The sequence below is a fragment of the Photinus pyralis genome, unplaced genomic scaffold (genome assembly GCF_008802855.1).
Source record: "Photinus pyralis isolate 1611_PpyrPB1 unplaced genomic scaffold, Ppyr1.3 Ppyr1.4_LG2, whole genome shotgun sequence".
NCBI classification, from domain to species: Eukaryota; Metazoa; Arthropoda; class Insecta; order Coleoptera; family Lampyridae; genus Photinus; species Photinus pyralis.
Genome location: NW_022170403.1, coordinates 25,605,422 through 25,676,799, shown reverse-complemented (window position 1 = coordinate 25,676,799; position 71,378 = coordinate 25,605,422). Strand labels below are relative to the sequence as shown.

Below are 71,378 nucleotides of genomic sequence, written 5' to 3'. Positions count from 1 at the left end.
GGTCGCCAGCAAAAAATGCCGTAACCGAAATTGTGGAGGTGGTGGTTCGCATCCCTTATTCTTTTAATCTCGCGACAACTTGAACAGTTACAATAAAAGTGTTAGAGTTAAGTAATCCTGTTACCTCTTCGCAGAGACCGTTATAGGATGAAAGTAAATTTATGTAGCGGTACACAGAGTCGGTTGTGTTCTTTACAACTGTAAATGCAGAATTAGTTTGCATACAATCATAACTGCTTTTAAAAGATAACTGCGTGGTCCGAAACGGTTTTTTTGCTGTTCTTCCTTGTCGAAAACTTTCGATAGCTCCACCCTGGAAACATCTAACTGGCAACTATAATCCCCCATAACAACCGATTCGAATCGATATGGAAACGTAGGGGTAGGAAAGTCACCCCGCATTATTTAAATGCGAAATACATATTTTGCCCAAAAAACCGTAGTGACGTTCGAGTTACGTCACTTGCTGAAAAGTGGGAAGCAAATGCTCAAACCTGAAACACGCGGAACGCAAAATGTGTGACAGTGACCCTCAGTAAACTTTACACTTCTGTTTCACTTTACCGTCTTACTATTGTGGACGATGGCCATCTTACATATTACCTACTGTTATTAATGCTGTATCCGATGGTTGACCTTATTGCGTGTACGTTGACTTTTTTCGGTACCCACGTTTCGATGTAGGCATGTGAAAGAGAGACGAAGGTCTGAAGTTCAAAAGTGAATGTTGAAGCGTTACAGTTCCTGATAATTATACTTTAACATGATGGGCGGTTTTTATATTGCTTTACCTTAATCAAGCCATCATTAATACACCGAAAGATGAGTCGGTTAAATAACTTCGAGTTACAAAGGAACGTGAGATCATTACCAAGACTATTATCTAATTTTTTTGTACATTTTCTATTGTGTTTATTTAAGTTTTTCAATACAGTATAATGGTCAATCTTACTGTAATACAGTGAGAAGTGGGACCTACTGCTATACCCATTGCAGTGATCGAGAGATCCAACACTTGTTCACAATTATAATTGTATTGTTAGTGCATCATATTCATAATTCATACACTGAAATCCTCATTTCTTTTTTGTAAGATACACAAAGATGTACACGATACACTGGTCAGTTTCGACAAGGTTCCAAGTCATCATCTATGGTCATATCTTCTTGTAAATAGTTTGATTTATTGCGACATTACACCAGTCAGAGCTACAATACAATATAGCTTCTAAATTATACAAAAGTACTGCAAGAGGGAAGATAATAGTTATGCTGGAAATAGTGCAGAACATGATAATTCCTACGTTTTTATCTGTTGAATTTAACTGTCAGGTAACTTCGTCGAATGACGAATACAGGGATTGAAACAAAATAGATAGTTCTTTGAATGAAAGGGATTGAGGGAGTGTAATGTGTATAGTACCTACAAATTACCCTCATGTCCGAGAGTTTTTCGAAAATTCTCAACCATAGCTCTGATGATACATTTTCACATTTTGAAAAGCAAGTATATTCATACCCTAGGTCATACCCATACAGCATACATGATAAAGTGCAAGGAAAATTGTTGAAAATCGAATCTTTATAAAAATTGTATCGAGTTTCTCAGAACGCTAACAGATCACTGATATTTGAATTTCCATTGTCAGTCAGTCACATCTAAATAATCAATTTTCAAAAGTAAGTAAGAAATAATTTAATATTTATTTACACTGTTCCTTCTGTTAGTAAAGTAATACTAAAGAAATATAATTATTATAGTACATGTTAGGCTCAAAGAACGAAAACTCTCATTGAGCGAAAAAAATTCTTGACAAAACAACTTCCTAACTCAAACCAAAAATCTTGCTTTTGGAAGAGAAAAAAGGCAAGTGTAGAGAAAAAACGTTTCTCATTAAAGTTTATTATTTTCCGATAAATAAGAATATTCAATAAAAAGTATGCTGTTCGAAAAACTTAAGTTCCCATATTTAAGCGACAGAAAATTTATATAAATTATTTTTTGATATCCTCTCTAGTTTCCGCAATAAATAATAAATTAATTACGTGACATCCAAATATGAGATTATGAAACTAGTATGGTGATTTGATAAAGTTCCCCTTAGCACCCTTTAACGAGTCATGGTCGAATTCGATTTGTCGAAACCCTACTCCTGTATCCGCATTGGCAAATTGAGATAGTTACTTTCGCCTTTTTCTGTACTTCGAATCTCCACCTGAACTTTAAAGTGCTGGACAGAAGTCGCATTATTTCAGACCCTGTAAGGTCATTGCAATGTCGTCTACCGTACGCCTGAGGAGGTGGTTTGTGCATGGTGCTACTCATGTCGATATAGTTCCCTATATGACGTTTAATGAGCGATCGCCGAGAATTCTTTCGAACTTCTCTACTCCATGAAGCATTTGAATGATATGGCATCCGTTGAACCAGATTTACTGGAATTGGGTAGCTCACATATCAGACTTTATGGGTAAAAGGCCATGGAGTCTAGCAGTTACCCGCCACTTAAAATAGTGACTACTGAGCCCCACAATTACGACAAGATGTGTCCCATGGAGAGAGAGAGACAAAAAAAGATCAAAGTTTGAAAAAATTCCGTGAAAATTGGATTTTTGCATGAAGCTTTTGTGATTCTAAACAAGATCCCAAATATCATCGCCGCTCAAAACTTTGAATAGAAAAAATAATAGTTACCAAATTTGTAGCGTAAGAAATTACCCATAAAAAATATATTGATACTTTTTTCGAAAGTTGAACGGTTTTTAAGAAAATCTTATTTAACGGGATACTACGGGAATGCAAGGAGGTGGAAAGAGCAAGGGAAACACGTAAATTGTTTTGATTTCAAGTGTAAAATTTATTTATTTATTTATTTAAGTAATCTAGTCAAATTTAAGTAATCAAATAGCTTGAAACCACTTGAACATTGAGTAGCGTACTTTAACGACATTTCTAGGTATAACTTTTGATTGATAAGTCTATCGAAAAAATACGAATTGTTTTGGATTCTACGCACCAAAATTAATAAGAAAAAGTGTTTTCCCGAGAAATTTTGGTGCAGTCGATTTTTGGTAAAAAAGGAAGGTTATACACTGCCTTTTTTTGAGCCCCGAAAAAAAAATTGTCTCAGATCGACCCGGAAAAAAATTTTCTTATAGAATGTGGCCTGTAGAATCCATAATTTCAAACAGTTCCAAGATTGGGCTACTAGTTCAAAAGTTACAGCCCTTTGAATTTTCTTTCGAAATTGGTCCTATAACTTTTGATTGAGAAGTCTGATCGAAAAAGTACGAATTGTTTTGGATTCTACGCACCAAAATTAATAAGAAAAACTGTTTTCCCGAGAAATTTTGGTGCAGTCGATTTTTGGTAAAAAAGGAAGGTTGTACACTGACTTTTTTTGAGGCCGGAAAAAAAATTGTCTCAGATCGACCCGGAAAAAAAATTTTCTTATAGAATGTGGCCTGTAGAATGCATAATTTCAAACAGTTCCAAGATTGGGCTACTAGTTCAAAAGTTACAGCCCTTTGAATTTTCTTTCGAAATTGGTTTCTAGTCTATAACTTTTGATTGAGAAGTCTGATCGAAAAAGTACGAATTGTTTTGGATTCTACGCACCAAAATTAATAAGAAAAAGTGTTTTCCCGAGAAATTATGGTGCAGTCGATTTTTGGTAAAAAAAGAAGGTTGTACACTGCCTTTTTTTGAGGCCCGAAAAATAAATTGTCTCAGATCGACCCGGAAAAAAAATTTCTTATAGAATGGGGCCTGTAGAATCCACAATTTCAAACAGTTCCAAGATTGGGCTACTATAGTTCAAAAGTTACAGCCCTTTGAATTTTCTTTCGAAATTTGTTTCTAGTCTATAACTTTTGATTGAGAAGTCTGATCGAAAAAGTACGAATTGTTTTCTATTCTACGCACCAAAATTAATAAGAAAAAGTGTTTTCCCGAGAAATTTTGGTGCAGTCGATTTTTGGTAAAAAAAGGAAGGGTGTACACTGCCTTTTTTTGAGGCCCGAAAAAAACATTGTCTCAGATCGACCCGGAAAAAAAATTTTCTTATAGAATGTGGCCTGTAGAATCCACAATGTCAAACTGTTCCAAGATTGGGCTACTAGTTCAAAAGTTACAGCCCTTTGAATTTTCTTTCGAAATTGGTTTCTAGTCTAGGTACCTATATGAGAGACAAAAAAATTGCAAAAAAGACCAGATATTTCTATGCAAAACATTGCAAGAAAAGACATACCATAAGCAAGAAAGAATGTCATATTTCACCTTTTCCCCTACTGGAGTATTTATAATTAATCTCATCAATTCCCCCTTGCGCATTGCTCGTAAAACAGAGCCATATTTCGAAAGTTGAAAGCCATCCAAATCTGAAATTAAAGCTTTAAATTCAGTGCTTTTGATCGATGCTTCCCTTGCTCTATCTACCCCGCGACTTTCACTACGAAAGAGGCTAGCAACCTTTCTTTTGAATTGTGAGATTGAATAAGGTATTTATTTCTTCATCCTCTGAGGCAAGTTACTGTCAATGATCTGCAAAAAAAGGACGAGAAAAGTAATTAAGCAACAAGTGCGTGAGTTATACAGGGTGGTGCCTAGCGCGACGCAGCATAGGGATTTCAATGGTAATTTCTTTATAGTCAATTACTGGCTCCCCAAATTATTTTAGAGCAAAAGTCTAAATAGGTTTTTTTAGAAAAAAAAATACTGCATCTGTTCATACTATTACTTATAATTTTCCATTTTTCAAAACCGTAGAAATCGACAAAATAAATTACATTTTAATAAATCAGTGATGCTTTGGAACCTTTTAACAAACTACAAGCGCATCCCGTCTAAGTTATCATTGTTTAACGTCGAACGATTTTCATATTTAATTCTGTTTCAACTAACCGACGCAATAAAAGGCATCTTAGGGTAATGTTTTTTTAGAGAATGTATGCTGCATCTGCATCAGATACTATTTGTTTATCATTTTCCGGAATCAGAGTACCTACATAATCGAAGAAAAAAAAACTGATTTGAAGAAGATTTGTTCCTAAACTTATATTCGGATTTTCCGCTACTGCAGCCAAAACGTTGAATGTATTGTCGTTTTCCTGATGGTTTTGACAGACATTTGAACGTTATTGCACTTGCAGTTCTCTAATTTATAAACAAGTATAAATTTAATAGACGTCAAAGGCAAATAATGAAACGTGATCGCTGTTTTTTTAGGTAATTCCAAGGCATATTTGATTTATTGTAAAATGAACCTTTTTATTTTGTCGATTTCTACGGTTTTGAAAAACGGAAAATTATAAGTAATAGTATGAACAGATGCAGTATTTTTTTCTCTAAAAAAAACCTATTTACGCTTTTGCTCTAAAATAATTAGGGGAGCTAGTAATGGACTATAAAGAAATTACCATTGAAATCCCTATGCTGCGTCGCGCTAGGCACCACCCGGTATACCTATATAGGATTTTAAATGTTGGTAGATCAGGAGAAGGTAAACAAGCTTAAAGTTGATATCTAAACCGTGAAGACGTAGGTTAAGAATTTTTTTTAGAGAACACTAATTTAAGAAGGACTACACCATAATTATGGTTGTTATTAACAAAAGTCCGTACGGTATGGATTGCTGCTTCGCATCCTAATTTAATTGCCACTCCAACTTGATGAGGAGATAAATATGAGTTCATAATATTCCTACTTTGAAAGCATACTAATTTTGACGTCAATCTTGGAAAACAGTGTTCAAATGCGATTAGTCCATTATTTTTATGAAGAGTCTCTGGGTTTGAAAGCATCTATAGAAGTTCACGAGATGGAGAAGGGTGTTTTTCTTAAGTTAAAAGAAGCTAAATAATCATCAGATGATAAGAATTTTAACAGCCCGTCTGATGTCGAATTCTGCTACTTTTGCTTCGACTTTCTTAGCCAAAGATAAATGTTTATGTTTATTTGAAACCGTTTAACGATGAGATAAATTAAAATTACAAAGATTTCCTTTTATATGATTATTTAAGATTTATCAAATTTCCCTGCAAGGTTAAAACCTCTCAAGGAGAACAGTATAAAAATTTCAAAAGAAGAGGAAGTTTTAGTTAGCTATTTCGAAAGTGTCTTTCTTAACACTCCCAGAGAATCTATGCTCTTTTAGATGGTCCAGCTTCTATCGAATCTTTCTCAGTGATCTTAAATGATGAAAGTTTATTACAAAATCTTTAATTGGATGGGTATTTCGATGGCAGCTATTCGTCTTCGGAGGAATCAGTAGCTGACATTGACATCAGTTAATTTCTTTTAGCAAATGTGACCTGATTCACTGCAACTATACGTTTAACAACTTAAGTTGAGTTTGTATATCAAAAATGAGATAAGAGGGCGATGGATAAGACAACCCGCGCAGAAAGTTATATTGAAGCAAACAGTTTGCATAAAATAACTTTTAATAGACCGAGCAGTTTCCTCGCCTTCACTTACTAAAGGAAACTTGAGGTCGCTTCGCCAAATTCCTTGCGATAGGGCCTTGGGCACAATAAGACATGGCAAAAACTTGTTATAATAACGAAGACTTGCAATTATTAATGAGCCGAAGAGACCAGTTAGCGGATGACTTTCAGCTAATCGAATAAGGTTGGATATCAAGACTGCTGGGTTACTTGCGAACGTTGGTCCACTTACCTGCTCTGCAGTCGACGAAGAAAAGAAGAGTACATTATAGAATCAAACCCATGCCATTGAACTCTAAGCCTACATAACTATTAATTTACAACAATATTATAGCAACAACGTTATTTCCGTATGTTTTGCGACGAGGGCTATGAGTGAACAATTTACTTGTCAGGGTGCGAACCACCTAAAGATTTAAATTGGGGTGCTGAAGTATAAAAAGTAAATTCACTATTTATTTGTTATAATGCAATATGTTAAAACTGAATGTACAATAACTAGCAGTGAACTTGGATGAAGGTAGGCCAATCAAGTTCAATGCCTTACTTTCATAACTCGACAATCTCTCTTACATCACTTCTACTACTACCGTATTGTCTTGGGGGGGAATCAAGTTTAAAATTACAAACTATAGGGATACGTATGGTACTAGAGATTGTGGGGGTTTTTGAGGACCTAGTAGGTGGTGAACATTTGGAAATGCCACAGACCGTAACCTACAGAAAAATATCAATCTAAAAATTAAAAGTAGTAGAATACATGAATTTCTGTTAATTAAAATGATAAGTAAGCCAATGGTTTCTTAGAACAACTACAAATGTAGCGAGTCTGTTTTTGATTGAACTTGTTGTAAAAAGTTATGTATGGTCAGTGTTTTGCAATTTCTATTGAAATTGCATTTCCGTTAGAATAAATGGCAATGTAACGGTTAACACCCTGTTCTATTTCCATATTCCGAGGAACTTCTACAAGCTAGGGAGGCCTTCATTTTCGTTACTTATTGTTAGTAGGGAATTCATTTTGTTAAAAAATTTTTGGCGTGAAGGCTTCGTATATTTTTGTGGAAAAGTAGCCGTAGAAACTAGTTTGAAGTTCTGGAGTGTATCCTTTGAATTTTGGAGTGTATTCCTTTGATATCTGTAGGCATAGTGGTAAAAGAAATAGAATAGTGAAACAACCTTACGAAGGAAAAGGGAAACTGATTTGGACATCGAGAATTTTTAGTTCTGGACGCGACAATCGGAAGGGAGGGCGTTGCTGTCACGGATTTTAAAAGTGACTCATGCTACAAACCTTCCACATTACATTGCCACCTTACACTACACGAGTTAAGGTGACGCTTTTTTCAACGATCTATTTATTATAATTTTTCATTTCACTTTGTTACATATGAAAGAGAAAGATGTAGTTAAAAAGATCGCGAAATAATGCTCCTTTGTTCTTTTATTTTAACTGCCTTCAGTTTAAATCACATTCTGCAAATAAAGATTAAAAGTAAGGTGAAGGTTACGTTACGCATTACTACTGTTCCTGTTTATCTGGCATTATTTGACATTTTGCTTCGAGAAAAGCGCTAAAAGTAAAAGATGTAGAGCATGTGTGTTGTTCGAGGTATTTTCACTACAATACACCTATGCAACTATCATAATTGAATATAAAAATTGGGATTTTTTTAATTCAGTGCTGCTGTATGCTATAATCCCTCGGTGCAGGAATAGGATAGTATCAAATTTTAGTTTTCATTTGGGGTTGTTGGTTGATATGATGAAACATGCGCAAAGGCACAAAGTGAAAAATTCGTTAAGCCGCTAAGCAAGAGGCGAAGAGTGCACTTTCAAATTTGTTTTTTCGATTTTAATAGCCCTTATGGACATTCATGCCAACGAGTAAACAAACATGAAATAATTTTTAATTTCTGATCGAATTGCACCAATACCAAGTATGTAAGTGTAGTTCCGGAGCCTTTGTGACTCAGACCTCAGAGTAAGAAATATAGATTCTTACTCTGAGACTCAGACAGACATAAGGAGCGCAAAAGTCCACTTTTTATTTGTTTAAGGTGAAATTACGATCATTTCAGTCGATTCAGGCGTAGTGCAAAAAATCCACTTTTACACTATTATATAGGATTCTCGTAATAGACGTAATAGCAAAAACGTACAAGTGCCGTAGCGAGGGAGACAAAGCATGCGTTTGCACGTAATTTTATTATAGTCCAAGAGCCCAGTAGGAAAGTATACCTTGAACGCCCGGACGATTCTAATAATTTTCATAGGATTCGCCATAAAAAGTTGCATTAGAATCGACAACGGTGCCGGCGAAAATCCTGCCGAAAGCAGTTAAAAAAAATTAAATTCGGCCTTTATTTTTGGAAAACGTACTTTATTCTCCCGGACGTTCAGGAAGAGTACTAAAGAGTGCATATGGATGAGTTTTATCGGAAAAAGTCACGGTGCCAGGGCGCAACTTGCCGCAACCCTTGGCACCGCGACTACAAATGGGGTGGTAATTCATACTAAACTACCTTTTTCTCCCGGACCAAAATATAAAATAAATAAAATAAAGTATATTTTCCAAAAATAAGGGGCGAATTTAATTTTTTTTTAACTGCTTTCGGCAGGATTTTCGCCGGCACCGTTGTCGATTCTAATGCAACTTTTTATGGCGAATCCTATGAAAATTATTAGAATCGTCCGGGCGTTCAAGGTATACCTTCCTACTGGGCTGTTGGACTATTAAGGGCGTAAAATTTTCAGAATACCTAACTGGAATTGTATAACCATTTACAAAAAAATTTAGAATTTACTGTTGCAAAAATCGGATTTTTTTATTGGCATTATTGTTTCGAAATAGTGCATAACTGTCGGCCGTACCAAAGAATACTTAATTAGGTACTCTTTGCCCGTAAGATAGTCGGTACGTTTTGAGAACTGGTGGGCGCTTTTACTAAAGCTAACCCGCTTAATAATAACAATATTTAGGTGCCTTCATACACTTTTTCATTATTGTATCCATTTCTCAGAAGTGAGGACTGTTTGTGGCACTATACTTTTTAAAACGCCTTTCTGCGTGTACTATTTGCGTTTCCTAACGTAAAAGGATCCGTCCAGCGAGAAGATTCTATGCAAAATATACGTCTTTCTTGCATTCAAAAAACATACTTACTGATATTTAAATATCTATTTCTTTCTGGGACTAGTCGATATTGAATTCAGTATAAAAAACTGGGAGTGCATATAACTGCATTTGATCAAAGATTGTATAAATGCGTTTAGAAAATTTACGTTACATAACGTTAAATATTTAAAGAAAATTTGGTCATTGTTCAACCATCGCTATAAGTGCTATAATTTAACAATTGACACCAATAGACAAATCAATAAAAAACTTCCGAAATTATGCGTGGGTTATGGTTATGGGTATATGAACAACGGGGTTAAAATAGTATTTACATTTGCAAAGCTGTTTCTAGTCCGCGTCCTGTGACTCACAATTACATTGTATTTTAGGTATCGGATGTTTTACGATTTTAAGCTTACACCCTCATTAGAAGATAGGGAGGGTAAAATAGACAAAAGAATCATAAATTATAAAATTCTTTCGGTACCAATATTATACACAGCCTCCGTTTCAATAGTCTCAGCACAGTTGAAAGTTGTTGATCGGATGTAGGTACTGATGGAATAGTGTAAACTCTCGTGTAAACTGTAAATAATAGAATATGATACCTACCTACATAAGGCAGTTTTACTTTTGTTTTTAAATAGTGGACATTTTAGTTTTACTTTCTCTGTGAAATGGCAGGGAATGAATGTCAATATTTATATTGTGAAAATAATCGAAGAAAAAATCCAAATATAGCAATGTTCAAATTTCCGAAGGATCGAAGTTTAGCTTTAGAATGGATATTAAACAGCGGTAAGTTTTTTGCGATAAATAAGTGTACCGAAGTAAATAAATCAATTTGTACTTACCTTACGCCGAGTAAAGTTCACACTCGACTCATATTCTTATAGTCTGCACATATTTTAGAAAATTTACAATTTTAAGCATAGAATGCCAATATCATATTTGACAAGATGCTCAGTTCTGAAATTCTAGAATTGGGAAATACTTTATTTGGCCTAAAGGGTTAATGCGACATCCTTACATTGAATCGTAGGCAGGTACGTAATAATATCTCATTTAGTCATCATAGGTCTCTCAAAAATAATTACATTGTGATTCAAAATAAGATAAATTGTTTATACCAGTATTTGCAAATTTCCAGTATTAAGATTTTCAGATGAAGTCTCGGATAAAGTAAATCGATTCAAATTTTCCAATACATAATTCAGCACTTTAGTACTGTCAATATACGTATTCCTATATGAAAAATCGATTGTGTTCATCTCTGAAAAAGGTACAGGTTCACAAAAATAAACAAAACGATGTAACCTTCATCAAGTATAATTGTTGAAAATATGAACAATTACCTCGAGCACATGTTTCGACCAAAATACAGCAGGCCATTTTCAAAGCTGTCCAATAGTTAATAGTTGCTATATTGTTGAGTCAGTGGTGTCATGGCAAATTTGGCAGTGCCAGTATTTATTATACGAATAGTGTTATTCTTAACACTATGCCTGAGCGTACGCGCTTGCTTTGACATGAGCTAACCATTTGTCTGTTTAATGTCGACGAACTGTAGCCCTTAGTTAACTGTTTCCGAAAACGGAATTCAAAATTCGCCTTTGTTTCTGAATTAAGGCGCGGTAAAAAGGATGGACACAAACGTAATTCGAGATTATGGAATTCAGAACGTAAGGTATGAGTTGTTCCGTATAGAGCTTTAAGGTTTTTTTATAAGGTTTATTATCTGACATTAAAACACAATGATTATGAAATTTTTGAGTTTTCGTACCATTTTTATACGAATAATATTTCAACACAGTTTTGAAGCAAATTTTGGAATTCTGATTCGAGTTTCGGGTCGATATGCATAAGTTTTGCTCTAAAATGTATATGTATTAAGTAAACTATAAATCATAATAAATATTGAAAGCGACTATCAACACGGAAGGAGATTAAAAGTCTTCCAACAAAAATAATCAATAGTGTGTATACAGAATTTATTGTAATCTTATACAGCAAGACATCATCGCATACCCGCGCTCATGAACAATAGCTTCATTGTGCTGTGTACCTTGCTATAAAAGAGCGGTAATTTAATTGTATCATTCATATTGCAGATTTCTGTACAGTACTAGCGTTGAGTAGCGTAATCATTTCGAGTAAAAGCATCTGTATTTTTTTACCGACAATCGACAATCTTTAGTGGATGGTAATATTGACACGCACGCGACATCTATAACTCTTAAATATGCGGTTTCCAAAACGTACATGGAGGTTGTCTCACTATTCTATTCTTTACACTAAGATATAATATATCGAATAAAATCATACTCAACTCTATACCACCAGCCACACACCATCCTGACTGTTTTACAAGCATGCGCAATAGCTGCGCACACAGTGGCGTAGATACTTTACAATAGTCTCCCCTACTTTATTGAAGAACATAATCAGTTAATTTTGCTGGTGGTCTAATGTCTCTCTTTGATCGCCGTAGTTCTGGAACCGAAACTTGTACATCTGGAACTGGTGTATCCAACACTGGAACGTCTTGCCTTGTAGCATCCAGCATCGTTTGGTAGTGTGAATGTTCATCTTGTGGGAAGTGAAGGCCCTTTGATGTATCTTCTTCGTCTTGTTTCTGACAACGGGGCTCTGGTGGATCTTGAAATTTAACAGATTTCAGTCCACTTTTTTGTAGCTGATCAATATGACGTTTAAATTTATACCCATCGTCTAATTCGACTAAATAGTGCAATTTCCCGAATTTCTTGAGCACTGTACCCGGTTTCCATATGATTTTGTTATTTGCGAAGCATTTTGCAATCACTCTCTCCTTCTCCTGAAGTGAACGCACAGGTGGAGTCGCTGAACTGGAGGAACCCTCGAAATATGGTCGAATCGCATCCAATCGAATTCGAACCCTTCTATGAAGATAGTTTTCTGCTGGTGATTTCCCATCTATAAGTGGGGTTGCCCTATAACGCAGCAAAATGGTTTGTAGTTTTACAGAAATAGATGATTTTTCATTTCTCATTGATTCAAGACGTCTTTTTAGCGTTTGCACATTTCGTTCTGCTAACCCGTTTGTTGCGGGGTGCCCTGGAGCTATAAATTTTTGTCTTATCCCGTGATCACGACAATAATGGCTGAACTGCTTGCTGGTAAAAATGGTTGCATTATCAGAGACGATTTGTTTGGGATATCCATGTGTTGAGAATATACCATTTAATAGCTCAATTGAATTTAAACTATTAGGACTGTCATTTAAAACACGTACTTCTGCCCATTTGGATTTCGCATCTACTACTACCAAGAAGTGTTGATTGCCTATGGGACCCGCATAGTCTATATGTATTCTATCCCAATTTTCGTTAGGCATCTCCCAATGGTGTAGCGGTACTTTCGATGGACTATGTTTGATTTTGATGCACTCGGGGCAGGCTTTGACGAAACTTTCAATGTCTTTATCGATTCCTTTCCAGAAACAATATCTTCTACTCAGTTGTTTCATTTTTGTAACACCTAAATGTGTCACATGTAGTTCTTGAAGTATTTCATTTTGCATTGATTTGGGAATTACAACACGTTGATCTCGAAATAGTATTCCATGGTCGATTGTGAATGAAGAGTCTTTAGAAGTCGAACTTAATTCTTCGATGATCTCTTGTAGTTCTCGATCTTTGCAGGTTTCTTCTCTAATACGGTCAGAATTTATGGTGTCAGTTGAAATATCAAAAATTGTCATTTCATATACCTCGTGCATTTCTTCGTTTTGCAATGCGTCGAATGACATTGAATTTTTTGATTTAATGGGTGCCCTTGAAAGGCAATCTGCGTTTTGGTTTTCAACGCCCCGTTTAACTTGAATATTAAAATCAAAACTGGATAAATATGAGGCATATCGAATAAGCCTTGCTGATGTTGTTTTTGAAGTTTTCGCTTTTGGATGAAAAATACGAGCTAACGGTTGGTTATCCGTAATTAGAGTGAAATTTCTTCCGATTAAATATTGTTGAAAATGGCTTACCCCGAATATTATGGCAAGCGCTTCTCGATCTAGTTGCGAATAGTTTTGTTCCGCTTGTGTCAATGAACGCGACGCAAATGCAATTGGCTTTTCCAAATCATCGTTTTCTACATGTGATAGTACTGCAGCGATACCATAGGGGCTAGCGTCTGTTGATAGAATTACTGGACATGTTGGCTCGAATGGAACGACAACGCGGTCACTGGTAATTTCACCTTTTAGTTTTATAAAGGCAGATTCACATTGTGAGGACCAATAGAAATTCGCATTCTTTGTTAGGAGCTTTCGAAGCGGTGCTGTCATAGTGGATAAATCTGGGAGTAGTCTGGAGTAGTACGTAATCATGCCTAGAAATGTTCTAACGTCGGCTACATTTTTGGGCCTTGGCATGTTCTTAATGGCATCAATTTTTTTTGGATCTTTTGAAATTTGGTTAAATCGAACTACATACCCCAAATAGTCAACTTCGTCCTTGAAAAACGAGCATTTGTTCTCATTCAGGTGTAAATCATTCTCTTGAAGTCTTTGGAGACATTGAAACAAATTTTCGGCGCATTCTTCATATGTTGATCCGTGCACTAGGATATCATCGAAATATGATATGGTTTTCGGAAGGCCTTGCAATATTTGGTCGATTATCCTGTTGAACTCTGCCGGAGCCGTTTTTATGCCAAAACTTAAACGATTCATTTTGAATGTTCCCCGGTGTGTCGAAATTGTCTGGATTGAACTACTTGCATCGTCTACCTTTAAGTGTAGGTAGGCTTTGAACAAATCTAATCTACAGAAAAATTTTGAGTTCCGTAGACTATTTAAAACAGTGTCAATGCGTTTTATTGGATAGTTCACATTGACTAAACAGTCATTCACAGCGATTTTATAGTCAACGCACAGTCTGACTTTCCCATCCGGTTTAGGAACAACAACTAGAGGTGAACCCCAGTCGCTTTTAGGACATTTTGAAATTATGCCTTGTTCTTCGAGTAAATTTAACTCGTGTTCGACTTTTTCTTGAAGAGCATACGGTAAGTTTCTTTCCGGAACGTAAACTGGTTTTGAATTTTCTCGAAGTGTTAATGAAATTGTTACATTTGGAATTAACCCGATCCTTTGTTCAAAAATTTTAGAAAACTGTGTACGAATATCATTAACATTTGTAATCTTGTTAATAGGACACGAATTATTATGGAAACTGTCGGCATCTACTTCTTCCAAGTTGATTTTTAGATGGCGAATCCAAACTCTGCCTAAAAGTGGATCTAAGTGATTTGGAACAACATACATGTCTTCAGTTGATCTGGAATTACGATATTGAACGTTTACAGTAATTTTCCCATAAGGGCGAAAAATTTGATGAGTGTAGGCACGAAATAGAACATTTGCTTGGTCAAGTTTACAGTTTATACCTAGCTTATCGAATAAATACTTTGGTATTAAGGTAAATCCCGCACACGAATCTACCTCAAAAGTTAAATTGTGTCCTTCTACCGAAACACTAATAAAATACTTTCGCGCATCACGATCAGGCTCACATTTATTATCGAAAACGTCAATAACTTGATTAGAATCATAACTACTTGTTACCTGGTTAATACTGTTTGTATTTACAGACTTAAAACTGTTTTTATTTCGAAGGAGTGTAGTCACACAAACTTTTGCGACATGTCCGGATTTATTACAATGTTTACACTTTAAATTGTCACGATTTGCATAGCATTCATTTGCACGATGATTATCACGCCCACATCGGAAACATAGATTGTCAATACCCAGCTCACGATAGTCGATATTTGTTTGTCTATTGAAATTATCACGATTTGTCCCTTGATTTTGATTAGAACTGGCACTGCGATTTCGAAAACTTGATTTACTTCTTGAACGGTTCTGCATTGAATTTGATTTTCCCCTGGAATGTCTTTGAGTTGAAACTTTGTCGATTTGTGTTGAATGAATGGAACTTGTGCTTGCATCGGCTTTGGTAATCGTTTTGCTGTCGGCACGTGCTGCCTCCAGTGCAATAGCTTTTTGAACAATTTGGTTGAAATCTATAAGGTCTGATTGAAGAATCTGCTCCGTTATCCAGCTATCTTTAAGTCCACGAATAAACTGAGCGCGTAGAAACACATCGGCAATAGAAACATCTACTTCACACGTACATTTGTATCGAAATTTACATGCGCTTAAGTTTTGTTGAAGTGTAGCTACATATTCGGTAATCGATTGCTTATTAGACTGCACTTCGGATAGAAACAAATGTTGGGCAACTAACATATTGCGTTCTGGTGACAGGTGTTTCCCCAAAATTGAGATTAATTTGTCATATTCGATGTCTGTCGGTTTTTGTGGAGCGACTAAAGCGGCTAACGTATTGTAATTTGAACTCCCAATTGATGTAACGAGCATTTGTGCTGCTTTTTTCTTGTCGGCATACAGTTCCTTCATTTTTAAGTAATTTTCGAACCTTTCTATATAAAGACGGAAATCTTCTTGTTTTGGATTGAACACTTCAAAAGGCGGAATATTGGCCACATTGATAACAGGAGTTGAAGGTATTGTCTTCGATTGTTGCATCATGTTCTGCATCATCTGCATGAACTGTTGGAATTGTGCAGCATCCATTTTTGTCCAGGATTCTAAAATTTGAGGTTTGAAATCGAATTAAATGGTATTAAAAGGTTTATCTCGTCGCCAATTTATTGTGTCGTAGTCGAGTGGTTTCTCGGTATTCATTATTGAATTAGAAATTGATACACAACACAATACTTTATTTACACAAAATGTATTAATATAATATATCGAATAAAATCATACTCAACTCTATACCACCAGCCACACACCATCCTGACTGTTTTACAAGCATGCGCAATAGCTGCGCACACAGTGGCGTAGATACTTTACAATACTTCCAAATCTGTTCCACTTTTTAATCGCAGCATTGCTTTAAAGTTTTGAATGAATGCACCAAAATATAGAAGATGTAAATACCTTTGACATTTCCTTCATATATGCTAGCATTATGGATGCATTTAAGACTGTATTCGTAAGTAACTTCCTATTCATCCATGGAAACAACTTTTCATATTCTTTATAATAGGCTTTGCTGGAGTTGGATTTTACACCTACCAACGTTTGTTTAGATTTTACAACAAGCGATTTAATGGACGGTGTATTATCTTTTTCAACGGAAATCGTTTAATTCATAAAGACGATGATTTTTATAAGCAAACGTCAAGTGACTTTTCCATGGCAATCGTGAAATTACGAACACCCAGCCCACTTAATTAGACATGTATTCGAGTATAACGTCAATATGACATCATTGTATTTCCTATTTTTAAATTATACTGCAGGTATAATAAAAAATACTATAAGATACACGTGTATAATTGATCTTTAAAGCACTTGCAACGTTAAAGGCACTCCGCTTTGCGTCGTGCCCTTAAACTCGTTGCGCGTGCTTTAAAGACTTGATTATACACTTGTATCTTAATATACTATTTTTGTTCGGTTGTTTTGTATACATTAATTATAATTTTGTATAAAAAGTGTCAAACGTCCTACATCAATAAAAGATAAGTTGGTTCTACAAGTATTTCCCAAATTTAACTTCACAATCACAATCTATCTATAAGCAGGAATAATTTTAGGTGGGCCCAAAAGAAAGACTGGATGACACTATTTTTTCTACATACATTTTTACTTGATGTAACACAGCCGCTGAAAAAGTTTAGAGGCATTATAATGATAAATCGTTCATATTTTTATAGTAAGTACCCTCGTATGTACCTATACGATAGTCCAGAGAATGAGTTTGCGAGTATGAGTATTTTTGCAATACGAATAGGTACTCCCCAAACATTTTTATGGACAAAGATTTTTTGTTCATCTTAAAATTTATGTTTCAGCCTTGTATATAAACTGTCAGTTTATTACTTTTTCGTACCAAAGAATTGGACCCAAGCCGTTCGGGTGTAACCCGGGTAACCTAACCACTAGGCCATTGTGGCACACATTATATTGGGAATGAACTGAGTTTGTAATCCGAAATAGTTGCGGGAATCGATCAAGTATGACGTTTCTTTTCTCAGTCTATGGAACCAACAGGACCATATATACAATGATATTTATTTAGTAGCAGACATAGGGATTTACGTTACTCTTGTGCCATTTTATTTATTTTTAATAAAGATGCATGTATGTTCTATGGGGCCACCTAAAACGGGTACATTTCGAAGTCCAAAGTTTGCCGGTCGTTCAAAGTCCAAAGCCTGGTTACCGGTCAAAGTCTATTCCTCACCGTGCAAAGTACAAAGGTTGCGCATCATATAAAGTCCAAAAATTGATGATGATCATGAGGTGTGAGATCAAGGTGAAGTTAAAAGTTTCTCGCGCCTCCTTTCGGAGTGAGTCATGGAATCCAATTAAACGATTGTGCTGCATACTGGACTAGAAAAAGTAATTTCCAACAAACTAGAAGATCCCTTTCAAATTAATTAGGTTTATTGCGAGTTACAAGTAGTATGATTCATTTATTGCTGGTATTTGGATCATTATAGTCTCGTGTAGTAATAGTATCTTTGATACCTTACTTTCGAAAAATTTTATTTTCTTTTTGAACTTCTTGTTGTTTCTTACACCGCGCTATTCTTTATCGGATTTACTTTAAACCGGTAACGAGTTGTATACCGGATTTCTAGAGGTTAAGTAACGCACTCTTCTAGTACGCTGATACATTCAAACCATTTTACATTAAAATTTTCCCACAAAACTGGTGTTATTCAGTAATTTCAAACTGGTATGCATTGGGTAGTTTTTCCAACCAACGTCATATGCATACATAGATACACCACGGCACAAGCGAACGATATAAAATTCATGGAACTCCAATTAAAAAATCAACTATTACTATCAGAAATAATTACATAAACATTCGATAAACTGGAATTACTTCTAATTATACGAGATACGACCCATTCAATTGATAAATATGAAAACGACAACTTGTTTGCTTTTAACGTGTTTGTTTCAAGTAAATTCAAAGATATCAAATCATTTGGTAGATTTAACGTGGCCATTTAATAATGTTACAATATCGTGGGGCGATGGACAAAAATACGAAGTTACTAAAGAAACTTTTATCGATAAACCAGATGGTAATTGGTGAGTTATCCGCCCAACCTTTCAATTTGTTGCCTATGTTCGATTATAAGGTACGGTGCCAAGGAGTTTGCATTAGCTGAACATTGCGGAACCCATCTAGATGCGCCTTACCATTTCGCCAAGGATGGGTGGAAGGTCGATGAAATACCATTATCGCGTTTAATAGTAAAATGTGCTTTTGGCGACCTAGCGCAAATCCAAACTATACATTAAAGGTTTTAGGCGTGAAAATTGACTTATCGGAAAAAACCGAGAAACTTGGATACAATTCTCGTCTCTTACCAGAGGACATTATCGAGTGGGAACGTCGCCATGGTCCTATACCATTGAATTCTGTCATTTTAGCGTACTTTAACTGGGGACAATTCTATGAAGATCGAATAAAGTACTTGGGCGCGAACAATTCCGCATCGTATAAATTTCCTGGTAGGTAAGGCAGATTTGTAATATTGGATCTTGAGGTAAATTTCGACTATTTACCGTCAGCGTTGTCGCCAGAGGCAGCTCAATGGATCGCTAATACTAAGAAAGTTGTTGGCGTGGGATTAGATACGCCAGGTTTAGATCCTGGCGGAAGCACTACGAATATGGTTCATAAAATCTTAGCTGAAAATCAAATATACGGTTTGGAAAATGTTAAAATTCCAAAAGATTATCCTGGTAAGTTACAGCTATAAGCTGATTCCAAAATTATTTTCTTTGTGTTGCAGAGAAGGGTTGTCAGCTCTATGTTATGCCAATGCTTTTAGCAGGAGGAACAGGGGCACCTGTGAGGATTATTTCCTATTTAAACGGAAATTAAAATGTGGTACCTATACTAAACGTAACAGATAGGATATATAAGTGTGATAGGTACATGGAAATAAAACCAATACGTTATTACAGATATTCCTATAATCTGCCAAAAAACCGTTCCGCACTATTTTTCCATTCATTGGACACGATACAAAAACGACGATAGTCTCATTGCGTTTTGCTTGGGAAGAATGGCCATAATACATAGGTATTGTACTACTAAAGACTATAAAGTCAGTCAATGAGTAACTAAAGGAACTAAGGAAAAGTGATCTAGTTTTTGAAAATCCAAAGTGCGCTGTAACTTCTAAGACCAGTAGTTCAATCATGCCCTATTTTTCTAGATTGACGTCCTTATTTCAAAAATTCAGTACGATAATGCGCACGTGCAGTTGTAATAATCGTAATTTTACGTGTTAACAGTTCGCAACATCATGTATGCGGAAAAAGCTGACCGGATGATCTGGAACGAGATGTGCATTAATTGAAAAATTTGTCAAAAGTTTACCCAAACAGCAGTGTTCATTGTAGCGCCGATCATTCGTCCCGCTTTGATTTTCAAAGTATCTTGGCGTCTTTGTATCATTAAGATTAAGCTCTTTTGAAATCTTAGATCGGTGCCTACGAAATCCATCTGGTACGCAACGACTCCTACCTGTTTACTGTTGTGGGCCAGTTCCTCACCGTAATAGCAGATGATTATGGTGGGAAAATAAACAATCAACGATTCTACTACAATAAAGAGCACTTCCACATTAGTTGCTGCTAACTGAAAATGATATCAATAAATCAATCACACACTGGCAATTTACGAGGGAGGCTCTGTATATGTTCACACACAAGAAACTTAAGGTATAAATAAAAAATGCCAGAAAAACCCCATGGAGTGATATTCAACTACATCATTCAAATACTCGTTTAAATATTTCCACGATAGTACACAGCTGTTAGAAGCGTACTAAAAATTAATCGAACTGTACAATGCAGCATATATACCTACAACAATTGATATACCTGCACCGTTCGGCTTTGGGTCATATTGATAATTTTCCCCAAATAATTTTGAAGCATCTTCAGTTGAACCGTCAGGAAAGTTAAGCTTCCAACAATAACCATTACCATTGGTATTATATTGATGCAATAAATTGCAATGACCGCACTTTGGTAGAACCATAGAAGTTCAAAGTTTGGACTTTCTTTCACATTAACTAGACTCATCGAACCCCAAGGTAACCACCAATCCTTAGGGTCGGATTTGACAATTCTCCATGCAAGGCTGAGGAAGATTTGGCCACCGCAAACTAATAAACCTGGTATTGTAAAAGTGTAAATCTGGAAGATTATTTAAGTACAATGGAATCGTTTCTGCTCATAGTTAAGGAAATGAGACTTGATCAAGAACTATAAACTCCCAATCAAAAATTTGTTGCTCATACTTTATTTAATAAATGTAAGTATTATAGCCAAAAGGACATTTCCAATTTTCCAATCCTTTACCAAAATCTTCTCAGCTTTCAGGACCATTAGAGGGAACATTGATACAACATTTCAGACAAATCTTGTTTACCAAGAATCATTCCGTAAGCACACACATTTTTTAAAAAGCATTTTTTTGGGACCTTGATGCGACGTACATATCCGGTGAAATCTAAATATCGAAATTTGGAGTGATTTCAATAACCTCCCAATTTTTTATTGGTGAGGTTAAAATCAAGCGTCATTTTCTTAACTGTTACTTACGAATTTTATTGAGAGAGCCAACCAATCGCGCAACATCTTCTTCTCTTCGTCATATGCACCGCGATATTCGTTGGCATCAAACGATGGCCTTTCAAACGTCCTTAAAGCTTTATCGAAACTCCTTCGAATAAAAAATACAATAATGAATATTGTACTATCTGCAATGCGGAAAGAAAATGCATTGAATTATCAAATCATTTATACAGTGCACACACTACTGCACATCAGAATGGTGAGTGTGAAATAAAATGAAAATAAATAAAGACATGGCGAGATATACTCGCAGGTATAGGTAGGTATCCCAAATTCTACTTCATAAGCTTGTGTTGAAAGATTACGTTATACCTAACCATCCCCAGGGTTCGACGTTTTTTTGTTCGAAAAGGGTTTGAAATTCGTAGCCGAAGTTACAGCTGCATATAAGGTAAGATGCGATGCTAACTTCTAAATGGATAAGAATGAAAAATTTTAACTTCGCGCCCGTTACCTCATCTACCAGTAATTTTTTTTTGTCATATACAATTTTATTTATTGCAAAAGAAGTTTAAACCGCAACTCTAATGTTTTGGAGGGAACTTGGAAAAAGGCAATGTCAACCAACAGAAACTTAGCCATTCAATGAACTAGAAACGATCACTGGCGATAAAGCAAGTGTAGTTCAAAGAGACGGAAACGGGATTGACCGGCTAGCCAGGGAAAAGTTGGTTCTCCCAGGGAAACAGTCCTGAGCCAATGCAAACCCGTATATGGTGGGCGCCAGACAGGCACAAAATCCTGTCAAAATAGAACTAAAAATAAACCAAAAATGACTAACCATACGAGTTTGCACTGGAGGGTTTGACTTTCTTTCCGAATAATCGATTTCGATTCGATTTACATTTTTTTGGATTTTATATATGTATGGGTAAAATTGCATATGTATGTGCCGCTTTATATGAATAGGAGGCGCGACAAACCTGCCCATTTTAATGTGTGGGATTGTGTCGTGATAGAAGTGTGTCGCGGGAATTTCACCGGCTCCCTTCTCCAGAACCGAGATAACGTAAATGCGGGTTTGCTATTGGTTTATAGGGGACGTCGGTCGCAGAAATTTCGTTGGTTCCGTTTTGCTTAGCATAAATAGCGAACCAAAAAGAAACAAGTTAAAAATTCTTTATGCAAACATAAATGACGAGAGCGTATTTTCCTCCTAATAGTTAATGCTGTCCCATTCTCTTCATGAAACGCTTTTAAATTCTTTCGTAAATAGCATTGCGCATTTTCTACATTAGAAATTTTATTGAATACCATCATAAATAAAACATACAGCATGCGTAAACAGTAATTTTGAAACCGGTATTAGTTTTAATTTCTTCAAGGTGCCTACATATGATATTTCGTTTAACTGCTTTCATAAATAAGAAAGTTGCCATTGCGCATGCGCAAAATCAAATGTTAAAACTGGTGTTAGATTTGTCTTTATTTCAAATGCCTATGTATAAAATTCATTTAAATGCTTTCATAAATAAGAAAGTTGGCATTGAGCATGCACAAACCAACATTTTGAAAATGTCGTTAATTTTACTAATATTCGTAGTGTTTACATATAAAATTTCATTTAAATATCTTCATAAATAAAAAAGTTAGCATTGCACATGCGTTAAACCAAATTTTTTACACTGCGCATGCGCAAAACCAAAAAATATAGGTATGCACGGAATCCTTGGACCAAGCCCTTTCAAATGAGCCCTATGACACCTAGTCGGTGCGATTTTAGTGATGGCAAGAGAATAGTTGGCTTAAAAAAGTAAATAATTAGCGGGCGAGGAGCTGCAGTTTAGATGTAGCGTTCGAGTGAATAATGGCGTTCAGTTTTTATGCTCAAGTTATCAATAACACTTGAAACTTGAAATTGATCGGTTAACAGAACAGCGCGTTAAGTTACGAAGAAAGAGCAAATCGGGAAGTAATACAGATTTGTTATTGAACGGGAGATCCGCAAAAAGCTCGTGTCTGATGTGATTCGCATTTATTACGGTACACGCTAATTATTCGGAGAGCGCCTATCGCGCATTAAAAATATCTATACCGAATTTCGTCGATGGTGAAAAAAAAGGAAAAAGGAGCTGTAATTACCAAAGAGCGTTGCCTTTGCCTTGGGTAATTTTTCCACCTCGCAGAAATCTCTGGAGCTTGATGACGTTTTCAATTAATACGGACTAAGAGGTATCGTGAATTATTACGGTGACCAGATTAAGTGGTGACTTCCTATGATAAGATTGATTGATTAGATCAGATTTCCTGGGTTAAAGAGCATTACAAATCCAAATTTGATCCCTACGAAAATCATAATGTAAGTTCGAATAGTAGAACTGATCATATTTGATACATTTTAAACTAATCACTTTAAAATGTGTAACTACCCGTTACAACATTTGTTCAAACGTGGAAAAGTGAATGATATGTATTTTGAATACTTACCCATTAAGGACACGAGGGTGCAGAACCAGTCAGTAGCGGATTCGTTAAAATATTTTCTCAATAAATCGACAGTACAAATAACAGGATATACAATGAAAACTGATACTACCACAATTCTCGAATATATCATGTAAACAAATCCTTCCTTTCCCCCAAGAGCAATACCACCAACTCTAAAAAAGAGTCTTTCTGTACGAAAGTACTTACTATCATCTTTCATCGTTTACAAGATTCAATTGATGTAGGTAGCGTGAGTCGCTTATATAATGACATCCTAAAATCAATGTATAATGCACTACGGCCAAATTACTACTAATAACAGTTAATCGTATTGTCAGTACTGGATAACTGCGTGTCGGTTATTTTCATTCCATTTCGTCATTTTATTTTTGTGTTGGCCTACTCAGGAACTGCCAGTTAAGTTTAATTTAATCAACAAGGTCGCTAAAGTAGGTAGAAAACATGCTCGTAATTGCCGAAAGCTACAATTTGTTTATAAAAAATTTATATTTCGTAAACGATAATTGTTCCATAAAGAAACAATATCTTCCCATTTACAATACTGTTGCCTTTTGATTATAACTGTTCCATCACTCATTTTGTGGGTAAAGTAGCCAGTTTTTCAAGAAGTCGTCAGCAATTAGATACATACATTCTGATATTATAATTTCAGAAAGCGACGCAACACGAAATTGTCAGATCTTTTCCTTTTATTGTAAGTTTAAGTGCTTGTGTCTGGGTAGTTACATATAATTGGTTCGAAAATTCGTTGTTTATGCCGACTAAATTGCGACGAACTCTCGGTATAGTTCGCGCAAAACAGTACCTTGAAAATTAGGTAAAAAAAATAAAACAAGATCCAATTCTTCAGTGGCGAAAAAATTACCTAACGGTATCTACGAGTAAGCAGAACAAAACCTCCTTGATAATTAACGAAACTCAAAATATCAAGCTCTTACCTGGACATTACAAATTTTCGTTGGGTTCTGAGGTCGAATTAATTGAGCTGTGCAATTAGGTACATACTACATACATATCCTTGCCTATAAAGGTCGGCGAGTAGGTATTATCATTGAATTTATAAATTCAATGGTATTATAAATAATAATAATACAGTTCACAATATACACATTGCGTACGGTACTGTGTCCCCTAGTTGAGAACCGTTACAATATTTTTCCGACATTTTTACTACCCTAGTAAGGAATTGCATTGGGGTAAAAAGCTAAGCTCCCTTCCTCCATCTTTTTCACGGAAATATACATTTTGAAGCACTGGGAACACGAATCAAACAATATTTTGATGATGTCGGTCTGTCTGCCTGTACTCTCATTTCCGAATAAACGCCTGAATCGATTGGAACGAAATTTGGTACACATATCCTTAGACATAATTGATAGAGCTGGAACAGATCAGAATGGCGTATGCGCAGGCGCGCGGGTGGTACCTATCTGTGCTGGCTCCGGCATTTTTTTTGTTTCGTCATCAATTCATCATATTGTTTTACGAGTAGGTATCACATTTGTCAATTTTCCAAGATAAACAGCACAAACAATCGATATACAATTCCAGGAACAGTGAACACCAATTAAAAAGGTCAACTATTACAATCAGGTAATTACAAAAACATTTGATAAAATTGAAATTACTCAATAATCATTCGAGATACGACCCATTCAATTGATAAGTATGAAAGCGACAACTTGCTTGCTTTTAATTATAACGTATCTGTTTCAAGTAAATTCAAATAACTTGATCGATTTAACGTGGCCATTTAATAATGTCACAATATCGTGGGGCGATGGACAAAAATACGAAGTTACTAAAGAAACTATTATCGATAAACCAGATGGTAATTGGTGAGTTATCCGCCCAAACGTTCCAATTCGTTGACTATGATTATAAGGTACGCGGCCAAGGAGTTTGCATTAGCTGAACATTGCGGTACCCATCTGGATGCGCCTTACCATTTCGCCAAGAATGGGTGGAAGGTCGATGAAATACCTTTGTCGCGCTTAATAGTAGAATGTGCTTCTGCCGACCTAGCGTAAATACAAACTATACATTAAAGATTTTAGGCGTGAAAATTGACTTATCTGAAAAAACCGCGAAACTTGGACACACTTCTCGTCTCTTACCCGAGGATTTGATCGAATGGGAACGGCGCCATGGTCCTATACCACCCAACTCTGTTATTTTAGCGTACTTTAACTGGGGACAATTCTATAACGATCGAGAAAAGTACTTGGGAGCGAACAACTCCGCATCGTATAAATTTCCTGGTAGGTAAGGCAGATTTGTAACACCTGATGTTGAGGTAATTTCCACTAATTACCTCCAGCGTTGTCGCCAGAGGCAGCTCAATGGATCGCTAATACTAACAAAGTTGTTGGCGTGGGATTAGATACTCCAAGTGTGGATCCAGGGGGAACCACCACGAAAATGGTTCATAAAACCTTAGCTGAAAATCAAATATACGGTTTGGAAAATGTTAAAATTCCAAAAGATTATCCTGGTAAGTTACAACTAAGCTAATTCCAAAATTATTTTCTTTGTGTTGCAGAGAAGGGTTGTCATCTCTATGTTATGCCAATGCTTTTAGCAGGAGGAACAGGGGCGCCTGTGAGGATTATTTCCTATTTAAACGGAAATTAAAATGTGGTACCTACTAAACGTACCTAACAGATAGGATATTAAGGCGGTAGCATGCGTATTACTAATATAAAAGTGTGATACTTGGAAATAAAACCAACACTTTATTACATTTATAATGTCAACAAAATACATATACATAGGTATTACGTGAGACATAATCGGGAAGGGAATTAAATAAAAGACATTACTTTTGTGCGTAAGAAATGACAAGAACAAATAAATATATTACGCACACAACAAGACCATACCAGGGAAACCTTCTACGGGACAAAAACCCCGGCATAGGCCACACAAATACATGAAATAAATCACCTATAGTAACGAAATGCAAGAGAAAGTACGCATAAATAAAACATGTCAAATTGTATGATAAATCTCAGGTAATCGAATCAAATGCAATTAAACAAATTCATAAAATCAAAACACACGAGACGTCATAAATGCAGTGGAAAACATGATAAATCAATGTAGTACAAAAACACATCAAAATACATGTGTACAATCAATTGAGATAACACAACTCTTAAAATAATAAATTGCATGTACATAGGAAACATCAAAATGGTGTGGCTCTACTCCAGCCTTGATTAACATAATTTTATTTAACACGAAAAGTACATGTGAGAACGCCACTAGCAAGTATTCATGTGGAAGTCGACCATCGCTCAAGCAAAACATATTTTAAATACAAGAAATGTTAATTGGAGGACCCCTTCTCATATTGCGAAACATAGAAATGCAGCCTACATGAGACGAGCAGGTAACAGACACAGCGAACGGTCGAACTGTATTAGGTACCTACTCCACGGAGAAAGGTTGAACCAGTCGCACACAGACACATCAAATAAAAGAGCCCCCCTTTTCGTATAGCTAACGCACAAGAATTGCAGCGCGCCACGAATAATAAAGTAACAAATACAGCGAACAGTCAAACTGTATTCGGTACTTCCCTCACGGAATAGTTACTATTGAATCGATCAGAGCAACATCACGCTGATAATCAACTCCTCGTCAGAAAAAAACCTGTACAGTATAACAAACGATAAACATGATTCAGATAACGGTGCTAGAAAACAAAAGCATGGAGTAAGCCATATTTAGATATCAGCATTTTATGCAAAATCAGCAAAATGTAAATAATATATTGTAACGAGAAATTCAATGATTAATAGTTAGTTACTACCTGTAAATACTCCTTCAAAACACCACAACAAACTAAATACTCAAGAAGAAAAACCTAGGAAAGCGTGATGCTCTCCATCGACTCCGTCGCCATCTTCTTCATTCTGCCACGCTCTTTTTCCCTAGCTTCGTTATGAAAATCCCCTAGTGTTCGACATCTGCGCAGAACGGTCGATTGGTTATATACAGAGCATATCATATTTTAGTTGTAAAGGTTTGTTCCCTAACCATAAGGGTGGATAATCACAAAAGTGATAAATTGCAGTCTGAACTTACAGGATAGTCGATGGTACATGTGCTGAAATGATACAAAAGTGGGAGATAAATATTTTATATACTTACCCATTACAGTCACGAGGGTGTAGAACCAGTCATTAGCGGACTCGTTAAAATCTTTGCTCAATAAACCAATACAACGAAATATCGAAAGATCCTCAGTATTACAATCACTTTTAACGACAATTTATTTCAATCTTACAAAATACATTTTATAGTTAACAAAAATAAATCAAATTCATGTCTTGGTCATTGAGATAATACTCTTGGTCTTTTTCCCAACGATCTTGGTGCATAAATAACGATTTTGACATGGTTTGATCAAAATCCATGTGGTCGCCAGAAATAGATCAAATTCATGTCTTGATCATTGAGATAATGCTCTTAGTCTTTTTCCCAACGATCTTGGTGCATAAATAACGATTTTGACATGGTTTGATCAAAATCCACGTGGTCGCCAAAGATGCATCAAATTCATATCTTGGGCATTGAAATAAAGCCCCTAGTCTTTTTCCCAACGATCTTGGTGCATAAATAACGATTTTGACATATTTTGATCAAAATTCATGTGACCTCAAACTCGATACATGACCTAGGGAATGAAATATTTTGATTCCTATTATATTGAGCGCGCAGTTTTTCCTGTTCCCGATTCGCTCAAAATCCTACAACTTTTCTTTCTGTTGAACCAGCTTCCCGAAAATCAATAGCGCCCGTCCTTAATGTCCAAAGTACCGGTACACCAAATTTCAACACAATCGGTCACTTTTAAAAAGAGTTGTAGCGCACACGAACAGACAGACGGACGGCAGACGGACGGACGGACGACAACACAAAACTATAAAGGATTTGAGGATCGTTAATAAATTGACAGCAGAAATAATAGGATATACAATGAAAACAGAAACTACAACAATGCTCTTGTGAGTAAAACCTTCCTTTTCTCCCAGAGAAATGCCACCAACTTAAAAAAAGTTTGTTTGTACGAAAGTACTTATGATCTTTCATCGTTGACAAGATTCAATTGATATAGCGTGAGTCGCTTATATAATGGCACCCTGTAATCAATATACAATGTGCTACGCCCAATTCGTTATCAATAAACAGAAAAGGGCTATTAGTTAACCGTCCCGGATGATCATTATGCAATTTAGCATTCGAATAGCAGCTTGAAATATTTAAAAATCCACCTTAATTTACTCCCGTTTTATGTTATTATTTATTGACACTTAATCATATTGCCAATACAGGGTAACTGTGTGTCGATTTAGTTCTTTATTTATGGCTAATGATTATTTTATACTAATTGATTCTCATTAATTTCCATTCTATTTATTCATTTTATTTTCAAGTGGGCCTACAATCATTGGATAGTTATAAATTCAATGCTACAATGCTTCCATGCTCGAATTCGACCAAGAGACACAACATAATTTACTTTTTAGCGCATTTTACAACGAAATTGGGTGCGCTACTGCAGCAACTGTCTCTGTCCGTCCGTCCGAAGCCTTTAACTACTCCTATAGTGTTCAATATACATAGCGATCAAAAATGAGTGACCGTCGAGTCACCTTTGAAATTTTTGTTTACATGGGAATTCGTATTTAACTCGATCGCGATCAAAATATTAATCATTCTCATGTAGCATCAAGTCAGTATTGTTGATTTTGAGATTTTGAAAGATTTTTTGAAATTCAGGACATGTACGTACAGGGCTGAAAAGAAAAGCAGCCAAACGTGAAAAATTAAAAAAAAAATTGAATAACTTGTGCTACGGGGGTTCCTTCTGGATTTGAAGATTACCATCGGTTCCGCCCGGCAAGGCAAACCGTCTTCTTCTTAGGCTGCTCAATCGATAAAAATAAATGCTCCGGCTAACTCAAATCGGTGGGCTTTTAACTCTTTTGAAACTGCGTAACAAACCTTAACCTGCCGCCTACCAGTCTCCTGCCTCAACTCCTACTCCTCCCTTTCCTTCCCCTCGTTCTTCGTTAAAGACAGGCACATTGAAACCAAATAGATAATATATTGAAATGAGATTAGCGATACAAACAACTTACAGGGATCTAGCAGTTCTTCTCTTCTCCTTGTAAAAACACTAGCTTAACAATGACAACTAAACTAAATAAAAAAATCCTAACAGGTGAGACTAATTTACTCAAGGGGTGGCCATCCTCTACAGTTTGAAAATTGCAACAACAGGTAATCGGTTTTTAATCCAGCATGGGCTGGGACTTATTTAAATAAACCCAAAAATTTATCCTACTCTTTGGTAATCGTTCATTGGACTTTAATAAACAATCAACTCAAAAATTTTTTTTCTATAGCTTAATTACCAAAAAGTGGAATTTTACAGAACGTTACAAATTTAATTAGACTAACCTTTACAACATTTGTACAGCCGATCTTGTGAACTGCTCTTTCCTCTGGTACAGGGTGGATGGGATGAAACCTGACACTTAGGTCTCTGTGACTTCCTAGGGGGTGGCTTGAATTTAACACACGGAAACAAAAATCCACGGTGCATATCCTTCCTCGGAACGAAAGCAAAGTTTAGTGTTTGAACGGAAACTTAGTCCAGGAAATCCTTCGCGTGGCGAGTGGGAGACGGCTAGTTGCCAAAGTTTCTACACAGCACGTGTATTAAATTTTATTTTATTAGTTTATTAGCTTTGACCGCCTGCGGGAGACGGATTTTTGAGTTAGCGGTACGGCAGAACACAAACTTTTATGATCACTATCCGACGGTAAACCGCGATGGTTCGACGTATTATTTCACCAGCTCTTCTTGGGGCAAATATCTCTCCGAAACGCAGCGCTCCTTCGACAAATGACCGTACGGCACTAGTAGGAAATTCCACCTGGGGCGGATCCCGAAATTCTGCGCCTTGAGGACTAGGGCAGCACTTTGACTTATATATCCTCGAGAAATCACAACGTATCCTAACGCGATTCACTGCATCCAAAGTAAACTGGGGTGAAGCTCAAGGGTTCGCCAAAATATCACCTGATTGGAACCTGGGTCTTCTTCGCCAAAAAATCAACGCGAAAAGAAAATAACACTTCGAAACGGGTGCAAAAAGCACGCAACTGCGAGCAACCGAAATAAGCCGGTGGCTCAAACCGCCAAGTGTACCAAAACGATCGCTCAAGGTACGTGTTGACCGCTTGACGTACTAAACGCGAGTCTCCCCAAAACGATCGCTCAAGGTACGTGTCGACCCCTCAACGTACTAACCGCGAGTCTCCCCAAAAACGATCCCCTTCTTCAGAATTGAAATGAAAAAACCACACCCAAATTACCATAAAACAAAAATGGCTCCCGCTAGAAATTCTCCCATTGGTTCAGATAAAGAAGACTTAACCCACTCTAACTTCGTCGTCAACCTCAAGGAACTGCTGACTAAACTGATCTCACGGTTTTCTGCTGATGACGTGAAAACTCCTTATCTCTTGACGGCTCGGTGCTACATCCGCTCCTATTCTCGGTCCAGACGGCGCCAAAGTTGATAAACGAACGACAAAAAACTCGCATTACTCATGATGACGTCAATCAGCTTTGCACTCTTCCCACGACGAAATTAAATCTGAGCGAAATTAAATCTATCGGACCATAGTCTTGAGCGAACCGAAATGCCCAAACACAAAATTTCTAACCGGAACAAATGATGAAATATACAGGGTGACCTTCACTATCATGACAAGAAATTTCGAAATTTTTAATGAAATTTGGCGCGAAATCAAACCACTCGTTACACTTGAAAACATTTGATGCTGGGTATAGGGTATCAAGCGACGTAGACTTTCATGTAAATTTCTAAAATTCAATAAAATAGGTACAGGGTGTGCTATTTGAAATTAAACAGTTGTTATCCGGTATAGCCGGAAGTGAAACGATCATGATAAGTAATATTATCTTTCGATAGATCATGAAAAACTACCTATATATACCTACTATAGTATCACTGACTTGTCCTCAAATTTATAACAAACGACTGCTAAACACTACTCATCAATTCGGGGTCGACATTGGAACTTCCATTACACACGATTCGGTTGGTTTATATAGTCAGCATATCACATTTCATAGAAAGAACGCGTCGCATTTGCTTTCGTTCCTTATCGCCGGTGACTAATATTTCATAGACTTATGGCGCGTTGTTGCTCGTGCTCTGTATCTATCTATTGTTTTATGCATCAAACAAAATAAAATGCATCATTGTCGCAAACTAAAGCTATTGTCGTACTTTCAATTAATTCAGCAAAGTCACCATCAGGTTCGGTAAACAATTTCAAACGCATTAAAAGCATGTGTGTGTGGTTCAAAGTTGTTAAATTCTTTTTCTGAGGCCACATGTATTTTGATCAAAACATGTCAAAATCGTTATTGATGCACCAAGATCGTCGGGAAACGGACTAAGAGCATTATCTCAATACCCAGGATATGAATTTGGTGCATTTTTGTTGACCATATGGATTTTGATTAAAACTAGTCAAAATCGTTATTCTTGCACAAAGATCATGAGCATTATCTCAATGCCCGTGACATAAATTTGAGGCGTTTTGTTGACTTTTGTATGTTGCAAGATTAAAATAAATGGTCGTTACAATAGTGACTTGAGTATTGAGGATCCTTCAATATTCCAATGTATCAAATTATGTAGTGATATATCGAAAGAATGAAACTTTTTAATATATCCATTAGCAAATAAGCAAACATTATTGACGATATTTATTAATCACCTATCAGAAAGATTCGAAAATATTCACTTAAATTAGAAATGTATAGGTACGGTTTCCATATTTGAAAATTGAAGGCGTCCTTCTGGTTTTAATAAGTGTAATTTTACCTATCGACAATACAGTTAATCTACTAAATAATATAAAGTACGAAAATGAACGCTATGGGGTACCTAGGTAGGAAACAGTTTAATATTTGAATGCCTAATTTCTATTCAGCGTTTTTATTTCGAAACGTAATAGGGGCGTATCTATAATGCGTTTCATATTGACAGCTAATGTTAGTTATAAGCGGATAAATCGTCGAATATGACTAGCCATAATAAGATTAAGTATTTTCGTAGAGAGAGGCTGTTTTTTAAGATCGGCGGTATTTCATTAGAGGCGCACGAAAGCTTGCTGTACAAAATATACTCCAGGATAATTATGCTATTCGTTTTCATTATATACCCTGTAATGAATTTTGCCGATCTATTTAGCAGGAAAATGCACAATCATTTATTTCACTCTATCGACATTGAAATGGTTTCTAAAAAAACCAAAACAAATGCGATCTAAGTCACCTTGTATTAAAATTTTTAAATTTTAATACAAGGTTTAAATTGTGCAAAAAATAACAAATAACTTTAAACAGACAACATTTATTTCAATAAATGCTCGAATTGCCTTCCGCCTGCTTCCATGCAATAATAAAGATTTGCTTCAAAATGCTGCCGTACATATTGCAAGATTTCAGGGGTAATCGCTCGAAATTGTTGAGTTATACCATAGTGTATTCTATTCCTTACACTATGGTTATACGTGCTCGCAACCCTTGTAATGTTCCGGGCGGAGTAGCATAAACTTTATTCTTTAAATATCCCCACAAGAAGTAATCTAAAGGACTTAAATCAGGGAAAAAAATGCGAATATCTCCGAAACGAATCAATAGAATTTAAAAAGCAAAGCAGATTAGTAATCACGATTAAATTGGCTTTCAAATAATGTGCCATTTGCCATAGGATTCCATTTAAAATTTTAGGGGTGAAGACTTGGGTTCATGATTTGTATTCCAAAAGTTGCCTCCCTCTAATAAAAAATTGACGTGTTGGAGGATTTTTCGAAATTTCTAAATTTAATACCCTAAAAGCCCTCTGTATACTTCTCGTTGGGCCACTCTGTATAAAAAAAAAGATAAGGTATGGGATGAATTGGCCATGATACTGGACAAACCTGGTGAAGGTAAGTGTATTTGTTTATAGTTTTAGTACATTGTTAGGCATTAAAAAAAGAAACAAATCTATGCCGTACTTCAAATGCGATATTTGTTCCTCGGCGAACATCCACGGGAAAATTCTCGAAAGCACCCAAAACGACAGGCTGCTTGTCATCCAACAAAGCCATATACTGATTTTCTCCAGCTTTTGAACGAAGATAATTGTGCAATACGACGATCGCTTTCACGATACAGATGGTGTTAAGCACCTGTAGTTCTATTGGCCTCTGGAGTATTCGCCATTTTTGTGCCATTATGCCAAAAGCGTTCTCAACTACACGCCGTCCTCTACATAACCTCTTATTAAATTTTTCTTTCCGTTCATCCGTTCTGGATTGTCTGTGAGGAAAAGGGCGCATAAGATATGGTCGCAGGGGGAATGTTGTCCATTAAAGTCAACCATACGCTCAACAATCAATTGGCAGTCTGGGTAAAAAAACATCTGATCTCGCGGATTGAACGCCCTAGTGTGCGGCCTCACGTTCGCCACCGCTACCGCTACCGCGACCGCGTAGGTACCACTTTTTTTTGTGAAACTTTTAATACCACAAACAGAATCAATCTAGCTATTTTTGTTTCTAAGATGCAGGGTGAAAACGAAAAGTTTGACTGTTTTGGGATGCTATCATATATACAGAGTGGCCCAACGAGAAGTATACAGAGGGCTTTTAGGGTATTAAATTTAGAAATTTCGAAAAATCCTCGAACACGTCAATTTTGTATTCGAGGGGGACAACTTTTGGAATACAAATCACGAACCCAAGCCTTCACCCCTCTACCATTCCTCTACGTAGGGAGCTTAACCCCTAAAATTTTAAATGGAATCCTATGGCAAATGGCACATTAATTGAAAGCCAGTTTAATCGTGATTACTAATCTGCTTTGCTTTTTAAATTCTATTTATTCGGGGCAGGGAGGGACACATGCCCCCGGGCGCAACGTTAGGGGGCGCCAAAATGAGTATTAAAAACGTGATTGACTAGTTTGCGACAGTCAAATCAAGGAGGATCAATTTGTTGTAGATTTATGTCTATGCCAGTCATGTATAATTATTAATTAGAACAGTATTTTTTTCCCAAATAAACGGTTTACAATCGTATTGAGAATTATTAGTCTGTATTCTATTTCATTACAATACCAGATGCTTCGAAAATGAACCATATAAACCGTATAATCTCAAAATTTTCTTGGGGGTTCAGTGTGCCCCCAAATTCTGTCGGTCCGACAAGGGGCACAGACTTTGTGTCGTGTCCCCGGGCGCAGATGACTCTAGCTACGCCACTGCATATCTAAGTGATTAATTAATTGACGTTTGTTAATTTAAACTTTGATCGTCTCATCGTGTTTCATCGGACAACTTCGGACAGACTTGTTTACCCTGGAGCTTACATGCCCAGGCGATGTCCTTGACCATATTTTATTTCCAATTAGCAGTCCATGTGCTGCTTAGACTATACAGTACATGGACTGCTATTTGCAACTAAAATATAGTGAAGGACATCGCTTGGGTATGGTAGTTTCAAGGTAAACGAATCTCTCTGAAGTTGTCCGATCAGACACGATTTGAGACTATCAAAGTTTAATTTAACAGACGTCAGTTAATTAATCGCTTATAGAAATGCCATAAAAGCAAACCTATTCTTATTTGTGCAAAGCTTCCCGTACTACTCGGTTGCTATAGAAGCTGCTCTGTACGCGATCCAAGTGGTGTTTACTCGACTTTAATTTACCCTGCACATGATACGTGATCTTAGACCATATAGTAGGTACATGGATAAAAGATAATCAAGGTAATTAAAGCTTCCCGTACTACGCGGTTACCATAAAAGCTACTCTTTACGCAATACGAGTGGTGTTCATACGACTTTAGTTTACCCTGAGATTCACATACCCACGACTACAGTGCCCTCTATCCGTGACCACCCATTTTGTATTGAAAGCATAGGGCTAATAGCACTCCATGTACTATATGGTCTAAGTACGTGATTCACGGATGCGTTGTTACCACGTGACCGTTAAAAACCAATGAGTTATGAGATTATTGAGATTGAACGATCTTCATTGGTTTTTAACGGTCACGTGGTAACAACGCGTCCGTGAACCACGTTTCATGTGGATCCGGCTTGAGATTCACATACTCTTACCCACAACACAATTACAGTGCCCGGTGCCCCCTATCCGTGACAACCTGTTTCATGTATCGACAATACAGTTGATCTCCTAAATAATACAAAATACGACAATGAACGCCATGGAGTAGGTAGGGAACATGTTAATATTTGAACGGCTAATTTCTGTTCAGCATTTTCATTTCCAAACGTAATAGGGGTGCATCTATATTACATTGCATATTGACAACGAATCGTACCTATACTGTATTCATTTTAAAAAGGTAGAAAGCATAGGGAAGCTTCACTGGAATTGGTTAAAACACAAGTCAGTATTACGCTGAAAAATAAAACGCGTGACGAATTTACTAAGCTGGTAGTTTCTGTTCCCAACTAAAGTGTCGAAATGTCATTAGAGGTTAATGCCAAAGATCCAAGCGTGAAATCGTTTGATTTATTTCTGTTCCCAGTGCTGCATATTTCTACTTTACAATAATTTGGTGCCGTTTTATATTTTTCCTGTGTGTGCTTATCTTCAAACACAGCGCCATCTACTATCTTCATATAACGAATGCGGACAGTTATAACTTATAAGTGGATAAACCGTCGAGGATGGCTGATCAGAATAAGATTAAGTATTTTCGTAGAGAGAGGCTGTTTTTTAAGATCGGCGGTATTTCTTTAGATGCACAAGAAAGTTTGCCGTACAAAATATACTCCAGGATAGTTCTGTTATTCGTTTTTATTGTATACCCTGTAATGATTTTTGCCGATTTATTTAGCAGAGACTTTAATGAATCTCTTAAGGAATGGTTTTATGGACTAGTAACTTTGATGGGTAAGTTTCATGTCTGTCACGAGATTGTTTTGCTTCTGAAGGAGCACCTCTATTTATCACTTTTACTGATGTGAAGTAGGCAATTAAGAGAAGAAAATTGAAGTTATGTTGTATCATCACATTTTAAACAATTTGGAAAGTACCTACTCGATGTGTCGAGCTACTTAAGAGCGTTTTTGTGCGACGGATCGAGGTTTTATTAGCAAACTCACTTTATGCTACAGTTTCATTATGAGGGAAACGTTTTGTGCTAAAATATAATATGCATGCAAAGATTGCGACACAAAGCTTCAAACCCGAGCATGCTACAATGAATTCCTTCGACAGTTATACCAGAGAGTTTACTCTTGGGTTATACTTAAAAAACCTTTGCAGCCGACTGACCGATAAATTAAGTTTCACTTTCAGTTTCTTGTAGCTCTACAAACAACGAACTTATGCTCGAAAAACCGAAAAATGTCATTTTAAAAAATGAGCTGGCGTTCATTTATTTTCAAAGATATCAAAAAATAGTTTTTAGGCTATCATCACAAAAACGTTGATTTTGTGGTCGCTTTTGCGGCCATAAAGTTTCACTTTATTGTACGCTTCTGTCAAACTTTACTTTATTGTACACATCTGTCAAACTGTACTTATTTGAAACTGATGTGTAAGAAACAGTAATCTGTTTGATACAAAGCGTCTATCTGGTGTGGCCCCATGAAGGATTGGACCATCCACGTTCGTTTTTTCTCATTTTCGGACTTGTAGAAATGTTTCACACTATTTTGCGTAATCACAATGTTCACATTTAAAATTATAGTTTGACATTTCAATCTTTGCTGCTTGCACACCTTTTTGAAGTGTAGAACCAAAACAAGAGGAAGATGTTATTGCTTACATTATTATACGAAGAATCACCAGCAATTAACCGAGAATACAAAGTAGCTACCTAGGTATACACCCCATCAAAGTAGGTAATCAGGTTTCTAATAATTGTAGGTACAGCATGTTAACTATAAGGTCTTGGAAGCCACAGTAACGATGGACCTATTGCATTTGACCTTATTAAAATCTTGTGCAACGGAGGAAGTTGCGATTGTACTTTTACTCTCAAACGCCTGCTCTTAGATCATATATGACTTAGGGTCGTAACGCTTACAGCTTCCAAAATTTCATTTGGGGTATCTGAACTGTCGCTATCACCCATTTTTATACGCACAAAACACACGCAAGGATGCTAATTATAATTACATACGACAGAAAATGCTTTGTTTTTAATAGTCAAAAAAAATATGTTTATGGGCAAATTTTTGAATTCTTTTTTGATGATCGCCTAAAAAATGTTGTGTGCACCTTGGCCAAAAGTGATTTGTTAGGCCTCATCTGAATTGCGGCCTCGGCTACCGCCTCGGCCGCAAACAGCAGCTTCGGCCAAAAAAGATCACTTTTACGGCCTTGGTACACAAATAACTATTTTATTCACGATCATATTGTAATCAGTCTCATAATTGTCATTTTGAAGGATAAAGAAGTTGTGTTTTACAACACTTATTTTTCCAGGAGGGAGGAAAGTAGATTCTCGAGGTTAGTAATGTTCGATTCGAGGTTAGTAATATTTCATTACCTACCTCGATTTAGTTGCTAATATCCTAATGGATGGCGCTCTCATCGTAACTGTCTGACACAGATGACAGCTGATTTAGATGCAAATTGTTCAAAACCGCATTTTAAAAACAATTCTTATTCTTATAATGAGTAATATGGATTATTTTAAGCTCTGTGCTTTTTTTTTGTAAATTGCAAATGAACGACCAAACGCGAAAATATGAAATAAGTAAATGCGGACCGAAGTAAACACAAGTAGGAGTTGTGATTAACTTTAGCCAGATTACGGAGATGATGGTTTGTTTCACGTAACCTAAAACTAAACGAGCGCGGTGCTAAATGGTTAAGTAAAAACAAAAGCAAAAAGAAACCGTTAATTATTGAAGGATCGGTAAGTGTATAAAACTCGAACTTGAGTTTAATGAAATTGATTGTTACTTTAGAGAGCCCATTACTGTTTAAATTTCTGGGTGGAAAAGTTCAATTCTTGTCCATAAGACATGGAAACATTGGGTTGCGCTTGCGACCCATGAGAAGAGCAAGGGATGGCAATTTATGGCATCATAATGTTGCATATCGGAGACGTCGTAGCACTACCTGAAGAGGATACTGCCATACTTTGTTATTTTCGCGTGCCCGTAAAGCGAATGAGCCACTGAATGGGCGACGAAACCTTCTGCTATTGCAGCCGATCTACAGCCACCGAACTGTTTTAAGTTGAAGAACTCCACCAGCACTTGCTAATATTGTAGCGATGAGATGCCAAAAACAATGTCCGGTAATTAAACGTAGGTAATTTGTCACATTTTAGAAATAGATAATGCTATTTTTTAGGGCTATCGTATTGGAACAGGTGTTTAGTGACTACCTGATTGGATCTGGAGAATAAATCTTTCGTTATTGACATCTACACAGATTATAATACTAATATTGTAACCCAGTCTAAATCTGTAATCATAAAAGATCGCTGTAGGTACATTTTAGAATAATAAAACTGACATGGTCATTAGGCATTACCTAGGTTTGAATGTGGATCACAACATTTGGTCATTCATAATGTGGATGATTTCTTTACCTTTACCTCATTAAAATAAGCAAGTAAAACATGAAGTTTTACCTATACCCTTTCCTGCCCACCATTGTTCATTCTCTTCAAAAATTCATTCGGGGAGTAAATTTTTTACTATACTCAATTTCCCTTATTTGAGGGGATGTACATTGAAATTCTTTAGTATGGGCCATTTTTTAACCTGCATGTTAAATTAATATGAATATTAATTAGGTAAATTTCCAAATCTGCATTACCGACAACATTTTATGTAGGGCAGTCATATTGCAGATGGCGCATAAGATGAATATACCTTTGAATATACTACGTATAAATTTAGTGAATTATTTTGTTTTTGATAATGGAATGATTATAATGATGATCGTGAATAAAATCGTATACGAACCTCGACGAAAGGTTATTTTTCTTAGAATATAATCACCCTCGGCGCTGCGCGCCTCGGGTGATTAAAATTCTTCGAAAAATAACCTACTTTCGCACTCGGTGCGTAATATACTATAACAAACCCTTAGTAGCTTTTTCATGGTGCTATAATAAAATTTTTATCACTTGTGAGTTTCGAGTAAATTACATCAACTTTCTTATTTCTTATAGATAACATATTGGATTTTTATGTCTTTCGATAAAGAAAAAATTACAAAATCAGCGATACTAAACACTTCATATTTCAATTGGGAATCAACCTTGCATTTTTGCCTCCAATTTCTTACGGCAATAATTCCATGGCTGATGTGATCGAGGACGTGATTGCAACCAAATTCATTCGTTTATTGTTCGTATCGACACGACCATGGAATTATTGCCATAAGAAATACATTGTAAACTTCGAGGCAAAAATACAAGATTAATTCCCAAATGAAATACAAACTGTTTAGTATCGTTGATTTTGTAATTGTTTTATCTATCGGATGACAAAGAAATCCAATATGACGTCCATAAGAACTAAGAAAGTTGATACTAAACTCGTAAGTAATAACAATTTTATTTTAGCACCATCAAAAAGCTGGGAAAGAAGCACTAAAGGTAAGTTCATAGCTCTCCGTTCATACGTTTCCGTTTATCCGTTAGCCAATCAGAAGACAGCAAATTTTTAAATCGTACGTCGTCCGTTTACGACGGAAAAGTTGGTTGAAGTTGAACATTTACGTTTCCGTTGGTCCGTTTTTAACAAGAGTGAGGTTATGTTTGGTATGTTAACAGCGTTCGCCTATTCGTTCTTCACGGTAATAATCAGATAGCAATGTGTTCTTACTTTCGTACCATTTTCACATACTGAAAATCACGAAGGGTACAGTACAAAATAAAATTTAGGTTATGGTTATACTTGCAAATGTACAATGTGGACGGATTGCTATGAACCTTAACAAAACGTACTATCCGTTTGACGGATCAACGCAACGGATGAACGGAGAGCTATGAACCCACCTTTAGAGTTTGTTAAAAGTATTTTTTGACATCTTTGAAAATAAAGGAACGCCAGCGCATTTTCGAAGATTACAATTTTCCGTTTTTGGGTCGTAACTTTGCTATTTGTAGAGCTACAAGAAATTATGAATAGGATAATTAATTATCAAATTCTGCGATTCTTTGCCTATTTAAGCGACTTTGCATCTCTTACGGTTTACGAGATCCCCATACTAAACACCGGAAAAACTCACCCCGTATAAGCGCTAAAAATCATTACTAAAAATGAAGAATTAAAGGAGATTTTGTTAATTTGTGATACTTCAAAACTGCTGTTTGCGCAGGCAGGGTTAAAAACAAATTTTCTGCGTCAAAAAAGAAAAATTTCGAAGTTTCAATGTGTATATCATGGTACAATAAGGTGTATATCAAAACTTATTATAACTGTTTAGTTTAGTTGATTTATTTTTGTGTCATAATCATTGAAATAAAAATGTCATAATGAATGTATCCCAAATTGCATGGATATTTTTATTACTATGGAAGATATACAAAATTTAATATGAAAGTGTCTCATGTTATCAATACCTAAATCAAAAATTCAATTAAAATAAATGTATGTACATTCATTAAAAAAAGCTCATCTTAAACTTTGCATCATAACTTTTCTGATATATTTAATTTGTGGGAACTGGGCGCTTTTCACTTTTCATTTAAATAACTGAATATTGCGACCCCAATTTTCAAATTTTCTAAACGGAGTTTCAGAAGACAAAACTGCAAACCTTTGCCCACTTAGCCGAATCTTCACTATGCTAATTAACAAAGTTACCTATGCATTCCCACTGGATTTGCGAAATCACTATATAAAATCTGTATTTATTTAAAAAAAATCAATGCACTATGTGCCTTTCAGATTGTACAATTTTAATTAACATTTTCTGCATTCGGAAAAGCTATCAGAGGGCGTTAATGGCGTTTGAGAGGTCGTCGTTTCATGCGAACAAATCTCGTGGAAGATATGACGAAGAAAAGAAGATGCTGCAGGATTGGTTAGCGATATCCACGCGACTCGTGAGAGGGGCAAGCATAATGTTTGACGATAATCAGCAGGTTAATGTTCTAGAGCTACACCTTTGTTATACTAGTCTTAGTAATTTGTGGCAGTCAAATCTTGTTCAGCATCGTCTGGCGTATCATAAAGTCGGATCCTAACGATTGGCTGTTGCCTTTAGGCACCATGAGTTCAATTAACATTCATGTCAGTCCAAATTTCGAAGCTTTGTGGCTCTACCAAAGTGCGGCTGTGATAATCGTCTGCTTTGATGTAGTTGCAATTTTTATGGTTATTGTTGGAAGCTTGACTTTTCTAACTGTTCAATTTAAAATGCTTCAAAGTTACCTAGACAACATAATTAAACTTGCCAAGGAAGAAATGGAGCAAGTAAGGGAATCGTATTTTGAAGCTGTCACCTTCATTAACTTTTAGGATATGTCCAATGCTCACGAGTGTCCATCTTGGATATATTTAAACAAACGTCTAACTGATGCCATTAAGTATCATTTAGATATTATCGACACAGGGAAAGAGATTGAAAACATTCTTCATGGTGTATTTTTCTTATTTTTTATATTCACCTTAAGTTTCTTGTGCATTGATATTTATAGAGCATCACTGGTACTTAGGTTACTCAAATCTAAAAACCCACTACGAATATTTGATTTTTAGTTAAGCACAGCTGACATGGAACTACCGGTAATAATGATGGAATCACTAACAGTATTTTTTCCTATTCTGATTATTTGTTATTACGGTGAAGAGTTGGCGTACCATAGCGAGCAGGTGGGAGTAGTAGCTTACCAGATGGATTTTGTCGGTACGGATCTGCGATTTCAAAGAAGCTTAATTTTATTAATCGAAAGAAGTCAAGAAGCTTTAAGAATCAAAGCCGGTCGTATGATCGGGGCATCGATGGCCACGGCTCTTTGGGTAAGATTTTGAGTATTTTTTGCTAATAATTTCTAGAGAAGTTTGTAGATGATCCGTACCACGTACTCTGCATACATGATGCTTAGAACCGTCAACACAAAATGAAGATCTTGTAGTATATTATGCTCGCTTGTATGACCGCACTCCCCATTCTATTAGGTTGTTCAGAGACTAGACACCACTATTAATGTTTTTAGAAACATTTGTACCTATAGTTACGAGTAGATGCATACCTACTCAGATATGTGTTATTTCTATATTGTAATAAAAAAAAGTTGCACACCTGTTTTTTGTGTTATTTATATCCATATCATTGGGTGAAACAACTCCACCTTTACAAACTCGGTTACATACAGGGTTGTGTCTTCAAATGCCCTTACTTAAGAGAGGCTGTTTTTTAAGATCGGCGGTATTTCTTTAGAAGCACACGAAAGTTTGCTGTACAAAATATACTCCAGAATAATTATCCTATTCGTTTTCATAGGATATCCTGTAATGATTTTTACCGATCTACTTAGTAGGGACTTTAATGAATCCCTTAAGGAATGGTTTTATGGACTAATAATTTTGATGGGTAAGTCTCATGTAATAATAATAATAATAATAATAACACGGTACACAACATACTGTAATATCCCCACCTCTAACCCAAACAAACACACAAATACAACTTACCGAACAAACAAGTACAACAAATGATACAACATATACTACAATCAGAGATTCACCTCTGAAGCAAACCACATTATCACAACCCATTAGTATTCAACCCAAACGCAAAAGCCTAAACAGCACTTTAGACTCACAACATGACACACAACATACTGTAATATCTCCACCCTTAACTCAACCAACCACACAAACACAACTTCCTGAACAAACAAACGCAATAAATACAAGTAACGCAACATGCACTACAAAGACGCCCTCACCCAATAAAGTTACACGGCCTAGCACAGCTAAACAAGTTAAAAAGTAATCGTAAACGATTTACATAAAGCGCATTTCCACTTGCATTCATTTCCCATTTGTAAGATGCAACTTCTGTTAAAATCGTAAAAATCCGGTCACAAATGCTTCCATAAATAAAAAAGTTGACACTGCGCATGCGCAAAACCAAATTTTGAAACTGGCGTTAGATTTTCCTTTATTCCAAGTGCCGATGTATCAAATTTCGTTTAAATTCTTCCATAAATAAAAAAGTTGACACTGCGCATGCGCAAAACCAAATTTTGAAACTGGCGTTTGATTTTCCTTTATTCCAAGTGCCTATGTATCAAATTTCATTCAAATACTTTTATAAGAAAAAAAGTTTGCAATTCGGTTTATAAATGGTCGAGATGCGAAAAAGGCACTGTGAATTTTGAATCGATTCGACTCAACTTTTGGCATTGCGTATTATATGGCTAAGGCTATGCCCATATTGAATTTCATGCAATTCAGTTCATAACTACCGGAGATGTAAAAGCGATCGGACATTTCTAAACAAAATTATCGTTCACACGGACAGATAGAGGGACAGACAGGCACAGGAACAGACGGACAGACCAACAGACAGACGACAGACAACAATACAAAATTATAAATGATCTCTAGGATGGTTAATAAACGGCAAAAGTGTAAAATTATGGAACATGTAAAAAACGGTTTGTTGGTTTTTTTACAATAACTTTTTTTAGCAATAAACGCAGAAAAAATTCCTTCCTTGGTGCAAGCCTCGACACCATAACGAACCAAATAGCGAAAAAAGTAGAACAATAGCTCTTAAGATAAAGAACTAGTAGCGTCGCAAAAGTAGCGGACGGACGGACGGACGGACGGACAAAGTGGCCACAATAGCGCATTTTTTTTTATTTTTGTGGAAATGCGCTAAAAACACAATACTCTTTCTTCTCAGAAACACACCACGTTATCACAACCCACTCGTACTCAACCCAAACGCAGCAACCTTAACAGCCCTAGAGGCTCACAAAATACCGTAATGTCTCCACCAATAATCCAAGCAACAACACAAATACAACCTCAAGAACAAAGAAACGCCATAAATACAAGAAACGCAACATGCCCTACAAAGACAGGTCCACCCAATAAAGTTACACGTCCTAGCACAGTTAAACAAGTTCAAAAGTAATCGTAAACGATTTACATAAAGCGCATTTCCACTTGCATTCATTTTCCATTTGTAAGATGCAACTTCTGTTAAAATCGTAAAAATCCGGCCACAAATTTGAAAGATAGCGTTGCACATGGGCAATCCATTTTTGACGTGCTACTTCAATTTCAGTTTATGAGAAGAATTTCATTTCAATGCTTTTCTAAATAAGAAAGTTGGAACTGCGCATGCGTAAACCTAAATTTTAAAACAAATTTACTATAACTAACTAATAAACTAAGATTTTCCTTTGTTCCAAGCGCCTAAGTATCAAATTTCACTTAAATAGTTCCATAGATAAAAAAGTTGGCACGGCGCATGCGCAAAATAAAATTTGAAACTGGCGCTAGATTTTCCTTTATTCCAAGTGCCTATGTATCACATTTCATTTAAATTCTTCCATAAATAAAAAAGTTGGCACTGCGCATGCGCAAACCAAATTTTGAAATTGGCGTTTGATTTTCCTTTATCCCAAGTGCCTATGGATAAATTTCGTTTAAATTCTTCCATAAATAAAAAAAGTTGGCACTGCGCATGCGCAAAACCAAATTTTGAAATTGGCGTTTGATTTTCCTTTATCCCAAGTGCCTATGGATAAATTTCGTTTAAATTCTTCCATAAATAAAAAGGTTGGCACTGCGCATGCGCAAAACCAAATTTTGAAATTGGCGTTTGATTTTCCTTTATTCGAAGTGCTTATGTATCAAATTTCGTTTAAATTCTTCCATAAATAAAAAGTTGGCACTGCGCATGCGCAAAACCAAATTTTGAAATTGGCGTTTGATTTTCCTTTATTCCAAGTGCCTATGTATCAAATTTCATTCAAATACTTTTATAAGTAAAAAATTTTGCAATTCGGTTTATAAATGGTCGAGATGCGAAAAGGGCACTGTGAATTTTGAATCGATTCGATCAACTTTTGGCATTGCGTATTATATGGCTAAAGCTATGCCCATATTGAATTTCATGCAATTCAGTTCATAACTAACGGAGATGTAAAAGCGATCGAACATTTCTAAACAAAGTTATCGTTCACACGGACAGATAGATGGACAGACAGACAAAGGAACAGACGGACAGACCAACCGGCAGGCGACAGATAGCAATGCAAAATTATAAACGATCTCTAGGATCGTTCATAAACGGCAAAAGTGTAAACTTATGGAACATGTAAAAAACGGTTTTTGTTTTTTTTACAATAATTTTTTTTGTAAGCGGTACAGAAAAAATTCCTTCCTTGGTACAAGACTCGACACCATAACGAACCAAATAGCGAAAAAGTAGAACAATAGCTCTTAAGATAAAGAACTAGTAGCGTCGCAAAACGAGCGGACGGACGGACGGACGGACGGACAAAGTGGCCACAATAGCGCATTTTTTTTTTATTTTTTGGAAATGCGCTAAAAACCAAATCGGTTCTCTTAAAAGCATGATAATAACTGTTTAATTGCGCAACTTTTCCCTAATTTCACCATCGTTGTATCTTCTACGGTTTCCGAGATCCCCATGATAGACATCCTTAACGACACTGTGTTGTGCATAGTTAACTTTAAAACAGGGACACTACTGGAGAAATGGCGCGCCTATTACCTATAGTCAATGGTCCAGAACAATCAAAAATACCTACAAATTATATACAACAGCCCTGAACATATTTTCTCTTAAAATTGAAGCGGAAATTAGAGTGCATATAAGTAAAACAGAAACATTGAAAAGATAACAATAAAGATGATAGTGAAACATCAAACAATCTCATCGAGCGAAACCGTCAGTGTCGAATACTAAATTCGATAAGCATATATTTTTGCATATATAAGGTACGGTATCCTATTGAAAAATTTGTAGTCGTTATCTCTCGGATATTATAACGGGCGATCAAAAATGAGTTGATGTCGAGTCGCCTTTGGAAATTCAAGTTAAGTACGATTTCCCATGTAAACAAAAATTCCAAAGGCGACTCGACAGCAACTCATTTTTGATCGCATGGTACCAACTTGTGGTTCTTTTTGTTGAAAACTTTACTACATTTACGGAGATAAGTTGTAGTAATCTAAGCAATGTAGAGCGCATGAGAGAATGGGTACGTTCAGCCGACACAACTGTTGAATGAGTATGTTGAGACGTTGTCGACTTCCCTGAACGATGAATGGTGACTTCTGGTGGAAGTCAACAGTTGGTAATAATTGGCACCATAAATTTGGCGTAATATCATAACCTAACTAACATGTTATGTTTTCATTTTATTTTATGTTTTTCAACTGGCGCCACTTGAATAACATTCCAGTTTATATCATCTTCATACAATTCTTGCACAACAATATCGATTTTTGTCAGCACGAAAAATATAAGGTTAAGATACAAATTACAAGATGATAAAATGCGGTGTCAACATAACCGTTCAGGCATGTGTTGACGTTTACTACTAAACATGTTTACGATGTCAGTCAATAGTTGCGTCGGTTGAACCAATGATCTTTGGTTGAACGTACCCAATGAAAAGAGTTCGTACGCTATAAAACGTACCTACATCATTATACAATTTCCGTTAGGTATACGACTATTTTGCCTTAAGTTGAGTGCGTGTATGTTTACTTAAAATAAAGCCAATAAAGGGTATTTACAATCCCCTGGTGAAAATGCCGACCATAGTGGTAATTTTGGTAATTGCGTAACACGTGTAATTGTCACTATTCATTGCGACTTTCGTGGAATAATCCTAAGACTGTATGCGTAAAGAAACATAAATTTTAAAGGCATCCCAGAGAGGAACACTATAACTTTTGTCCAATACTTCGGAGACAGTGGTTAAAAACCACTTTTTGATTTTTTTTGTTAATTGGAACAATGAACCACACAACAAAATTTTTTTTTGTTAACGAACCCTCAGGATTCTTGTAATTTGTAAGCTATATCTACCTATTTCAGTATTAAGAACTAAGTTAGTGCAAACCTTTTATTTTTAGGGCATTGCCACAAAATAAAAAAAATGCGCTATTCTGGCCACTTCGTCCGTCTGTCCGTCCTTCCGGGCATCCGCTAAAAGTTCTTTATCTTAAAAGCTATTGTTCTACTTTTTCGCTATTTGGTTCGTGATGGTGTCGACGCGCGCTTGCACCAAGGAAGGAATTTTTTCTGCGTGATTGCTAAAAAAGTTATTCTAAAAAAACCGGTTTTTACATGTTCCATAATTTAACACTTTTCCCGTTAATTAACGATCCTAGAGATCGTTTATAATTTTGTATTGTTGTCTGTCGTCCGTCTGTTGGTCTGTCCGTCTGTTAGTTTGTCTGTCTGTCCCTCTATCTGTTCGTGTGAACGATAACTTTGTTTAGAAATGTCCGATCGCTTTTACATCTCCGTTAGTTATGAACTGAATGGCATGAAATTCAATATGGGAATAGCTTTAGCCATATAATACGCAATGCCAAAAGTTGAGTCGAATCGATTCAAAATTCACTGTGCCCTTTTCGCATCTCGACCATTTATAAACCGAATTGCAAACGTTTTTATTTATAAATTACTATTACATGAAATTTGATACGTAGGCTCTTGGAATAAAGGAAAATCAAACGCCAGTTTCAAAATTTAGGTTTGCGCATGCGCAGTGCCAACTTTCTTGCTGACAGCATTGAAATGAAATTCTTCTTATAAACTGAAATTGAAGTGGCACGTCAAAAATGGATTGCACATGTGCAACGCTATCTTTCATATTTGTGGTCGGATTTTTACCATTTTAACAAAAGTTGCATTTTACAAATAGGAATTGAATGCAAGTGGAAATGCGCTTTTTGTAAATCGTTTACGATTACTTTTTTAACTTGTTTTCATTGACAAAGCTTGAGAAACCTGGTTTAAGCGCGACAAAACGACCATTAGTGTGTTTTCTCAGTCATCAACTCTACTCATCGAGTCAAGGGTTCAAGCTTCCGCGAGAAATAAATGATGTGTATGCCCTTACGTTAAATTTTGAATTTTAAACTCATTGTTTTAATATTTATGGATTGCCGAGGTTTAGTAAGTTATAAATTTAAAACTGATGAGTATTCGACCGTATTTCTTAACAAGTGAACGAAATACAGATAATACTTTTCACGTGTACTTCAGGTGCATTTAGACGTATCCAGTAGCTGGCGCCAGTGTGACGACAGACTGTATCTCACATACAGTAGGTATCCTCATGTAGAAGAGCTCTAAAGACCCGATTTACCCGAGGTATAATAAAATAGTTATTTTTTCGATTGAGGACTTACTCTGGTGAGGTAATTGAGCCACTGGGCACATGTAATGTTACGATCAGTTTTGGAAACAAAGCAACTATTGGACGCTTGTTTATTGTAGGAGATGATGTTGACTCCATTTGCGGCCGACAGTGGATTAGGATCCTGGATTTTCATAAACGTCCGCTGAATGACTTAGAAATTCACGAGGTGACGGTCACGCAAGCAAATTCCGATGAATTGTTGTAGTCGTTTTTGAAGGAATTCGGCGATGTTTTCGATGGGGGAACACCCGTGGTTCCGATTGTAAAACCTGACGACTCCATTCGAATATATTTTTGCGAAAATGAGCGGGGGAAGATTTTTCTATACACTTGATGTCAGTCGCGCGTATCTCCATATGCCTTTTGACGAACATAGCGCAATGTTGCAAGCCATAAGTACTGAAAAAGGGGTTTACGCTCTACAAGGTCAATAGATTAATGTTCGGAGTAAAGACTGCACCCAAAATTTGGCAGTGCTTTATGGATCAACTACTGCACGAATTGGATGGGGTAGCCTGTTTCTTTGATGATATAATCGTGCAAGGATCAACGATCGAAGAAACTATGCGAAGATTACGAAACTTACTGACGAAACTGCGAAACAACGACTTGCACTTGAAGAAGGAAAAGTGCCAATTCTTCAAGTCGAACGTGAAGTATTTGGGCCATCGAATTGATTCGACGGGCCTGCATCCTCTGGATGACAAGACCACTGCGATACGTAATGCTACAACACCTACAAACGTCGAGGAACTGCGGACATTTTTGGGTTTGATAAATTATTATCACCGTTTTATACCAGATCTGGTCACGAAGATAAAACCGTTGAACAGTCTCCTGGGAAAGGAGGTTAAATTTGTCTGGTCAGACAAATGCAAAAAAGGCGTTTGATGTAGATTGACGAGCGACCGGGTTTTGACGCACTATGACCCGAAATTGCCATTGATCGTGGAAACTGATGCATCATCTGTTGGTCTCGGTGTCGTGGTATCACATAAGATGCCCAATGGGATGGAAAGACCAATCGCCTTTGCATCCCTAACATTATCGAAAAGCGAACAAAATTATAGCCAAATAGATAAGGAAGCAAAGCAACCGCAATTTTTTGGGGCATTAACAGATTTTTCCAATATTGCTACAGCCAGAAATTTGTATTGCGCACGGATCACAAGCCGCTAGTGACATCTTTAACCCCGACAAGGCATTACCAACGCTTTCAGTAATACGAATGCTGAATTACGCAATATACCTACTTGACAGGATTCAATTATACAATAGAATATAGGAGCACGCACGAGAATTTAAATGCAGATTTTTTTTCACGTTTCCCAGAACCAACAAAGATTGCTGAAGACGAAACTAGCATATTTCAAACGAAGCAAATAGAGTAAGTACATGCCAGTAACACGAGAATAAATTCGACGAGAAACTATTAAAGATGAAGTATTGCGTAAAGTTTGCCACGAACTGGAGACTAGTTCATCGAACGAAACACAAACGAAGTATATCATGCACGATGGATGCATTTTCTATGGTATGCGCGTTGTCGTCCCAAAATCACTGCAACAAACAGTTTTGAACGAATTACACGATGCTCATTTGCGCATGACGAAGATGAAGGCTATGGAACGTAGTTACTGTTTTTGGAATGGTATTGATGCCGATATTGAACTGATGGTAAAGAAGTGCCGAAGTTGCTGTTTGGTTCAGAAGGAAGCCGCCAAAGTTCCAGTGCATTCGGGGGAGTTTCCATCGTCCTCATGCTCATTTCAACGAATTCATATTCATGTACACGAACTTTCTATTGATCGTCGACGCTTACAGTAAAGTGGCCGGAGATTTTTCCTACGAGGAATGCTGACACGAAAACTACGATTCGAATTTTGAGAAGGACGTTTGCTAGGTTTGGTATTCCAGTTACGATGGTTAGCGACAATGGCCCGCAATTTCGATCAAACGAGATGGACACATTTACGAAACAAAATGGTAATCGCCACAAATTCACGGCGCCATACCATCCAGCAAGTAATGTGCAAATGCTGAAGAAGGGTTTGCGTTGCATGGCAACAGTGGAGTCCTGTCAGCGCCCAGTAGTCTCTGTAGCAGAGGACAGAATGAATCACAAGCGAAAACGGAAACTTTCAGTAATCATGCATCTGTCCATTTAGTCCGGAGGATTAGCAAATAATCGTGCACTTTTGTATAGAAGCATGAATTTTTGTATACGACTTACCTATACCCCAACAGTCATTTTAAACATTAGAGCCACTCTGGCTCTCTGCCAGGGGGGGCGTAGGGTGCCCATTTTAAAATGGCGGCTTTAGCAATGGTACCCATTTGGTAATACCTCTGCCAACTCGCAACCATTAGGGCTAGAACAAAATTAAAACACGGATTTTGTTGAGCACAAACTTAGTTAAAAAAAAGGTTATATTGATATTTACCCTAAATGTATTGAGTGTGGCTTTTTTTGGGGTTAAAGTTAACCTTTATTTTTTCCCACAAAAAGTCGAGAATCTAGGCTTTCTTCACTCAAAATACTGTTTTTATTCATTTTTTTAGACATATAGACTTATTAACATATAAATTAAATTTAATTAATTAAATTAAATTATAATAAAATTGTAATTTTATATTATTTGTTTTGTCCTATTCTTGGATTCTTCGTATAGTAAAATGTTATATGTACCTAGTTTGAAAAGAAAATTGTAGCTTTAGAATAATTATTATTATAATTAATCAATTATACAATTAATTAATACTGTACTATAGCTATTATTCACGATCGCATCCATCACAAGTACATAAGCTGCGCTTACAGTGACATTTCACCACTTCCTTGCAAGCTTCGCTCGAGGGCTTTACCCCAGACATGACCTCCTTGGTAGGTAGCACGGAGCAGAGTCCTGAGGTAACTGTCAACGATTGCAGAAGAGTCCTATTTGTTCACAAGAGTAGGCAAATTGAGAATATTCCCCCTACACAGGATGCTCTTCGTTTCCATTTGCTCCGTGCTGCCTACCAAGGAGGTCATGTCTGGGGTAATGCCCTTGAAAGAAACCCTGTTCTTCCTGATCCAGGCGATTTCGGGTGGAAGCGAAGCAACTAAAGGTGGGAGGTAAGTGAGGACAAATTGTACTACATCAAAATAATTAAAGTTGCATATTATATAAATTAATTGAAGCTTTCGATTCTATATCAGATGAAACGGATGGACCTGCCGCCAGCGATCGAAACTTGCATAAGGAAGTGGTGAAATGTCACTGTAAGCGCAGCGTATGTACTTCCTGCAAGTGTACGAAATTGAACTTGCCTTGCACTCCACGTTGCAAGTGTGGTGGATGCGATCGTGAATAATAGCTATAGTACAGTATTAATTAATTGTATAATTAATTAATTATTATAATTATTATTCAAAAGCTACAATTTTCTTTTCAAACTACATATAAGATTTTACTATACGAAGAATAGGACACAACAAATAATATAAAATTACAATTTCATTAATTTAATTAATTTAATTTATGTATGTTAATAAGTTTAACTATACATCTAAAAAGGTGAATAAAACCAGTATTTTGAGTGAAGAAAGCCTAAATTCTCGACTTTTTGTGGGAAAAACAATCAAGGTTAACTTTGACCCCAAAAAAAAGCCACACTCAATACATTTAGGGTAAATATCAATATAACATTTTTTAGGTAAGATGGTGCTCAACAAAATCCGTGCTTTAATTTTGTTCTAGCCCTAGTGGTTGCGAGTTGGCAGAGGTATTACGGAATGGATACCACTGCTAAAACGGCCGTTTTGAAATGGGCACCCTATAACGCAGGGCCTATAAAGACATTTATAAAAATAAATTTCGTAACAAGGGAAAAATGCAAAATTGAATGTGGCACAAGTAGAATTAGTCAAGAGGTGTCGATATAGGAAATTGCTTATCAGGCGGTAAAAAGGTTGAGGGACCTCGTGAGCTAGAAAAAATTAGTCAGTAGTGATTGGGCTGTTGAACAGAACCGACATGGTAAGTCCCAAAGTTTATTAGTTTTCATTGGTATTGTAAATTGTAATTGGTCCCTGCGTTTCCTCTTTCTACCTTGAAAATTTCTTTATGTTGATGTTTTAATACCCCTGTAAACGTTTTGGAAGTTACTTCAATATAGCCCAGGTACTCCCTAGCATTCCCTAGCGTGCATTATTGAAATCCCTACTCAATAACACCTTTTGCTACCAATACCGAGAGAAAACACCCCTTAAGGGTTACAATGGTGGCATAGATGTTACAACCCTACGCCCCCCCTGGCAGAGAGCCAGAGTGGCTCTAATGTTTAAAATGACTGTTGAGGCATAGGTAAAGTAGTATACAAAAATTCATGCTTCTATACAAAAGTGCACGATTCTTCAAAAATATCGCGTTTGTCGTCCGGACTAATTCGTGGCACATTCGTCTTGGCCTGAAAACGCCAATGGCAGGATTTTATTTGGAAATTCCGGATGATATAAACAAAATCTGCTCCCGCCCTCCCTATCTCCCCTCCCTGTACAATTTCTATAATTTGCACACTGCACGGGTTGCAATAGGTACACTACGTGCCAGCAGGTACAAACCGGCGACAAACCGGTTGCCAGCACTCGGACCGGCGCCGAATAGCTTCACTCGACATGTCTGGAACAAACGGTGCCTACTAGCATATCCGGCATGTGTGTAGCCAGGATTAATTTGCCGTTTAAAAATGTATTCCTTCGTGCTTCGAAATTCGTCAAAATATTACAGGTTTTTTGACATTCACATTTCTTTTCAGGAGTTTGTGTGCAGCAATGGCATTTTTGTAGTTCTCGTTTTGTCTCATGGTGATCCTGTGAATCTCTTATTGTTGACATTACCCGAAACAGTAGTTTCTCCGATGTAGCTGCGTGTCATTCTTTCCAACCCGCTATAGCTACAACAAATTTAATTACCTTAACGAACTGTGCCCAAAGTGTCACTGCAGTATGTAAATATTCATTTTCCTTTTCCAAACAAAAAATTAGAGATAACGGTAATTAAACTGTATTGTTAGATTACCGTTTAATTACATACGTACAACTGCAATGGCGCTAGTTAACGCAATAAACTTCTAATTGACAGATGCACAATGTAATTTAAATTTTACATCTGGCGGAGCTTATTGCTTGCAATTTATAGATTCCCATTGTTCCTTAAACACCTTTTGCAAGGCGCGCGTCTTCGAGGGGTAGTCGACTTCGGGCGCCCAAAAGGTAACTTTTCTCTTTTTAGTGCATTTTGTGCTATTTTTGCGTTATATTTTGTCCGTCCGTTCGGACCCACTTCTGGCCGTTTTGAACTACTACTGAATGGTCCAAGACGCTAGAGGATTTTTTTTTGCAGTAGGTAGCCTTCGGTGTGCCAGACGACCATAGAAATTAAGTTTTTCTTTCATGGTATTCTAATTAAAGGTCTCAACGAAAGGAACCGTTTTCTACCAACTTCCGTCTTTCTTTCTGACCCCTTATCAAAAGGGGGGTTGGAGGGGGGAAGAACTGGTTTTATCCCTCATGACACTCTAATGAAAGGTCTCAACGAAAGGAATTAATTTCTATAGTCCTTCTCCTCGACTCCTTATCATGATCGGATATATCCCCTTATATCTCCAGAACGGATTGTCGAAAGAGGGTACTCACAAAGGGCGATTGGGATGCCTGGAAGAAATATAGGTATCCATTGGTAATGTCAAAACAGCGAACATCTCGAAAACGGTTTGTCGGAGGAAAGTACTCTCAAAGGCAAAATGAATCGACTGGACGAGACATATCTATTGGTGAAGTCGAAGCAAATACTTTGACAACGAAGTGTCGGAGGAGCGTACTCATCAAAGGCAAGTGGAACGTCAGGAGGACACATATCTGTTGGTGATATGAAAGCTTTCAGTTCAAATATCTACAGAATGGAGTATCGGAGGATTTTGAATGTATGCCAGGCGGCCTTTAAATGTTTATATGTAATGTAATGCAATTTTTTCCTTTAAAAAAGGTGACACGTTTTAAATAAAAGAGCGCTGAATTGCATTTTCTAACTGGTATCTATCGCAGAAAAACGTAAATGAGGGTAAAAAAATACACATTAACTGTCGAATTATTCGAAAAAGATATTTTATAGCGTTATAAAACTTATAAAAGTGGTAGGTAAGATGTAGGACTATGTCAGCAAAACTTTAAGTAGGTAAACTAAAGTGACAAAAAAGTAGACTACAATTTATTCAGTCTAGTAACCTTATCCTTTTGCCATTAAGAACACTGCCTCTACTTTGGTTTTTAACGGCCACGTGGGGGACTAGGACCGGGATGAGGGTTAATGGTATGTGTTATATTAGGGAACGTAAACTTCTAATGCAGATTATTAGCAACTATTAACTAATTTGCATTTTTATAGTTTATATTAATTTAATGCAAGTCAGAGTATAGGTATTATAAAGGCAAAATTAAGTTAACACGTTTTGGAGTTCATTGTTCTGGTATAATTTGAGAAAATAACGAAGGATTCCATAATAAGCATCAGACGACTTCTTGTAAGTACCAAATAAAAATATTGGGACTTCACATTTATGTTTACACCACTACTAATTACTAAGACAACATCAGGAATAGATGAAAAGAAGTATACAAAACCGAATGATATGCTGCAATAGCAACAAAATACCTACATTTCAAGTGTAATATTTATTTCAAAAATGATTCAGCCAAGAGGTATGTAATCGGTATTTGAAAATTTCATGCGTACGCTACCTGGTTATGAAATAAAGATATTGACAAAAATTCTTAAATTAGCTCTAGTGCTTTTAGTGGCGTTTATGCACAGTTCGGTGAGCACAAAATTCAATTACGCCGATAACGTGTTGTTTGAGATGCTTTTGCAAGTTTCGCTGAAGTAAATAAACATCTTAAAATAGGCCAGAGTGGTTTTAAAATTGCTAATACAAAGTATTTGGTCCAAATAGAAAACGCAAAACAAGGTACATACGTGTGAGCGACGACGCTACCGCACCGCATGTACGTCTGAAAATACTGGTTCTATAGAAAAATATTTTAAATAAAGCATTTTCAAATTTTTTCTGCGCATCATAAACCGATGTTCACTTATTACTTTTGTGAAAAACAAAAGCACAGCGAAAATAATTTTAATTTTCTTAAATGGCAATGCATAGATTTTTTCATTTAAACACTAGCTGACCCGACGGACGCTTTCCTCTTTTTAGCTATGAATACCTATTCAATTTGGACTGGAATAAATAATTACAAAAAATTATTTCAAAAATTTGCTGTGGCACAGGTACCACCCGCCCCACCTGCGCATGCGCGATTCTGCCCTTCTATGTGTAAGAATATGTGTAGCAAATTTGGTTTAAATCGGTTCAACGTCAACCGTTTAGCTGGAAAAGAGATTTTGACACACTTGCCCCAAAATCTTCCCTACTCTGCACAATCATTAAAATTAAACGCACCCTGTTCTAGTTGCTTTTGGCAATTCAGAGCTAGCAACGTACCTTTTTTTTTGTTGCGCCAAATGCCGTAATTTGAAAGCAATGATTGTATTTCTGGATATGATGAGTCAAAAAATGTATAGAATCTGGTCCATTTCCGCAAACCAAAAAAGTTCGCAAAAAAGGTAGTGGCTCTGGTGGCGGTACCAATTGCGTCAGTTTCACTTGGACACTGTCGCAACATAATCCCGAGGCTTCAGTTTTAATCTTAAAAGCCTTGAAATGTGGACACACAAAGTTCTTTGGTCTCATAGCAACGATTTATTGTAAACTGCTACGTTATAATTAAATGCAACTCGATAGGGATTAAAGGGGACATTTCTGGGTTGTTCATATCGATTCCGTTAACTTTGTTTCGCGCTTCGCTTTTCTCGTCAGTTTGACTTAAGTACTCGTACATACAGGGTGATTCCTATAGTACCTGCCACCGTTTGGGAGCGTATAGGGGGTGCCTAGGGGAGTATTTTGATATAGGACACTTGGGGTCGGAAATCTAAAATAAGGGCGCCAGAACCAAATTTATCTTCTGGAATTTCACGCCTGTATGTAGGCAACCCAACCGACCGACGTTTCGCGCGGAGCGATGCAGAGCGAGTTAGCGCGAGGAAGCGACATGGGAGGGAAGGAGGGAAAACGACAGTCAAAAGCAATAACGTTTACAAGTGTTCAACGTGGCCACCGTTGTTCTCAATGCACTTCCTACATCTAGCCAACTATTATTATACTATTGCCATAGTGTTTATTCACTTGATACGCGTCGTTGCAGACGGGATTTCGTGGGTTTAAACAAAATTCTGATCAAGTGTCAGCCACACATCGCCGCCTGAGATCGCTCCGTGTGCACCGCCGGCCGGTTGGGTTGCCTACCTACAGGCGCGAAATTCCAGAAGGTAAATTTGGCTCTGGCACCCTTATTTTAGATATCCGACCCCAAGTGTCCTATATCAAAATACTCCCCTACGCACCACCTACACGCTCCCAAACGGTGGCAGGTACTATAGGAATCACCCTGTATGTTTGACTTGTAGAATTACGAATTCTGCGACTTAAGTTGGTAGCATGTTGGTACGTCTAATTAGTAGCTTGAAAAAACTAAAATTCAACTAAAAGTAGAAATTGACTCCCAGTGTTTCTGTATAACTATCTATACCACGTGTTTAGTCTATCAACATTGAACACTTACCAAAAATTGATATTAGGTATATCAAACTTTTAATACAAAAGATGTGATTGCGGTGAAATAACCTCGAAAGTTCTCAAAAAACTCACTGAAATCTGGATAAACTATCCGATCGAATTGACAGCACACTATGATATGAATAAATTAATTTTTTGACGGATATATGCCGATCCATTGCCGATCGATGTAGCTGTTAAAACAAATGCCGTCGCACCGTCAAACGCGCGATGTTTAAATAGTCGATAAGTTTTCTCCAATTTTCAAATTTTCTTCGCGATTTTCTTAGTGTTTCTTGCCGTAAGAACCTTCTACACAGTATTAGAAAACTTAAAAAAAAAAAGATGAATGAAATCGGTCAAGTCGTTCTAAAGTTATTGCGTGACCAGAAGAAACAGGGGTTCATTTTTATATAGAGATGTATTCGCCTTACATCAGAAAATATGATTATGATTAACAGTGCTCTTCGTTAATTTTTGTAGTAATAATTATCTATGATAACCGCGTAGTTGTTGAAGCAATTGACGGCATGGACGAACCCCTCTATTTCGAGTGGAAAATAATATTGAGTTAAAAACTAGAAACATCAATGATATCGATACTGTAGCTTGTAACGAATACCTATCATATATTCATATAGAATAGTTCGTCTTCAATAGCAACATTAATTATGCATTAAAGTCGACACATAAATAAATTCGCTAGCGCTACCGCCATACCTCGATGTCGCCTCTCTACATCTACATCTAGGTGTTGGTGTTCAGCAACGCACCCCTGTCACTTGCTCAATGGAGCGACGAGATGGATTCCACGTTGACCGAAACCTACTAAAAGTTGACTAAGACAAATGTGGGCCCCACCAGCTCGCTTCCTAATCCGCTGGTGAATATACCGAGCGGCGGACCGTAGCTGTTGAAAAATTCAGGCGACACTTCAGTTTCCAAAGGAGTATCTCTCACACACACACACAACAATCAAACACGACACATATAACTTGACTAGTCCTATATTTACAGCCAAAAAGAACTCCCAGGATAATTAAATATTGATAAAAATATTGATCTATGTATAGAACTTGTAAACAATAATAGAAAAGAGAAGAAACAGAAAACCGCTAGGTTAAGCGCAGGGTCCCAACAATAATTTGTACCAACAATTCCACCACAACTCTAAGTAGGTTGCCGAATCAAGTAAATACACCCCCACCCCACCCTGTGAATAAAACAAACTTATGAATACCAAAAAGGGGAATAAAATTACCCGACTACCCCTTCTATGATCTTGACATAAATATAACGAATAGCAGGATACATTATTTGGTACAGCAGCGCATATAATATATAACGCAATACGAAAGTGTCCAAACCCTCCTTAAATTATCAAATTGTTACAGAAACATGCCTTACAAATACAAAAGGTTAACAGATCGGGGAATTTTCTGCAGAAACCATGAGAATGGCAACAGTTGACGTTTTGTCTGGAAAATACTCTATTAGAAAAAGCTCGCAAGAGCATGAAGTTAAAAAATCAAAAGCAGTTGGAATTGAAAATATGTCCTTCTCCCCGCGTTTTGTCCATGTCAAGTTTTTTCTAATGAATCGGAATCCTCACTTGCTCGTTATTTCAAAAAATGCTCCAATATGTACCATGGTTTAACTCCAACGGCAACACGCAGATTGGCATATGAGTTTGCCGACCAAAACCACCTTAAAGTTCCAGACTCTTGGAAAGCAAATAAGTTAGCTGGAAAGGATTGGTTCACTGGATTTTTAACTCGACAACCTGAATTGTGCATAAGAACCCCGGAGAACACAAGTTTAGCGAGAATTTCAAGTTTTAATAAATCTACGGTTGGGATATTTCAAGCTAAGTTAGAGGAGATCCTGAAAAGGCAAGAATTCACTGGATCAGACATATTTAATTTGGATGAGACTGGTGTTACCACAGTTCAAAAAACTCAGAAAGTGGTTGCAACCAAAGGCCAGCATCAAGTGGGTAAAGTCGTTTCGCGTGAGAGAGGAGAGCTGGTTACACAAGTGGGCATTATTAGAGCGAATGGAAGGAACAGCTCTTCCTCCAGTTTGGGTGTTTCCAAGAAAAAAATTTGACAAACATCGAATGCTAACTGGTATTCCAGACGAGTATGGCGCAACCGGCTTAGTTCATTCGACTGGATGGATGACCAGTGATAATTTTTTACGTGTTTTAGAACACTTTGTAGCTCATGTTCGATGTTCTAAAGAACGCCAAGTGATACTTATAATGGACATCACGAATCCCATTTATCTGTTCCTGCAATTGATTACTGCAAATAAAATGGTATTACAATTCTAACTCTTCCACCCCACACATCCAACAAATTGCAACCTTTAGATAGGACTATTTTCGGCCCATTCAAAAGATATTTCAATCAAGGGGCACATGACTGGATGCTCTCTCATCCAGGACGGACACTGTCAATTTATGCTCTGGCACCAATATGCATGAAAGCGTGGGATCGCTCCGCAACTCCTTCAAACATAAAATCTGGATTCCGTTGCACAGGGATTTGGCCGTTCGATAAAAATGTTTTTAGAGAAGAAGACTTTCTTTGCTCATTTGTCACAGGCAGGACAGCACCTCCAACAGATGAGTTTTTATACAAAACTGTAGATGCACCACTACCGTCCACCTCTTCTGCACAGTCACTACCCGAGCCCCAAATGCCAGTTGAAATTGAATACAATCAAAATTTTGTATCGCCATCCAAAATAAGACCGTACCCAAAGCTTCAGAACGAAAACAAACTAGAAAAGGTCCAGTAAAGAGAAAATCTCCATAATAGCAACCGATACTCCAGAACGCGATCAAATTGCAGAAAAGAAATTGATGAAAGAAAGACCACCAATCGATCAAAATAAAATAGATAAGGCAAAAAGAAATTTTACGGGCGACTTTTCTACAGAACGCGGTCAAATTGCGGAAAAGAAATTGATTAAAAAAAGACCACCAATCAATCAGAATAAAATAGAGAAGACAAAGAGACAAATTATGAGCGATTCTTCTTCCGATGAAGAAGAAGTGATTTACAAAGACTCATCCTCAGACTTAGATTTGGAACAGGACGAGAACGAGGATGAGAACCTTACAAAACTTGAAGTCCACAGTTTCGTGATTTGTAAAGTGTTTGGGAAAAAAACAGTAGACATTATGCTGCTCAAATAGACGAAGTTGCCGTGGATGGATACAATGTAAAATGTTTGAAAAAGCAAGTTGCTTCCAACCGGTTTAGATTTAGTGAAGAACCCCCAGCATTTGTGTCATTTGAAGAGGTGATTTTGAAACTACCAAATCCTTTGATAGACAGAAGTGCCAGATATTTAGATATGATATATTTTAATGGCGATCTTACCGAGTACCTACAGCTTATCTTAATGCTGTAGTTATTGTTTTATAAACTTTTTTTAAATATATCTTTGTGAAATATATATTTTGCATAATATTATTGCTTATTGATTAATCGTCCAGAGCCTCCCGTCATTGAGGAAGGGTTTGGACATGTGGATATGGATAGGTATATATATCTATGTAACTTTTAATGATGTACATTTTCAAAAAATTATGTATAAATGCATATAAGACATATCAATCGGTCTAATTCCAAAATTTTAGTTATTTCTTACTCAGGTCCATGCAATAATTATTTATTTAATAATTGTCCAAACCCTCCCGGCGCTCCCCTAAATGTTTAAAAGTAGTTTTTATTTGGCGTAGGTATATGAAATGACAATTTGCTAAATACGCAAATATACGGTCTTATACGTAACCTTAAAAACTTTGCGGGACGTCTTGTACTGATATCAAATAATACAAATCATTCCCAAAGTATAGGTATACCTAACTAGGAAATTGAGGTTAAAACTTAATTCGTACAAACACCATCCTTTGAAATGCGAACGACTTCCGGGAAATGACTGTGCCAATGTTGAACGAAACTCTGGCCGTGGAAGACACCAACCTTCGATTCTAGTCCTGTATCCGCGACCCAACCCCAAATCCTCCCAACTGCGAGAAGAAGATCGCCAGGAATATCGCTTTCTTGCCTTATATCCACAAAGTCGCTGATCGCATTGAAAATATTCTTCGGAAACACGGCACAGATATCAAGCTTGCCTACCCTATTAAACTCCCCTAATTTATCCAGGGCCGCGTAGCTGATCAGAACCTGTCTGCCGGCGGGGCCCTCAGCGCCGCCTGACTGTTACTGCAAATGCAATATGCTTATTAGTTATTATGGTTACCTCTCCTGGTCGATCATGATATACCTATACCCTTTTCCGGTTCCCTTTTCGTTACTCGTTACCCGTCTGTAAACCACAAAAGCCACTCATGTTTGAGGAAGGGGCGATTTGCGTTCAGCCACTAACTACTCCCTGTCCGGGCAGTGACCTTACAACTATTTGGTCTTAGTAACACAGCCCGATCACAGCTCTTCTTACGAGGAGGGGATCGGATCTTAGGGTTTGCTCCCAGACCCGCCCGTACCCAAGGCTACCTCGATCCTTCCACTCGCCCATTAGGTCAGCCGTATGGAAGCGTTCTGAGGCTCGGCCTCCACAGCTAAGTGTATAAAGGCTCTAGTTAGGGGCCGATTTCACTCCCTCAGACGGTTGCTAAATTAATGCCAATTGTTTGGGTGTTAGTAAATATGAATCTTAACGTTTTGACCAGTATCAGAATTTAAAACCTTTTTTGCGTGGAGGTTAAACGAATTTTTTTGCCCGTTAGGGGCAGATTTCATCCCCTCAGACTGTCGCTAAATGAATGGCTATATAGTATAATATCCTTCTAGTAATTGCTGCCATAGCGGCCACTTTCTATTAAACTGCGCCACTGGACGTTCGGGCGTCTTCCGCAATTTGGCTGCTGAAAACTGGCTGCTAACTTCACACAGGTGGAAAATCATCTGTGTACAGCGTGGTTTTTTCATTGTATTCCCCAGTTATTGCATATCAGGGCCAATATATTTATATATTTCATTTTACGACGCTCACACAAGTTTACCTACTTGCAAGTTTAGGGTACATTCAACCGAAAATAGTAAACATCTTTCTGTTTATTATATTTTGAGCGCCATTCGGTTAAATATGCGGATGTATACATAAAGCATTTTAAATCGCGTTGAAAACATCTGATATACTTGTGCACATTTACGCATTTTCCCACGTAATTTTGCGAATAGATTAGAATACAAGATATAAATTGATATAATGCTTTAAGCCTTTAAGGGGTCATGTTAATTGTGTGATTAAAGAAAATTAATACCGCGTCGTATTATTTTTGATATGTGGGTACAAATAAATTCAACTAGAAGTAGGTACTTCTGTTATACCTGTAATTGCGAATGGCAATATTGTCCCTATTTTTTATAATGGGAAACTCTTTACTACACTCAGCGAACTTGTAAAGTGTTAGGGTACTCTAACGTTATCTTTTCCAAAGCTCTTATACCATCAATTCGAACCGATCCAATCAACTTAGTTTAATACCTCATAAGGTTAGGTAGCTCCGACCTGGATAAGATAAAATTATCAAGAAATGAAGTTAAAAACTACCAATTCTGCTGAAGTGGAGAGGGGATTTGTTGGGTCGAAGAGAGTGTAATTTTTAATGCGGGTTGACGGCTCAACGCGCTAAGGTCGAAGTAATCAAGACAGCAGCTGGCGGTTAACCCTTGATGAAGCTCAGGTTAAAAGAAACCGTAAACATTCGGGCCAAACCATCTGGTAGTACGAAAAATATTTCGAAAGACTGTGGTTAATCGAATTTAATAAAACCGAGAAATTAGTAGGGAAGTATTACGATTTGAGTTGAAGTCCGCGACGTATTATAAAATAAATCTAAAAACCCGTATCGGAGATAAGGCGCACACGGAAGAACATTGAAATAATTTGGTTTGTAAGAAAAATTGGGCATTTGCAAGCGTTAGTATATTGTCAAAATTATTACTTAATTTGTGATTCCAGGTTTTATATCTAACCCAGGATAAAAGATATAAAACCTGGATTCAAAAATTAAGTAATAATTTTGACAATATACTGACGCTTGCAAATGCCCAATTTTTCTTACAAAACGAATTATCTTTAAAACTACTACTTTTTCGGCTATTAACCATATAATAAAAAAGACGTACAATTACACGTACAATTCAAAAATGCATTCAAATACAGGGGGTTCTATTTAAAAAAATGTACTATTTTGGTGCCCTACTTTGTGGGCGCACCCTGTATAATTCCAAATATTTTTAAAATGTGGAGAATATTCAACCAGATCATAATACAAAAGCACTCTATCGAAAAATCTTATCTTCGAGGCATTAAGTTACCCCGCGCAATCGTTGACTCACCCTGTACAAACTAAACTCGATAAATAAATTGACGCCAATTTATTTGAATTTTAAAAATTTTATGAAAAGGTTATGGGAGCTTTTGAAACCTTGCGGGTTAGGACGAGTCGTCATTTTGCGTTGGGGGGTTTCGATTTTTTAGACGAGCAACGGTATGAAAGGGAAAAGCAGAGGAGACGCTCAACGATTGCTTTAGACTACGGGTCTGCTTCTAGACCTTTAATTGCGAAAGAGACAAAGTGGGTAAAAAGGTATTCTGACCTTTATTTTGTTTGTAACCCAAACCAAGTAAAAAGGTTTTCGCCCTAAGGCGAGTAACTTCAGCGCATTTTCCATAAATTGATCAACACTTCCCCAAAGGCCATACTTATGTGCGCTATGTTTTTCATTACTAGAGACATATATGGTTAAAATTTTAAAGAAATATCTTTATAAATAAGCATCTTTGGTTAAAATTTCAAAGGAATATCTCCATAAAGAAGAAAGTTGGCATTGCGCAGTCTGCGCATGCGCACATCTGATTTTTACAATATTCGATATATTTGCCTTTACTACAAGTATCTGTGATTAAAATTTCAACAAAATATATTAATAAATAAAAAGGTTAACATTGCGCAGTCCAATCGTCAAGATTTCCTTGACTCGGGTACTAGAGCGATACGCTACCGAATGCAAAAAGAACGAACTAAATATCTTAAAAACTGTAGGAGTAGTTAAGGCCTCGGACAGACGGACGGACAGAGAAAGTTGCTGCAATAGCGCACCCAACTGCGTTGGAAAATGCGCTAATAAACGGAAAATATTACAGTGATAGTAAGTATAAATTGTGCACAACTCTTTGTACAGATAAAGCGCAGTTTTTAAACCGAAGTAGCTTAGTAAATAGTTGAGTTATAGGGTCGTAGCATGCTATATTTATCGATGTTTAGCTTATTGGTAGATTGGTAGATTATCGAGATCTTTACATATTAACATTTAAAGATCGCCTGACATACATTCAAAATCTACGCTATATAATGCAAGAAGAATCATAACCTTAGAGAAATTCTCAGAAATATTGCATTTTTCCTTTGTAGGTGCCTTCGTCCAACCGTTGTGTCCAACGGTTTCGATATATTCACACCTAGGTTGTCGCATCGCCAGTAGATGTGTCTCGTCTAGAAGATCTTCTCACCCCTGGAGTGTACCCTCTTCCGACACTCTGTTCTGCGAGCAAGATAACTTACAGATGTAGCCAAAAATAGCACGGAAAACACAGTTCGATCTCCGTCGGCGAAACAAATAACTAGGGGAAAGAAGTCTATAACACAATTCAAATAGCTACTTAAGCGGGATTTTAATTCGGAATATTCAATCGGTAAGAAAATAAAGTTTAAGAAACTCTAAAATTTAGCTATTTCTTTTACAAAAATTACCAATAAGTATAAATATTACTTTCAATTTATTACAAAATGCGCTGCCAATAATTTTCTTTACTCTCTCTTAAAGATATCTAACTGTTTGATAGATTAAGGCTAACCTTGTCGTACAGTTGTCTTCCTTCGATGAATCCAAGACATCAACAAATACAGCAAAATTCTATTTGACACAGATTTAAATTTAGATTTCAGGTTATTTCCTCACGATGGTAATGCAAACTTCTTTACCGCGTAGGTACGCTTCAATCAGAAGATTTACGGTTTATTCAAGTAGTCTTTGTTTATTTACGCGTCTAATTTTCTACGAAATTGTTATCGTCTCGTTCCATTTATTATTTCACGTAGTCCTTTGTGCGTCACTGTTTGTTCTGGTTAATCACTTGTAAACGGTGTTTTACTTCATTTAAACTGCTATTCCACACCTAAATATCGCACAAACTTTCCTTTTTCGGAAAAAAAGGCTGAAACTTAAGCAATTACACTGGGACAAATCGCTTTTTATTGTGGGCTTTTGGTAAACTAATTCGGGACCGAAACGGCCCACTCAACGCCAAAATCGAGAATCTCCATAGAGCTTCTTCCAACGATTAATTCCCACTTAATCTTTAATTAAACCCGCCCAACAATGGCGGATTATTCATGACGATGGCTATTAGTTAATTTCCATTGGTTAAGGTTTTTAGTTCTACCAATCCCGACTAGTTCTAAGGTCGTTCATTAATCCCATCTCTTTCCCAGAAAAAACTGACTCAAAGGTTTCCACGATGAATTTGAGATACCCTTCCGCTATCGCGGTGCCGTAATATCCCGAACTCATTAAAAGGACAAATGACGCGGGAGTACGGACTTCATTTCCAGCACGGTTTAAAATTTTATTAATGACATTCCAACACAAATAACTTTTTATCGGACAAATTAACTATCTAAATTTGGACACCCTACAATTTCCAATAATATTCAAAACCTAAACGGATCTACCCTACTCACATATCACATATTCAACGAAAATTTGAGAACAATTTACAAAAATTTAAATCCAAACTAGCCTTTACCGTTACGGTATTTTTTAATTCCATATGTGAGAAAACCATTGCAACAAAAGACTAAGGAAGGAGGGTTACATATGTGTAACGTGGCGTAATTGCTTGATTGCTCCCAAACTGTGTAGTTAACATTACACAGAATAGGATAGAATTATGTTTTATATTATGTACCTATAGTGACGATACTTTCTAAATATTGTACAGTTGTAATAAATGTAATAAACATATAACGTACGCTTGTTGGAATCCAATTAGGCTGCTCAATATGGCCGACTTTGACAGTTAATTGGCATTTACGGTAAAGTGTAACACAATGGTTAACTGTAAAGCGTGTAATATAACAAAGTCAAAAGCTACAGAAGAAAGGAAAATTACATTTCATTTCTTTCCTATACTTAATTTCATTCATTTTGCAAGTTGTGATACAGATCCATTGCCGTAGCAGTAGTATGTAAAACTAAGTGTAAAACAATATTTTGAAATACATCTACTTTTCAGATTTCCTTAGACAGTGAATGGCGAGATAGAGGGACTTGGTTTATAAGAAATGATGAACATGTCTGTAGTAAAATGTATGTAATTTCAGTACTATCCGCCAAGAAATTAAATATATTATATGTGTGTACGCCACTGCGCGTATGAACGTTCACCATATTGAGAAGCCTAATAAGATCCTAGCATAAGCTCCTTCCTTAATCTTTTATTTCAATGGAAAAAAACAATAGTACATTATATATCAAGGTAGAGAAGTCCACTATTATTGCCTGAGCAGATTACATCTCGAGGCGCTTGCGCCGAAGGGTGTAAGGTGCGAAGGCAATAATAGACTTCTCTACCGCGGTATATATACTATTTTTTCACTACTAGCACTTGAAATCCTCTAAATTAACATATTATATTGATAAGAAAATGAACGGTTGGACAGAATTTTTTGTTTATTAATTTAACATGTCAATCAAGTACGTAGAAGTACAAGTCAAACAGGCCGTATTTTGTTCTGTCATTGAGATATTTTCAAAGAGTAATTTCGTTCGAATTTTTTCAAAATGTGATAATTTTAGGTATGTAATTTCTCTGGAAATGGTGGATGGTGGCAATTATTCGTTTTAGAGAACTTGTCTAAACGTTCATTGAGCGAAATTTCGGGTTGTGTTTTCTAAAAGTGACAGCGTGACAGTTCTCATTATTGACTACTAGTTAATAATAAATAGTTATTTGTTTCATTAGTACAAAAAATGTCAGTTTTCGGGACGAGGAAGATAGTTGCTGGACGACGCGTTAGCGGAGTCCAGCAACCTTCCGAGTCCCGAAAACGCATTTTTTGTACGAATAAAACATAAAATTTTTTCTCCAACCCCCTTTACTTCAAATTATATTCGAATTTAGATTCAGTCGCAGTTTCACTACTAGTATAAGAACTTCTGTTTTCTTGTCCTCACGTGTGATGTCACTCTAGTTTTTAGGTTAACTTATAACCTATTCGTTCTTACTTCTTACTTCTCACCTCTCGCGACTTTGTAGGGAACAAATCTTGAGGTAGCATGTTCTGCCGTTTCTAAAATCTCTGGCGGAGTGCAATCCATGTCGCTATCAGTTTCATCATTTCTATTGTATACACAATTAATATTGTTATATTTTGTATTGAAATAAAAAACTTACCATACAGTTTTTTAATTAAAATTAATTGCAATTAACTTTTTCAAATTTTGAATTCAAAATGACAGACAATAGTGCAATGGGTCTGAAGTAGATGGCGTTACGCGCGACGGCGGGTTGTATACGTATTAAAATTACGTTCATCGAATATGTAAATTACGTTACACATGGTTTAAATAAAAATAGCGAGCGTAAATCATTTTCAATACATGTACATACATACGTATAGGTAACAGCATTACTTGCATTGAATATGCAAAAATATTTGATTTGTATGTATAGAAATATCTTACAACCTGCAATGTAAAACGATGTCAATGTGACATATCTCCGTGATTGTAATTTTTTAATTGGCCAACTTTCAAGGTCAATTTCTTTTTGGTACTAGGACCAAAAGTATCCACTTTTTGTACAGTTGCCATGGTGAAAGCGATTAATCCGCAAAACGTCAATTTTACGTACCGAACACTGTCACAAAATAGCGTCTTATTCAGGTGGTTGGAGAAAAAATATATTTTCTTAGGTGGGAGGATGTTGAGTGTGCTTTGTAAAAAAGTTTTTTATAGCAGTATTTGATACCAATTACATAGACTTCCCCAGAAGAGACGGGTAGATTTTCGTGTATCTACACAATTTATACATATTTTCTGTGAAAAGAAAATATAACCTAAATAAATCATGTGTGTGACCACCACTAAGATGACAGAAAGGCAGCGATTATTTTTTTTTATATTTTCCCTTTATTTTTGAGTGGGCGGGGTTTCAGCCAAGGCTGCTCTACCAACCCAACCCACTATACATTTAGAAATATCCATGCCTGAACCCGGATTCGAACCAGGGACCCTTAGCACCACACTTCAGCTTTAACTGAACTGCGCCGCACGGGTCGGCGCACTGTATTATTCTATAATATTTACTTCGATTGCATTTTATATGGTATTAATTGATCGTCATTCTATTTTACCTTAATTTAAGTGAGAATTAGACTAATTATTGCCAATTGTATAATAACATCATCAAATAATCGTTTTATCGTGTGTGAATATTAGATGCAAACGCAATAAAATTTTCTAGGCGCCAAGTTAGTTGAAAGTTTTGTCTCAATACAAGTGTTGCGCAATCTCCTTCCGAATCGGTGGTTGAGAAACAACAAGTAAAAAACATTGCAGTGACAGTACCAATCGATAAGTAATCTGTCAGTCTCGTGTGGTTTCAAGCGCATTGTTCTCCTACGTAATCCTAATTAGAGATGATTGCCGTGATCGCTCGTTAAGATTTTATTGACAGCTCTTTTACTTCATCATGTATTTTTCCCATGTTGAGTTTTTTTTTGTAATGTCAATCGGATGCGCCGCAGAAATCACATTTGCGGAAATAATTAGACGCATTATAGTTATTATAAGGGCCGAATAGAAGAGAGTTTAGACAGATTACCCTTCGATCTCAATAAATTGAGTGCGCCAATTTGTCCTGATTACGTATATTCGCTAAAATTACGTTTACTACTACCAAATACCACCCAGCAATTACTAGTCATTTAAACTTCACAATCTCAATCTCATATGGCAGCCTGTCGGGTCCATTCCTTCGGTTCCACCCCATCCTGTTCGTGCGTCCGCAATTACAGAAAACAATTTTTTCAAATCCGGTTTCGCTTATTATTCTCCTTCTTATTTACTAAGAAAGTTCACCGTACTTCCAGCTCGATCACATCATGTCTTATTCAGTGCGGAGATTTGGATTATGTATTTATTGTCATTCGTCACAAGAAAGGCGAGAAAAAAGGTTTAGGTTTCTTGAATCGTGGCGACGTGGCTGTGTCTTTATGGTTAACTGTAATGGAAATTGATTTTATTTGAACTATCAGAGACGGGGTAAATTATGTAATTGATATGGGATAATTAGGTTTATTCCGTAATTAACATTTTGAAAATTTTACCAAATGTAGTAATTAGGTACTTCATTCCCCATTTATCGGGCAAACTTTACGGATGCAAATTTGACAGAAAAGTTCATCCATAAAACTGCTGTATGACTACGAGCTTTTGCGGACATCTTCAGTTGAGAACGCGTAATCAATAAACTTGAATTTCATTAACTGTATAAAGTGGTGTCACAAATACAAAATAAATTATACCTAATTACATTTTGATATGTTCTCTAGTTCCATTATGCATGCATGTAGTCCCTAATGTACCTAAATATTAGGTACCTATTTAATAATTAGTAATTACAGTAATTTACTGTATTACATTATCAAATGAATTTTACGATAGGTAATTGTATTTATATGTATACATTGTATCAAGAAACATTTTGATTGTATAGAGTGAGGTGAGTGAAGAAGCTCAATATTTTAATAAACTCGACAACCTACTCGTTTATCTCAAATTCACATTGAAGAATCATAAGACTACCGTTAATATTTATTGCAGGTAATTTAAAAATTGGAATTCAAATTAGAAAAGGCTCGTTTTCGTTAGTAGCTACTTCAGCGAACAAAGATATTTATTTCCTTTATTGCAGGATATCCTGTAATTCTTGCTGTAATTCTAAATACGCCGTTCCAACTAAAAGATGAGAAATGCCTGCGATTCATTTGCAACGTGTTGGTAGTCCCTCTCATACAATTTGTATAGAACTTGATTATTATACCTATTGGTTTTTCTGTAATTATGAATTAAAGTCGTATAAGTTGACGACGCATTATTTTTTTTTCAAACGGTTAGTTATTTTTGTTCATACTTTCTTATACGTTTCTTGTAAATATGACGAGTATTAGTCTCAAACTCAACAATATGCAAATGAAAAATTCAAAATTTCGTCATCTTACTCAACGGTCGGCTAAGATGTCGAATGTTTGAGGGTAAGATGACATATTAAAGGTTGATTCTCACTT

General features: G+C 36.6%; 6 protein-coding genes across 13 annotated transcripts; 4 read left to right on the top strand and 2 right to left on the bottom strand.

The window, feature by feature from the left end:
* Positions 1-11,996: 11,996 nt before the first annotated feature.
* LOC116163903 (uncharacterized protein K02A2.6-like) lies at positions 11,997-16,488 on the bottom strand. The gene is made up of 2 exons (XM_031478034.1): positions 16,409-16,488; positions 11,997-16,225 (listed from the first exon to the last, which is right to left on the bottom strand). The coding sequence occupies exon 2, from the start codon at positions 16,209-16,211 to the stop codon at positions 11,997-11,999; it is 4,215 nt and encodes a 1,404-aa protein (XP_031333894.1). The 5' UTR covers positions 16,212-16,225; positions 16,409-16,488.
* Positions 16,489-18,557: 2,069 nt separating this feature from the next.
* Positions 18,558-19,636, top strand: LOC116164414 (isatin hydrolase-like). Of its 2 annotated transcripts, none has more exons than XM_031478594.1 (5): positions 18,558-18,752; positions 18,803-18,917; positions 18,968-19,178; positions 19,239-19,412; positions 19,463-19,636. In XM_031478594.1, the coding sequence occupies exons 1-5, from the start codon at positions 18,580-18,582 to the stop codon at positions 19,552-19,554; spliced, it is 765 nt and encodes a 254-aa protein (XP_031334454.1). In that variant the 5' UTR covers positions 18,558-18,579; the 3' UTR covers positions 19,555-19,636. The 2 variants fall into 2 exon arrangements, with proteins under 2 accessions (XP_031334454.1, XP_031334455.1); XM_031478595.1 differs by having other exon boundaries at positions 18,803-18,924; positions 18,975-19,178.
* A 460-nt stretch (positions 19,637-20,096) lies between these two features.
* LOC116164413 lies at positions 20,097-24,078 on the bottom strand. 6 transcript variants are annotated; one of them, XM_031478592.1, is made up of 5 exons: positions 23,975-24,062; positions 23,748-23,920; positions 21,288-21,445; positions 20,562-20,879; positions 20,097-20,505 (listed from the first exon to the last, which is right to left on the bottom strand). In XM_031478592.1, the coding sequence occupies exons 2-5, from the start codon at positions 23,875-23,877 to the stop codon at positions 20,395-20,397; spliced, it is 717 nt and encodes a 238-aa protein (XP_031334452.1). In that variant the 5' UTR covers positions 23,878-23,920; positions 23,975-24,062; the 3' UTR covers positions 20,097-20,394. The 6 variants fall into 6 exon arrangements, 3 of the variants coding, with proteins under 3 accessions (XP_031334452.1, XP_031334450.1, XP_031334453.1); XM_031478590.1 differs by having other exon boundaries at positions 23,748-24,078; XM_031478593.1 differs by lacking the exon at positions 23,748-23,920 and having other exon boundaries at positions 23,955-23,977.
* A 1,153-nt stretch (positions 24,079-25,231) lies between these two features.
* Positions 25,232-26,515, top strand: LOC116164415 (isatin hydrolase-like). 2 transcript variants are annotated; one of them, XM_031478596.1, is made up of 6 exons: positions 25,232-25,361; positions 25,413-25,606; positions 25,654-25,775; positions 25,826-26,029; positions 26,089-26,262; positions 26,311-26,515. In XM_031478596.1, exons 2-6 carry the CDS (start codon positions 25,437-25,439, stop codon positions 26,400-26,402), a joined length of 762 nt encoding a protein of 253 aa, XP_031334456.1. In that variant the 5' UTR covers positions 25,232-25,361; positions 25,413-25,436; the 3' UTR covers positions 26,403-26,515. The 2 variants fall into 2 exon arrangements, with proteins under 2 accessions (XP_031334456.1, XP_031334457.1); XM_031478597.1 differs by lacking the exon at positions 25,232-25,361 and having other exon boundaries at positions 25,407-25,606.
* Positions 26,516-36,544: 10,029 nt separating this feature from the next.
* On the top strand, positions 36,545-42,078 carry LOC116164458. The gene is made up of 2 exons (XM_031478648.1): positions 36,545-36,801; positions 41,778-42,078. Exons 1-2 carry the CDS (start codon positions 36,576-36,578, stop codon positions 42,074-42,076), a joined length of 525 nt encoding a protein of 174 aa, XP_031334508.1. The 5' UTR covers positions 36,545-36,575; the 3' UTR covers positions 42,077-42,078.
* LOC116163902 (odorant receptor 4-like) lies at positions 42,066-42,956 on the top strand. The gene is made up of 4 exons (XM_031478033.1): positions 42,066-42,305; positions 42,351-42,539; positions 42,591-42,851; positions 42,900-42,956. The coding sequence occupies exons 1-4, from the start codon at positions 42,102-42,104 to the stop codon at positions 42,954-42,956; spliced, it is 711 nt and encodes a 236-aa protein (XP_031333893.1). The 5' UTR covers positions 42,066-42,101.
* The last annotated feature ends 28,422 nt before the right edge of the window (positions 42,957-71,378 follow it).

Coding starts and splice junctions, on each gene's coding strand:
- LOC116164413 (XM_031478590.1), bottom strand. CDS start 23,967: ATGAAAGATGATAGTAAGTACTTTCGTACAGAAAGACTCTTTTTTAGA. Junction 20,880..21,287: donor TGGCTCTCTCAATAAAATTC/GTAAGTAACAGT, acceptor ATAATCTTCCAG/ATTTACACTTTTACAATACC. Junction 20,506..20,561: donor CCCAAAGCCGAACGGTGCAG/GTATATCAATTG, acceptor ATTAATTTTTAG/TACGCTTCTAACAGCTGTGT.
- LOC116164414 (XM_031478594.1), top strand. CDS start 18,580: ATGAAAACGACAACTTGTTTGCTTTTAACGTGTTTGTTTCAAGTAAAT. Junction 18,918..18,967: donor TACCATTATCGCGTTTAATA/GTAAAATGTGCT, acceptor TATACATTAAAG/GTTTTAGGCGTGAAAATTGA. Junction 19,179..19,238: donor CGCATCGTATAAATTTCCTG/GTAGGTAAGGCA, acceptor ATTTACCGTCAG/CGTTGTCGCCAGAGGCAGCT.
- LOC116163902 (XM_031478033.1), top strand. CDS start 42,102: ATGAGTTCAATTAACATTCATGTCAGTCCAAATTTCGAAGCTTTGTGG. Junction 42,306..42,350: donor CCAAGGAAGAAATGGAGCAA/GTAAGGGAATCG, acceptor ATTAACTTTTAG/GATATGTCCAATGCTCACGA. Junction 42,852..42,899: donor CGATGGCCACGGCTCTTTGG/GTAAGATTTTGA, acceptor AGAAGTTTGTAG/ATGATCCGTACCACGTACTC.
- LOC116164458 (XM_031478648.1), top strand. CDS start 36,576: ATGGCTGATCAGAATAAGATTAAGTATTTTCGTAGAGAGAGGCTGTTT. Junction 36,802..41,777: donor TGGACTAGTAACTTTGATGG/GTAAGTTTCATG, acceptor TGTGCCTTTCAG/ATTGTACAATTTTAATTAAC.
- LOC116164415 (XM_031478596.1), top strand. CDS start 25,437: ATGAAAGCGACAACTTGCTTGCTTTTAATTATAACGTATCTGTTTCAA. Junction 26,030..26,088: donor CGCATCGTATAAATTTCCTG/GTAGGTAAGGCA, acceptor AATTACCTCCAG/CGTTGTCGCCAGAGGCAGCT. Junction 26,263..26,310: donor AATTCCAAAAGATTATCCTG/GTAAGTTACAAC, acceptor TTTGTGTTGCAG/AGAAGGGTTGTCATCTCTAT.
- LOC116163903 (XM_031478034.1), bottom strand. CDS start 16,211: ATGGATGCTGCACAATTCCAACAGTTCATGCAGATGATGCAGAACATG.